This window comes from Pteropus medius, unplaced genomic scaffold (assembly GCF_902729225.1).
Source record: "Pteropus medius unplaced genomic scaffold, Ma_sr-lr_union100, whole genome shotgun sequence".
Classification (NCBI taxonomy): domain Eukaryota; kingdom Metazoa; phylum Chordata; class Mammalia; order Chiroptera; family Pteropodidae; genus Pteropus; species Pteropus medius.
This window is the reverse complement of record NW_024352786.1, coordinates 15622081-15694169: the sequence shown is the minus strand read 5'-3', so window position 1 is coordinate 15694169 and position 72089 is coordinate 15622081. Positions and strand designations below refer to the sequence as shown.

General features: G+C 32.4%; 2 pseudogenes; one reads left to right on the top strand and one right to left on the bottom strand.

Annotated features, from left to right (window-relative positions):
* The first annotated feature begins 52836 nt into the window (after positions 1 to 52836).
* LOC120591303 (uncharacterized) lies at positions 52837 to 52952 on the top strand (annotated as a pseudogene).
* An 11092-nt stretch (positions 52953 to 64044) lies between these two features.
* LOC120591361 (uncharacterized) lies at positions 64045 to 64175 on the bottom strand (annotated as a pseudogene).
* Positions 64176 to 72089: the final 7914 nt, after the last annotated feature.

Below are 72089 nucleotides of genomic sequence, written 5' to 3'. Positions count from 1 at the left end.
AAGGATTTGCTCTTTAAAGGTTAGCTATGGACCTCTTTTCTTGACTTACAATAGCTCAAAAAAGACTAGTAGTTATTAGGTAAACACATCAATATTTAAGAAAATCAATATTAAAGAAAAAATCAGATTTATTATTGGATTTTTATCTACCTTAAAAATCAATTGTTGCTCAAAGGCCCATTACCCACATTTTTTAGTCACAAGATGTCAAAAATGTGAAAAGTAGTCATACTCTCTTCTTCTAAATAATTCAACGCATTAAGGTTTTAAATTTATGCATATGAATATCCGTTTTGATTAAATATAAGTTTAAAATACTAATAATTTGAAATTTGTCACAGAGTCCCTTAACATTTATACTTACAGCTTATTGTCAGTCACTTTTGAACTAAAGTTTCATAATCGCCAACAAAACATTTCTATTTTTTTCTGAACTGAATCACAGACATAATAGCAAAATACTCTGAAATTTAATTCTACTTCTTCTTTTTTTTTTTTTGCTTTTGAATTTAGAAGCCCGAGAATATCCTCTGTTCTTTCTCTCATTTGCTGAGCTTTCCAGTCTTTAAGAAAGTTCTGTGTATAAGGGGACTGATCACAATGCCCACAGGGAGAGGGAACTATGGCTAGTGGGAATCGGCTGCCATGTTTGTCTGCCATAACTTAATTGATAGGAAGCTGAATGTCACATATAGAACCCCAACATTTGAAGACTTATCTGAGCAACAACTAGCAGCATCCTTCTCCCCATCATTGATTACCTTAATGTCTGGAAATTTTCAATAAGTAACAGGGCATTTATTCATGCAAAATCCAAATTATAATTCTAAAAGCAACACAGGTTTTTGAAAGATAGCAAAGCAGTCTTTAATTGATTTGAATATTCTTACATAATTCTCTTTATTGTTTTTTGTGACTTTGATAAATCTGCAATAGTTTTAAAGCATGCTGCTCAGTATGAGATCTGAAGACCAACACCGGCATCAACTGGATTTGATAGTGGTGCAGAATCTCAAGTGCCACCCATGACCTGTTGAATAAGAATCTTCATTTTTAAGAAGATATCTAGATGAGTTGTGAGCACATGAAAATTGCAGAACACTTGTTTATAACATATTCTTGGTATAATGTAAACCATGGCTTCCGGGACCTCAAGCCAGCCTTCAATTTATGAAATGCTGTGGTTCTTGGTTGTCAATTTTTATTCCTTAGATAAATATAATTGAGTAATTGTCATATGCAAGCATCCTTCTAGGTCCTGCAAATACAGCAGTGTTAGATATAAGCAAAATCATCGACTCTTATAAACTTACATTCTAAGCAGAAAAGAATTACTAAATACACAACAAAGTAACATATTTAGAATATTAGGTAGTGACAAAAATATGAATAAAATAACATAAAAAAGAGAGAAGGAGGTGGTGAGTGCAGATTTAGGATGGCTAAGGAAGTTCATACTTAAAGGCTAACATTTTAATAAATTCCTATAGAAAGTGAGAGAGCAAGCTAAATGGATATTTGGTAAGGAAAAAGTAAACAATTTAATTTTGTGATGAGATCATTTTTATATAAAGCCTGGAATGCATGATTAGGTCTACTTCCAAAGGTAGAAAAAATCATAAAATATAAGGGGAAATTACTGTTTGTTGAATGACTGTTGCAGTTATTATATTAACTAGTATGCATGTGTGTATATATATAATATATATATTACATATATATTATTATATATATATATAAGGATGCTGCTAGTTGTTGCTCAGATAAGTCTTCAAATGTTGGGGTTCTATATGTGACATTCAGCTTCCTATCAATTAAGTTATGGCAGACAAACATGGCAGCTGATTTCCACTAGTTATTATATTAACTAGTATGTGTGTGTGTATATATATAATATACATATATATATAATCACCATATTATATATATGTATAATCTACTTTAGTTATCATGACTACTATACCCAATAATCATTATTATTATCTTGAAGAAAATGAATCTCAGAAAAGTTGAATAATTTGCCAAGGTTTACACAGCTCGAAATAGATGAATAAAGATTTAAATGCCAAGTTCATCTGTCTCAAAAGCCTGTGTTATTTCCTCTACTTCTCTCTCTGTGGCCTCCTCATAACCAGGATCAGACTGAACTTTGGGGCAAACAGAAAGCCAGTTTATAATAAATCGAAAAGTCTGATTATAAAACTGAGTCAAAAAAAAAATTCTTACTGGCTTCAATTTTTTTCAGAGCATATGAAGGAAGATGAATGAATGTCCTAAACATAATACTGTTTATATTATTTTTAATGAACAAATGTTAGCATTTTGGTGAAAGAAGAATCAACAGTGGGATAATTTTTTTCAATACCTTATGTTGCTCCTCCAGCCCCAGTTATTTTAGAGTCATTAATTTAGTTTTGAGGCTCAGATATCCATTTTAAAACCCAAAGTTCCATAAGCAATTCTGATGCATGATAATATCTAACAATCACTGGGGTAAACTTTTAAAGTGCCTGATCAAAATCACCCAAAAGCAATTTCACCTTAGGGGAAATTAACTTACAGAAGATTAGTTGGGATTCTAGCTCACAATCTTTTCTTTTAAGGACAATACATCTACCAATAAATAAGCTAAATTACCTTTGTAAACTCTTTATCAGCTCTGACCTAGGTAGTGTGCAATTTCCTTTGCAGCGTGTTTTCAGATAGTCGGTGCTGATTTGATAGTATCAATCTTACAAATTGCATTCACCACATGTTATTTATAAGGATATGTGATGTGACCAAGGAAAAAGAAGAATGAGTCTGCCCATTGGAAACAGAATATTACAAATTCCATCTGGTAAAGTTTAAATGTATCAGGTATATATTTGTTCTGTTCAATTTCCTGAAGTGTTTACCCATCTTAATTTTAAAAAATCTGCATGACACGATTTAGATTTTATAGATACCTCTATCATTTTAGATTGTTTTTGAACTTTTAACTCTAAATTCTCAGAGAAAAATCTACTTTAATGTAAATTCTCTTTGAGACTGACAACTTGACAAGAAATATCAGAATTGTGAAAATTTGAGGATATTGTCACAAGACTATCTTTGAAACTAGACAAACAATTGTGATATTATAAAGAAGGTCACTTACTGTGATTTTAGGAATTAAAACTTATCCAAGAGTATACAGTCCCACCATGTATAGTGAAAGCAATTTATTGCTGCTTTTCAGTATTGGAAAAGAAAAAGTTCATGCTGTCATTGATTGACCTTTAAAAAGAAAAATGTAGCTGGCTTATGGGTAATAAGAAAGCAATATATTTTTTTTTTTGTTACCTTTACAAGTAGACTTTCTGCATTTGGGCCATTGTATGGTTTCTCCACACTTTTATTATAATGTGATTGGATAAACTAATCATTGTCAAGTCATATTACCATAATGAATATGCAGCTATTCTGTTGCAATATTTTTACACTGAAAATCTTGCAAATACAAAATTAAAAAGTAGTAAGACATTTTTAAAAATTTTTGTCTTTATAATTTCCTCATTTGATAACTATGGCATAGAAAAGATATAATAATTTTTATTTGTTCTTGTAAAAAACTAAAACCTCATTTTAAAAGAGTAGTACTGTTGAATATCTTTGTAGTTTTTAGTCAATCTCTCTACTTCAGTAGAAAATATAATTATGTAGCATGAAGGCAGTGATTAATACAAAAGTTTACATGATAAATGATCACAGTCATGGTCAGTTTTTGCAATTGAATAAGGAATGATTGTCTTGGAACTATGACATTCTTTCTATTCAAAATTATCATATATCTTTCCTCTTTTATCTTCATTTTCGGGTTCACATCTTTTTGTCATATCATATATTTTATGTAATACTAAATAATAAAAAATAGTTTGTAGGGCCATGTTACCTTACATTATCTTTTTTAAATCAAATTTAACTTTAGTTTTACCTGGTTAGATGAAATTAACATATTTTTATATCCATATATTCCATAAATTACCTGTTTTCACCAACAGAATTTATTTATTGAACATCAATTTTACTCATAAAATTAGTTTTCTGTCCTTTGGCTCTGTTAGTTCAATTTGATTTTCTAAATTTAGGGTACTTGGGTTTTACTGAGCTCTTAACATAAAGAAGATGACATTTAAAAATATATACCTAGTAAAAATAAAAACCTGGTTTCTAACACATTTGCATGAAACAATAAAATAAATGTTTCAATTTGTTAAAATACATTGTACTTTGTTTCATTTTTTAAATTAAGATTTAGTAATGATACTTTTTAATTTAATTTATGTCAGTCATTACAGAATATAATTGAGACTTTGAGACACTTTCTCAAAGTCTCTTAGCTTTAAGTTTGAGCTAATCTAAATGAATTGAAGAAAGCTTGAGTTAATTCTCCTGAAATCAATGCTGTTTCTTTGAAAACTGAAGGTAGCTTCTTCCTCTAAAGCCTCAAGGATTTTACATTCTGTAGTATGATGTGATTTTAGTTTTCATTTATCTTTTTAAGTTGTGCAAATCTATGTTATTGCCAGCTATAGAGCCAGCTTCTATTATTAACCAACATTCAATGGCCTGAACCTCCTAAAAACAGAGGCCCCAAAATATTATCTCAGCCAAAATAGTCTTCTATAACAGAGAACTGTTATAGAAGAACATCCTTATAGAGACCAAGTGCAACCTCTTAGCGTCCAAGAGGCCAAGGCCTAATCATAGATAGCATCTGTGTTGTGCAAATCTAAGTTTAAAAAGCCACATAAAAGAACATCTTTTGTCTTGCCTAAGTGATAATGTACGGCATTCTGCCCTTAGCATCCCCAGGCAAGGAATCACTTCAGGAACTAGCTTTTTTTTTTCGTATTTGCCTTTGGTTTACCTTCCATCTTATTAAAAGAGAGCTGGTAGAAATGAATTTTGTATGGGCAAGATTGTCCTGATATCCACCTTGTTTTCCAATCTTTCTACAAGTTATCTTTGGGAGATGGATGAAAAGAGCCTATTTGAGGCCAGAGGAATTTGTAATTTGAGACTTTAGGAAAATTTTCAAAGATAAATGAAAATTTATCTCTCCACACATGAATTTCAAAAGACTGAAATCTAAGCACATCTTTATCAGAGAAGTCCAAATTATACTATTTGGAGTAACAAATATATTCTCATATTTCACTGTCTTATCATAATAAAAATGCATCTCTTCTTTAATACACCATAACACAGGAGGAAGGGGTACCAAGGGGGCCAGGGCTCTGTCCTACGCAGGACTAAGTTTTTTTCTATCTTGTGCTCTCCCCCTCTAAAATGTCTTTAGTGTCTTCCCCATTCAGTTAACAGATGGAAAAAGAAAATCAGAATTCTGAAAGGAAAGTTTTTATGGGACAGTCCTGGAAAGATGCCCATCAGGTTCACTTATACATTGTATTGCCCACTGTCAAAAACTTAGTCACATGATCATTCCTAGAAAGTGCTAGAGACAATGCATTTCTGTCCAGCAGCCAGATTGGTTGTAAGGACTGTTACTGATGGCCACCGGCAACCTCTACTGTGGGGTTTATAGGTGAGTTTTCTCCTTGTCATATACACTTATATAGTAGTGTCTATCTTTCCTCTCTGACTCTCTTCAGTTTTAATAGGGCTCTTCTGCACTACCAAAAACAAGTTTAAGGACTTTAATCTTTTTCGTTTTTTACTAAGCCATCACTATTATTTGGAAAGATGTAGGCTAGTTTCTTAATTTTAACCTAAAATTCAACTCTTTAAGGTAGAAAATTCTTTAGAATATGATGTTTTCAAGTTCCATTCCCTCTCTCCCCATATTTTTCTATGAGACAAATTATAAGAGAAAAGGAAAAAGCAGAATAGGGGTTTCTACTTAAAATGTTTCTTTTTAAAAAAATTTTATTATTATTATTATTTTTTTAGGCTAGGCAACTCTTGGTTGACCACAGATTGCAAGGACGTTGTCAGCTTACAATCTTTTATTTTTTTTTTACTTTTTACTCCTACATCACCTGGTCTTCCTAAGAAAAACGTTTCTTAATGAAGATTGCCATAAATGGGGTACAGTCTCCTATATGGAACTTAGAGATTTCTTAGGAAGACATGAAGAGGAATTATTTTTTTCTTATTGTTCTGTACTAATTTCAGTTAATAATCATACTTAGCCATATTTAGAAACAAATTCTAGTCTTTAGTGAGGGGACGACATCAGTTATAAAAATAAAGTACAAACGAAAGTTAATTACTATGCAATAATTCAATAACCACAATAACCAAGATGTTTTAAAGGTTCCCTGTGTTGTTAAATGTTTAATATTAGTGTTTATATCTTTATGAAATTATTGGTTTAACAGGGCAGAGAAATTTGAAAAAAAATAATAACCTGATTACTTGTATCAACATACCGAGTACAGTTTACTAGATGAGATATGTTGCCTAGCGGCTATATCAATTAACTCAATGTTTGAGTGGCAGTAGATACTCAACGATACTTATTAAACTAAATTGAGCTTCACATCTTACTTTGGTAATGTCAAGCATTCTTGGAATATTCAAAGGCACTTAATTTATCAAGAAAATCTCTTTTTGAAGGAGGATTATAGCAGTTTAAACTGCTATAAGTACCATTTTTATTAAATCTGCACAATTATTAATAGTAAAATTTCATAAAGACTTATTTGAGGCTAGGGATAATGCAGAAGGCAATAAAAATAAATGAAGCCAACAGGCTGCACAGCATTAAAATGAAGACAATTAGATTAGCTTTAATAGTTACCTAGATAAATGGTTCATTATTGAGGGAAAAAAAATTTGGACCAAATTACTTAAAGTTCGTTTCTTTTAAATAAAAATAAAAATGATTTAACTTTATAAAACTATGTCTTTTTCAGCAGTGTTTCTAGAAAGCTACTCAAGTTCATCAGGTTGGTCACGGTGGTTATTTGAGAATTTTAAAGGTCTCTTAGTCTCTTAAGTACAAGAAATGCAAAGAAAAATAAGATGATTGTTACAATGTTTATAAGTAGGGCATTCTCAGGCTCTTTACAAATATCTTCATTCACTTTTCAGGTAAAAATATGAAATTTAAATCATGCGTTGCTTTTTAAAAAATTAATCAGATGCGAAACTATATCAAGTGCATGCAATTTACCTAATAAAGATCCAGTGGAGAACAGCACAACATTTGATCTTGTATACATGGGGTTTACAATCCAATGTTTACACAAAAAGAAACTGATTTCAAGGTGTCACGGAGAAAAAAATATACCTGAAATATGTTCAAAATATCCAAATATAAAACTCAAGCAACATGAAGAGGAAACTTACAGATGTAAGGAGTGTATCTCAATTATTGCTTATGTAGTACACTGAATACTCACAGCCTTACCCTGTATTTCAGTCGTTGGTACTATAACAGAATTCATCTAGGTACATCTTGAAATATCTCACCTCAGTCTAAAACACAGCTTACTTCCTTCAGTCTTAGGACTTTCCGTGTGCTACAGGGGTGGTCCCCAGTGGAAAATGACTTAGATGTCAGCATAGGTAACTTGAAAGTGTAGCTCCCTGGGGGATAACTATGATTAAGGAGACATGAGGAACAAAGGATCAATGTTTCCTTCTTTCTCTCCCTAGATGGTTTGTCCAAATCACATCTCTTAGGCTTCTCAGAGCTTCCCAAGGGATTATATACCCAGAGGCAAAAGCAATTGACCAACCAGGTAGGTATTATCTATACATCTCAGTTCCTGAAAAAGGGCGAGTTCAATTAATATTTGCTTTAATTAATGGGAAAAAAATAGCACATTTATGAAAATGTGAAATTAGAGGTAGCAATTATACTTTCATTTATCTAATAGACATCAAATCATTAATTTACATTCAAAGGCTAGATAGTTGACCTGTATAATGTGATTTGCCAAATACCTGGTGAAGAAAAAACTGCCAATTTCCTAAACCATTCGTCTTTCTAACATCTTTCTTTACTAAAAGGGCAAAGAGAAGTGTTTATCTCAAACTGTTTTACTGCAATTATTAGAGTATGCATTTTATGCAACTTGTTTTTTATGTGAATTTGAAGGTCCCAACTTTGACTAGAGCTGTACATTCCAAAAACGAAGGGTGTCATATGTAATTGAAATAACTGACTTACCAGACTTTTTTTTAAAAACAAAGCCTTTACTAAATATATGTAGCTGTATAGTTTTAGTTCAGCCCCTCCCCCAAGAACTTGAGTGAAGTCTTTTATTTGGAAGGCTATTCCATGTGCTTTGCTGATAGAGTGTTTCATTCAGAAATATACTGAGTATCTTCCAGAAGCATCCAATTGAAAGATGAAAGTCTGGAGCATTATCCAACAGTTTCATCCATTAACATTGGAGAGTTGTCCCCACATTTCTGGGCTAAAATTTCACCAGGGTCCCGAGCTTCCGGAGCCTTGGGGAAGGTCCTGGGGCTTATGTGAAAAAACTCACAGTATACTTCAGTTTGATACTGATAGCCAAAGTGAATCAGTACATTTTGGTACAGCTAAGCTAAAATTAGAGATTGGCCAAAGGGATGTGACATTGGTACCTGAAACACCTGTGACAATAGTTTTCTGTAGAACAGACATAACTCTAGGTGCTTGGGATGCTTCAGTGACTAATGCAAACAAAAATCATGGCCCCCATCGAACTTTTAGTCTGGTAATACTAAAATGTTCAAGTTGAGTTAGGTGAAGACTTGGTTAAATACAGCCTTTTATTATTTGATTGAGATTTCAAATTGTGAATAATTTGCAACATTTTACAATAAACCTTTCACTGAAAAGCATTTACCTCTGTTATGACAGTGTTTTTCTTCTGGGAAACACAGGAAATTACGCTTATATTCAGTGATAAGAAATAACAGTGCTAAGATATTACTGTTAAATTATTTTAAAATATCTTCATAATCAGGACACATGTTTATGCTGATATGTGTATTTATTGAAAACAGTCAAAATTTTTCCATATATAATATTAATAGTACCTTTCCTGAACTAAAAATTAGAATAGTGCATTTAAAATTATTTCCTTTGAAGGCACTTTTATTTATTGCTTCATGAGAAATGCTATAATTGGCAGCACTTATGATTTGCCAAATAACTGGAAAAGAGAAAACTGTAAAATAATGCTACGTTTATCATCTTAATTTGTCCCCATTTTTTACATATTTTAAACTTCATAAAATGATTATCATGTTGAAATATTTTTCATGTTTGAAAAATAACAGTGCTGTTTCAGATACTCAAGGGAGTTATAAGATCCATCATGAAAGTAGAATGTTTTTAAAATTAATTGAAATGTGTACTTTAAAAAAAAAAATTTTTGATGAAGTTGTTTCAATAAGCAATCTATAATTTACCTTGTATCTAATTTTCTCGTTCCAATATGTTTAAAGGCATTTTCGACCAGGTTGGTAATTTGCTAGTGCAAGTATCTAGAAAGTATTATAATACTGAAATAAGATTTAGGTTAGTTACTGTCCACCTGGAGCCTCTCAAAGTAGCCATAAAATTAAAATTAAAAAAATACATATTTATTTGAAAAGAGTGTATGAGATCTTGAAGTAGTGATAATATTCAATCCACTCTTGAGAGAAGCATTTCCTACTTCAGTTGCATAGAAAGAAGAGATCTCTACTTATAATATTAGGACTAATTTCACTGTTTACTGTGGCAGGCAATATTTTACAGGAAAGACCACAACAGTAACTTCTATTCACACATTTTTCTACATTGTGACTGTGCCATTTCTGCAATGGCTAGAAGATAACTCTTTGCCCATAAAATCTGAGTGCATCTATCATCCCCTTGTAACCGATAGATTGTGATGGGATTAACAGCACGTGACTTCAGAGGCTGGAAACTGAGTAGCAATGGAGCTTTTCCTTTCTTTGATTAGACACAGATTTTGGAGCCCTGAGCTACTGTATAAGAAGCCCTACTGTCCTACAGCCACCATGAGGAGAGACCACATGGAGAGGTTTTAGACACATGAAGATAGAGAAAAGAGAGAGGAAGGGTTATCTGTTGAGTTTACAGATGCTCCAGTCTCCTGCTATTTCAGCTCTGGCCAGAGTCTGAATGCATGAGAGACAGCCAGGACCACCCACCTGAGCCCTTTCTGACCCACAGCAACTGAGAGACAATAAAATTATTGTTGTTTTAGGGAGATAACCAAAACATTTCTTAAGGAGAATACTCATAACTTTTGCATTTTTAAAATTATTTCCACCAAATCTTTGCCAACAAAATAGTCTTGAATATAAGTGCTTAATATATATTTATTGATAATTTAATTTTTCTTTTGAAAAGGAGAACTATATATATTTATACCTAAAATCCCTCCAAATACTTTAATCCAGAAAAGCATAGTTTCTCTCCATACAAAACTAAGGAAAAAAATAAATATTTACATATATATGTAAAATAGATAAAGGATAGTATAAGCTACAGATGGATAATGTATTTTTCTTCCTCATTAGCCAAAAAGATGTACAAATTGTCTATTAGTACATTGGCTTCAATAATAGAAAAGTTTTATGTAGATAAATCCATGGTTTGAGTCTGTAAGTCAATACATAAAAACTATAAATGTTTTCATGATCATTATGTGGTAATTTCTCAAGCCATTGCTGGATGGTTTAATTTTACTTTTTCAACTACTATAGGAATATTTAAAAGTATAGTTACCAAAATTATCATAAAAAATAAATATAACAAAACATTAAGAAAGGAGATTTATAATATATAAAGCAACTTCATAAGCAACTTGGGCAAAATCTATTTATCTTACATGCAGATAACAATGCTTGAGTCTTTCTCTTGATTATTCACCAAGGCCTTGATAATGCACTGACTTCTACGTTCTCCCTTTTAAATTGTCCAGAGCTTCATTTTCCGTGTAATTTGGTGCTGGGCCAGAGATTTTCTGAGATGTAACTTGATTGACTTGGCATCTTAAAAAAAAAAAGGTTTTAAAATCCCTATTCATTAGAGTCCAGTCTTTTATTTCCCAATTTTAAGAAGTTCATAAGCTATCTATTAGCTTTATTGGTTATTCTTTGCTTTGTACAAAACTCAGTAGTTTAAAACAAAAGCCATATATTTTGCTCATGAGTCTATGCGTCAACTGGCGGTTTTGCTGATATCAGTAATTCTCTGTTGTTGTCACCTGGGTTTGCTCCTATATTTCCAGTCAGTTGAGGACTAGGGTGGTCTCCCTTGTCTGGAACTATGGAGAGATTATGTGTCTATCATTCTTCTTTAGGCTAACCTGGACTTATTCATAAAGAGATCACAGCATTCTAAGGCCTAGTTTACAACTGGTAAGTCTCTTTTTCTACTTAATACACATCATAGCAAGTCACAAAACCAATCCATATTCAATAAGTGGAACAATGAACTTCATCAGTCAATGGGAGGGGCTTCAAAGTTATGTTACAAGTGAGCACAAATACAAGTTGGGAAATATTTGTTTCATTTTGCAAATATTTATTATAGGAACCTAGTTACCAGCCAGTCACACATTACCAAGATAGAGAAAGAAAATAATCGCTTTCTCAGACAGTCACCTCTCTGCCTCCAGACTCAATGTATATTTATTATTCTCACCAGATTTACTTTCATATTTACTGTGATATTAGTAATGATACCAAACAACACCAAAAGTAACATCAGTTAGTATTTATTGAATATTTACCATCTACTAATTGTTGTACTAAATTATTTACTAAGATTATTAAACTTATTCCCCTCAGAAATTGTATGAAATAAATATAGATATAAAGTTATGAATGAATAATGGTGCATAATTATTATTATATATAGTTATAAATGAGAGCTCCCTATGTATCTCAAAGTAAAATTAAGCCATTGCACATCAACATATAAAGAACCTCACGGTCTTGGCATCTTAAAATTTGTTGGCTGCATCTTCTGTTCACCTCATTACAAAAACTCTGGCCTCCTGGCTCATCCTCAAGCAAACCAGGTCTACTCCTGTGCACTGGGCATTCCACATACCTGAACAGTTCTGCCAGATGGATGCATAGCTTTTTCCCTCATCTTCCTAATTTTTTTGCACATATAGTACATTCTTAATGAGGTCTACCCTGACTGTCTCATTTACTATTTTGATCGATTCTTCTCCCTTTGTTCCTCTAACCTGTTCTGCTTTGTTCTTATGACATCACCTTCTAGCATATTATAAAATGTACTGCTAGAAGGGAATTTGGCAAACTATATCCAATAGGCCACGTCTGGCCCAACTTCTGATTTTGTAAATAAAACTATATTGGAACACAACCATGCTCATAAAATTATGTATTTTCTAGGGCTGTTTTTGTGATAAAAGGATAGAGTTGAGTATTTGCAACAGAAATGTAATACCTGAAAAGCTACTATGTAATACCTGAAAGTGTAATACCTGAAAAGCTCATTACAGAAAAATTTTTCTGACTTTTGTCAGAATATAAACTCCAAAAGGTCAGGAACGCATTCTTTGTTCATTGATGTATTCCAATGTCTAGAAAAACGAATTAAGAATTTTTAAATAGCTGAATTCTCCAGCCTGTTTCTCTCTATTATATGTCCATACAGGAATCTGTTATAAATACTCTGGGCCAAAATCAACATAATGTAGGAGGGAGAATTTTGAGGTAGAAACATATCATAGTTTGAAAATATTTTCTAGTATAGATTATATGACCATATAGAGACATTTGTGTATTCTTTCCATACTGGAGTTTACTATTGAGAGATTTTTTTCTTATGTATATATCTTGATGTTTTTCCTCCTCAAAGTTATTTTTTCTTTAAAGTTCAACTAAATACATTTATTCGATCTTTTCCAAATACTTTAGTCTAAAACATGTAATATTAATTTTTTTCTGTATCTCCTGGTAATTCTATTATAAATATGACCATTTCGTTATATGCTAACTTATGTTTTCCCAATATAGAGATAATGCTTTGCCAAATTACTTAAAAAAAAAACAAACAGCTTTTTTAGTGCAGAGATTTTTATACTTTTCTCTGTCTACAATGACTAACATTGAACTTTGAATTTACTAGTCACTCTACCAATGTTTGTTTTATTGCAGTATAAATTTAGTTCTTCTAAAAATAATTTTGGACCTGCTAAGTATCCATCTTCATATATAGAATAGCATGTGTATTATTTCCTGAAATGGTAAAAGTAGCCAAAAATATATTTTTTAATGATTAAAAATCCCTCAACAAAAGAAAATCTCAAATTTGCACCCCTATCTTCTTTTTTTATCCAAGATGTAAATATCACATCCCAGCCTTTGTCATTCTACTTTATTTCAGACAACAGTAGAAAGCATTGACATGTGAGAGCTGGATGAAAGTTTTCATTTGAAAACCTCTCAACCTCAGAGAGATATTATTTCACGTAATTAAAGGAATGAATTAAAGTAACGATTTATCATATGAAATCAAGATTAGTTTTTAGCTTCACTGTAAGATTTATTATATTCATTCATTTTTTCAATAAGCATCTTAAGGGCGCATTTGTACAGACTTTATGATGAGACCATGTAGATACAAAGGTAACTATTATTTGGTTCTTCCCATTAAGGAGCCCGCAGATGTGGAGATGTGGGCAGACACAGAAAGCTACACATGAATTCATACTGAATTCTGGATTCAGATGTGTATTTTCAAGGTTTACATGAACTTGGTTTAAACTATGTAGGCAAATATTTTACAATTAAGCTTGTTCATTGTTTTCTTTGTTTACTCTTTATAACCATATGTGGGGATTAAATTTATATGGCTTTTTTATAAGTTTCCTGTAGTTTCATTAATTCCTAAACAAAAAATTCTAAAAGACAATTTATGAAAATTTCTATTAAAAATTCATACATATCTCTCACTTTTAAGGCAATTCCTGACACTGCACAAATAGATTTAATGAATGAAGATATTTATATTTTCTTTTCCTTTTGTAAATGATTGGTTCAAGAAAATCCTTAAATAGCATACATTCTCCTGATAATATTTGACATTATCGTTTTTCCCTGATATACTGTGTCATGACTAACTTTGTTTCATGTGATCTCGTTATAGTCTTAGTAAAATTGTTATATATATAGCCACTGTTTGGCACCCATACAGTTTTGTTGTGAGTTACATACCATCTGTATATATTTTATCTTCTCAATTATATTTTAGACCCCATTATAACAAGGAACATGTCTTACTTGTTTACTATCACCCATTAAAAAACTGTACTTTATTAAATTTTCAAAAACATTTTGAATAATTGATATTTTTAAAATTTTAGACTATAAAATGAGATTTAATTGTTTTGGTTTGGTTTGGTTTGGTTTGGTTTTAATCTCCACATTAACAAGTCTTTTATGGCCAATTCCCATTAAAAAGAATTTGAATCTTGGTTGAACCGTTTGCTCTGCCTGGAAGTCACCTCTGTCAGATATCTTTGTCCTTCACGCTTTCATTTCTTTGCAAATTCTGTTCAACATTCTTATCAAAGAGACTTCCTTGGATTATTCTATTAAAAAAAGCAAACTAGGTACTGTCTATCCATTCATCATATCTTGTTACATTATTTTTTCAATATCCTTAATGCTCTTTGAAGATAATGTCTGCCTATTTATATCTATCTATCTATCATCATCATCTATCATCTATCATCAATCAATCAATCTATCTATCATCTATCTATCTATCATCATCTACTTGCCACTCCCATCCCAACAATAATGGTTTCATGTAAAGATTTTTATTTTTTTTATCTCTGCTGTTTCTTTAGTTCATTGAACAGTACCTAACACATAGTAAGTATTCAATAAATGTGTCTTATTTACATCTTCGATTACATCTTTTTAAAATAATGTTGACAACATCTTAAATAGTGAAATGACTAATTGATGTTTTAGCATTTTTTAAATATTCATGTGTTTGCCAGTTATTCCATTAATCCTAAGGACTTTACCTTGTGTTCTGAGGAAGTGGGTAGTGATTTTCAGTTGTACTCAGGATAGTTGTATCATGTTAGATAGAATTATGATCTTGTTATTTTCTTTATTTAAAGATTAAATGTGGTTCAAAGAGATGCATATGGATGCCAAGGTTACAAAGTATGCACTTATGATAGTTAATTTTATGTGTTAATTTGACTAGACCATAGAGTTCCCAGATATTTGCTCAAACATTATTCTGAGTATGTAAGGAAGTTTCTAGATGAAATAGACATTTGAATTGATAGCCTGAGTGAAGCAGACTAGCCTGCCTAATGTGAGTGTCCCTTAGCCAGGCGGATGAACACCTAGGTAGAACGTAAAGGCTGCCTCTCCCTTAAATAAGGAGGAACTCCTTCTGCCTGACTGACCTGGAACATTGATTTTTTTTCTAGCCTTTGGGTTCAGAATGAAACGTTTACTATTCTTGGGTCTCAATCCTGCTGGCCTTTAGACTGGAATTTGCACAATTGGTTCTCTGTTCTCACGTCTTTGGACTCAGATTGGAACTACACATCACACCTCCTGTGTCTCCAGCTGACTGATTACAGATTCTGAGACTTCTCAGCCTTCATAATTATATGAGCCAGTTCCTCACTATAGAGCATATTTATTCTGTTTCTCTAGAGAATTCTGACTAATACAACAGATATCGGAGATGAGGGTGGACGCATTAGAAGGGAAGTGGGGGTGGTGGACTTACCAGAAGCATGAAGAGTTCTGAGATATTTACCTAATTTTCCAAGTGAAAATGTTGAGCCAGGGAGGGGCAGGCTTACCCACAGCATGCAGAGTTACTGAGCACCTTCTGGGTTGTTGCCAGTGCAGGTGTGGGCACCTGGGCTGAGAGGAGTCTTATCTGAATCATATGTTGCTCTGGGGCATCCTTAAGATCCCTTGATTGTCATGATCGACAGTGGGTTGGAAAGTTAAATAGGACATGTAAAAGGCAATTAAGCAAATGTGAGATATTGTTATCATTAGGGACTATAATCCAGGAACATATATTTTGTAGATTTTCTTGCCAGAAAGATTGCACCATTGTGGAAGAAAGTGAATAAGATTTGGAAAATAACGTGTAAGGAAAACTATTACTGCTCCAGAAAAGGTTAAGCAGGGATGAGAGCTCTGGAAACACCAAACATAACATTTTATCAGTAGTTTCCATCATCCTCAATTAATCACACCACTTTGTTGCCAAAAGGAGCTGAGATAAATAGCACCTGTTTTCTGTAATTCCTGAAAATACCTGATTTTCAGAACATTGAATATTTCGTCACCTTTGTTCTAGCTCCTCCATATGTTTTGTAAGCATGTAATTCCCTGCATTAAATCCTTTCCTGCCAGAAATACACATAATTGATTCTAGTTTTTTGGCTGAACCTTGAATAGTATGTCAATGGATTCTAATTTAATGAATACAGAAAATCAAACAGACATGAACAGTAAAACAGAAGAAATACCATACTGACCCTAAGGAAAGTAAAAACATTAACACTTTTCTGTAACTATATATATATATATATATATATATATATATATATATATATATATATATATATATATATATATCTTATAATAGCTTTTTTATAGTAGCTAGTTTAAGTTGTTTTCTTTTATTACTCTACTGGTTGGCCAGGGCTGCCATAATAAACTACCACAGATTGGGTAGCTTAATGGAAATAAATTTATTTTTTCATAGTTATGGAGACTAGAAGCCCAAAATCAAGGTGTAAACAGGATTGGGTTCCTCTGAGGCCTCTTCTTTGACTTGTAGATGGCCATCTTCTTCCACGTTCTTTTTTCTTTGGGACTGTGGCCTAACCTCTTTTTTCTACAAGGACACCAGTCATATTGGATTGGGGACCACCCAAATGACCTTATTTTCACTTAATAACCTTTAAAGATTTAATCTCCAAATACAGTCACATTCTGAGATACTGGGTGTTAGGACTTCAACATATAAATTTTGGAGGAAAACAATTCATGCATAACAATTGCTAAAACAATATTAACCCTGGAATCTTGGAAATTACTCTCGAGACATAAAATATTAATTCTAATTGTGATATTTATAAAAGTCTTACTAGATTCCATAATGTGTGCACAAGATTTTATATTTTCTTGATCTGTAAAACAACCTTAGGAGATCATTATGTTTTTTATCTTCATTTTAGGGCTTAGTATGTACCTAAGGGTCTGAGTTATTAACTAACTTGCCAGTGTCACATAACCATACTGATGCCTGTTAAGAGTGAGCTATTTGGGACAATTGTAAGGGGGCAGCAAGATATGGAACATATATTATCAGAGATGAGCTAAAGTAAGAATGATCTCACTAAAACCAAAGGTTTCTATGAACTCCATCTTTGGAATCTGAAAATAGTTTGTTGTCATACTTGAAAATCACGATGCTGTTGATAATTATCCTTTCTTCCTTTTTTTTCTTTTTTCTTTTTTTTTTTTGGTCTTTCTGCCTATATAAGGAGATATTTTCAGAATTTTCCAGGCCTCAATCTGTGTCTTTCATATGTTGGTGTTTATAATGGAAAATGAAAATAGGGAATTGACAGAAAGGGTCTGAAATTCATCTTTTATAGTGTGAATATTAAAATACACTGTTATAAGAAATATACTAGTATTTGATATAGGTCGGAGAACAATAAATTGGAGAGAGAAAGAAAGAGAGGCCCCATATTTCAACATGTCCAGGCAAATAGCAGATGTTTGTATCCAGAATGATTTATTTTATATCCTAATCAGTAAAACTGCTAAAGGAGCCTCAGATTTACTAAACAAATGTCAAGTTATCTAATGAGCTTCATGACTTGGAAAAGGCATGGATCTAACAAAGGCTGTCTTTAATCAAAATTTGCTTTCCCAACCATGAAGTTTGTGAAGTTAGTTATTCCACACACAAACTATTTGCATCACTCTAAAGAATGTTGAACCATACTTAAATTCTTAGTTGTAAGGTTTGCTAATAAATTTGTATTCAATGAATTTTTAGTTTGGTCAATTGAGCCAATAAAAATATATGACATACCAATTTTGCGCCTAGTACTTGGTTAAGTACTATGGTAACACAAAGAAAATCCGTGCCTTTTTTCTCACCCACAGCTGGCTTACTATCTTCTTCTGAAGGTAAGGCTTACATAAACAAAGAGATTAAATGATTTTAGTGTAATAAAGTACTGTTAACTTGAGTGATGGACCCTAGGAGTCACATAAGTAAAAAAAAAAAAAAAAGTTTTCGATCTTTTCAATGAAAAGACTTCTTATAGTGTTTTTTTTTTCACAAAATCTAGGTTTTAAAATATTTTTGAAAATTTGAATAATTAAGACTTCTACCACCAATTAAAATAAATAAATTGTGTAAATGTTGGGCATGATAGTTCTATCGTTTAGTGTTGTAAGTATTTTTTAATTTTTAGAATAATGTAAAGTATGGAAATCAGCTCTAAGTCTTCGATTAGAACATGTTTAGATGAGCTCTAGGGTCTGAGAGATCATCCTCATGTTGAAAACAAATGTTTTAAGGAGAAATGACAAATGTGATATACAAATATAAGTGAGTAAATGATAAATGACGTGAAACATGAACCTTGCAAGAGAAATAGATTTTCAATAAGAGTTGAAAAAATAATTATGAAAATTGAGAGTAATAATATTGTTCATTCTTTTTCAAGTCATTTTTATATGATTTTCTAAGCATTAAAATTCATAATATTTTTTTCTTCCCATATCTGAAGGAAATGCTAAAGACATGAATGGTGATGGAGAGTCTTTGCTTTATATATATTACTTCTCTGTGTTGCCAACTGCTTGGCCAGTTCAAAAAGTTAAAAAAATGTTAGCCTTATAAAAGGACAACCTGATGAAATAGAAGAGAAATAAAAATCCCATTGCAAGATAATTATGGAATCATGTACAAACCTTTAAAGGTTAATGAGCTCTCTAGAGAAGATAAATGACAGTTTTAGAATCAGGTGTCTGCTTATAATCCATTTTCAACATAATCCTAGTTGTGAAAATTTGACATATTACAGGTAATTTGGGGTGAATGTTAACTGTGAAAATGGTAATTTAAGTAATGCAAGCCTATCTCATATTGAAAGAAACATCATTTGGTCAAGAGATGAAATAGGAGAATTTAAAACAGTGGATAGAAAGACCAAACCACACCTTAATGGTGAAAAGCAAAATGTATGACTGAAGAAAGATCTTCAATTCATTGATTTAGGCATTAGGCCAAATAATACCTATCTTTTGATTCCTCTTTTATGTCAGTTTTCAAGGATATAATCAGGCAAAATTGTTTCAAATTAAATAACATTATGATAGAAAAGAGAAGTGATATAAAGAGAAAAATGTTTAGCAAAACACATCTGAAACACTAGGTTACTTTTACAATAGAGGAATATAGCATGATGCTTTTTTGAAACAGTGCTTTCCTTTATTATACTTACTATAAGATATGAACTTTGGTCTATACATTTACAAAGTAGTTGATTCATTAATCGAGAATAAGTTAAAGTAAGAATAATTTGTAAAAATTAAATAGGTGAAATTAATAAAATTAAATTTTGTTTTACATAAAAACAGTTCTCGAACATTTTTAAATTTAAAAAACGTGTATTAGTATCCCACATAAATTATTTCTAATATTTATGCTTGTGCTCATTTCAACTTATATATAGCAAATCTCATTATTATTATTAATAATAATTAAATAATAGAAATACATATATACTGACAACTATTCAGTTGGTTTGATTGTTCCAGTAACTGTATTAATCACTTTATGTAAATTATTTCATTTAAAAGTTTTAGCAATACAAAGTTTGTATTATTATTATTATTATTATTATTATTTCTATTGTATAATAAAGTTACTGAGATTTTTATGGTTACATAATTTATTCAAAATGACACAATCAGTAAACAGAAAAGTTAAAATTTTAATTAAAGAGATCTTTTAGAAATTAAATTTTACATATTATTGTTTTGATAGTTATATAATATTAAAATGAGACAGTATTTTTTCTTTAAGTTTTAATGTTTGATTAACATGGTCAGAAATAGCTTACTATTGCTCTTCATTAATAAGTCATATGGTGTTAGATGTATTTGGATTTTCCAGAGAAGCAGTCTGATAGGAGATACACACACACACACACACACATATATATATAAAATCATAATTTTTTATTATGATTTTTTTTTCCAGCAGGCTGGAAACTTAGGCAGGGTTTCTATGTGGCAGCTTCAAGGAGACTTTCTTCTACTTTGGGGATCCACAGTCTTTGCTCTTAAGATCTTCAACTGATTGTAGAGGCCCATCCATATTCTGGAGGATATGTTAAATTCAGTGTCTTTTAATTTAAATTTTGATCACATCTAACATATACCTTTATAGCAACATTTAGACAGGTGTTTGATCAAACAGCTAGGGACCATAGCCTAGACAAATAGACATAAAATTAACCATCAGAAATGTGGGGGGCATTAGAATAAATAAAGGGGAGAGAGAGAAAGAGAAAGAGAGAGAGAGACAGAGAGACAGAGGCAGACAGACTACTTCATTTCTACTGGTCAGATGTCTTCCTTAGCCAAAAAAATCTTTACGGTAAATTTTTTAAGGTATCTAGAGTTTTCTTGATTAGTTTGTTTATTCTTACTTGCCACCAAAGAAGCCTGTTACATATTATATTCAGTTTGACAAAAAGTAAACAGACAAGTTATTAAGATCTACAAAATACCATTCTAAGCCAATCAATTTCTTAAGAGGGCTATCTCAGGGGAAAAAATGTAAGAACAATAACAAAAAAACCACTTTTCCTTAAGATTCTACAGTTGATTCCAAAACTAAAATATGAATTAGAAATTGTTCCTATACATCATAGTACAAAAACTCAGAACTATTATGTTGATTAACATTCGTATGCTAAATTTGACTTAAAGCTATCAAGATATGTCTAGAGATGTCAAGGCATGAAAGAATTCCTTTCATTTTATAATTATAGTGATTTAAACATTCATGAATTAATTCCATACCCATTCTTACATTTTAAAAAGTGGCAAACTTAATTCGTACCTGAACTATTTAAAATTATTAAAATATAAAAAATCCACATTTAACCCAAACGGTACATTTATAATTTTATGTTTGTGTTGCTATTGTATAGAAGATGATCACTCATTGATTTTGATGGGAGAAGTAAGGCAAGACACTTTCTCTTTACTATCAGTTTTCCTATAGGCACAATATAAAATTGTATGAAACTAGCCATAAAATACAAGACACTTTAAAAATTACATTTCCATTAACATTATGTGCTACATTATAATATGTATGAATATGTATATAAGCATTGATAAACTTAGGTGGGATGAAAAGACTCACCATTTTAGTGAGTCTTTTATAACTAAAAGGACCAGCAAAATCTTTACGATAAATTTGTTTACATTTGATTGAATGAAAAAACTATATGCCTTATGGATATTATTTCTGTATAACAAAGAAGGGACTCTAAGTTTAAACACACAGAAGCATATGGTTCTGTCTATGCTCATGATTGGAAAGAGCAAATATCGTGCATTTTGCTAAAAATGGTTGACAGTCAATGGATAAAAAGTTATTATCATGAAAGACACTGAGTTTGCAATTAATCTTCTCAAAGTCATGAGAGCAGTTCTGAGCACAGGGAAGAAAGTATATATTAGAAACATGATCAGAACCCCCGAAATCCCAGAGACAAATCTGTCTGTGTTTTCATGTGCTTCCATAATGGGATATCACATTTTCATTTGGGTGCTGAACTTTCCTGCTGCTGTCAGGCATTTAGTGTCTTTCCAGTTGTGGGTTTAAAATATCAGCATTTCTACTTTGACTTTGGCAAATCCCTCTGAAATGGGAAAATTAAATGAAGCACTTACTCTGAATACTAAGACAAGTAGTTTTTCCAAACATTTCATGTGAAAATGGTATACATAGCAAACAATGGACTAATGGTTCTTAATTTTTTTCTTCATATGCCAATTTTTTATGTATATATTTCATATATTTTTTCATATATATAGTCTTGCTTAAAATATTTAGAACAGTAGATAACAGTTCACCTTCAGAGTTTTGAATGTGAGATTTGACAACTTGATTGAAGTCTCCATAAAAATGGAAGCAGTTATTTAAAAGAGGATCAGAGGGGCAAAAAGGAAACAATGTTTTGGTTTCTTGTTTGTTTTTCCTTCTGGTAGGAAATAAGCGAGCACTGGTTTGTAGTGGGAGCTTAAAATTTCCATCCAAATAATTTCACGGCATACATTAGCCATTGTATAGCCATTAGCCATACATTAGTCCATTCCTCCTGGACATAACCATAATGATTTTCACTAATTATCAATAGAATGAAATTGATGAATGAGAACAAATTAAGATTGGCAGAAGTAATTTGGGGCATATTAGGGATACATTTCCCTGCAGGTGATGAAACTTGTAACCATTAAATGTATATTTGTAGTGGGGCAGACTGCTCCTTCTCAGTTTATTCTGAACATTCTTCAGTGTTTCTAGGTGTCATCTTTCTTTTCCCCCACTGATTTATTTTTCTAAAGAAAGCTTAAGGGCATGGTTTGCTGTGAGCTGTTGGCGATGCTGTATGTTACAGCTTGCCTGTAAAAAAAGTGAGATAATAATTTATCTGAATAAGGGACAAAATAAACTCTTTAGCTCCATTTGATTATCTAAACATTTCTTAAGTTTTAATGTTTACAAAGATAAAATGTTGTATATTGTAAATATCATTAAAGAAACTTTCATAAAATAAGATAGAATGCCACCCAAGGATATGCAAGAAGAATCATCTCTCAGTCACAATGGGGAATGTTTGAATGAGCAATCATAATTTTTTTTTGATTAATAGTCAGTGTTCATGCATTTGTTTACTTATTTGACTATGATAAAATTGCTCTATTTGAGTTGATAATAGTGTTTTTTTTGTAGCTTGAAAGAAACTACTTTTATTGTAGACAAATCATCATTAATATTAATTAATTGGCTAAAGATCATATTTTCCAAATAGCTGAATGTATTGCTCTTGGTACTTCTCTGTCTTTCTTGCACAAAAATATCTGACCTGTAATCAAATAATTCAAGCTCTACCTTTATGATATATCCAAAATTTATCATTTCTTGCCACCTTCACTGCTACCACCTGTATGCGATATCATTCTATGCAGTATTTCTTGCAATGGTCTTGAAAATGATTTTCCAATAGTCTAGTTCTAACACAGTAGCCAGTGTGGTCCTTTCAAAATATTTCAGACCATATTATTCCTCTGTTCCAAGGCCATAATGTCTCTTTTCTGACCATTCTAAAGAAAATGGTATTGCCAACCCCACTCTCAATCTCAAAACCTTTTTTAGATGCTTTTCATCTTCTCAGAAACTTTATATCCATGTGACATCCTATATTTCTGTATATTTTGTTTGTTTACTATTTGTCTTCTCAAATATCATTAATGAAAGTGTGAGGTCAAGGACTTTATTTTCTTCACTACCATATCACCAGTGACTAGAACCTTGCTGGTTCATTATAAGCTCTGAATAACAATCGGTTGAATAAGTGAATGAAATTAAGACTATACCAAGATTCATGATTCCAACTGAAATGTAACTAGCCTATTAATTGTAAATTGAGTAGAAAGGTAATCTCCTTTAATCTAGATCAATTTTATCATTCTTAAATGAAAATTATACTAATAACTACATTTTCTTCTGCCTTTTATAAGGCATTATGGTAAGTTGTTTATATACATTGTCATATTTAATCTTTTAATAATGCTGTGAGGTAGGTGCAGTTATGACCAATTTTATAAGTAAGAAATCAGAGACTTAGCAAGATTAAATTATCTTTTAGGGGTCAGAGAATGTTTACATAGCAAATCTGAACCACTTAAATTGAGTCCAGAACCTGTTTTATGCTAAGTTGCTCCAATTCACAATTTAGATATTTTCAGTTAAGTGGTGTTTAATAAATCTGCTAGGCATCATAACCTCCACCAAGTAATATGTGGCAAATTTGTGAAATATTTTCCCAAAACCCTAAACTGTCACTCATCAGATCCTTTTACCACTCTCAAGCAGATTAAGGCTCTGGACATTTCCCAAATGAGGCTACCACTTAAGTTAGATCTGTCTGTGACTATAGAAGGTATGGGTTGGGCATTGTGGCAGAGACAACAGGAGAAAGTACCTCTAGATTTGGGTGTCAGCTGTGGAAGGGGGCAGAAACCCCACATACCCCCATGAACAAGAGTTCCTAGTAGTGTACACAGTGCTCTTCCAGGTGTAGCTTCTCATGAAGGAACAGCATATCATGGTAAGAACTTACCTTCCTATCATGGGGTGGGTTGAAGATATGTTCCATCAACCCAGCTCTGCCATGGCTCAAACTCCTACTTTGCCATGCCTATTTGCAGCAGAGGAGCACTCTGTCCACCAGCCCACTGTCTCTAAGAATGTGGTTGCTACTAGACTCTATAGAGTATGTAGACCCTCCAGGCCCTATTCCTATCATGGTGAACAGAAAAATCACTCTAAACAGAACCGACTCTTATGCTCCAGGAATATAGGATGAATCTTACTGGAACTGTGTACTCCTTCTATCACATTAGAGGATAATGACTGATTGACAGTGACTGGTCACACCACCCAGGTATTTATTGAGTAGCCCTGAATGTGACCCAATGGTTGTGTGGCACAAATCTTCGGTGTTGAGCTGCTGTATTCTGGGTTTTTCATGGCACAGGGAAGAATCCATCCCATGGTAACAAAAATTGTGAACTTCCCTCTCCTTGAGGCCAGATGAATATGTTCTTCTATTTTTTACTGGTATGATCATTGGGCTACCATTTTGTCTTCTCAGCTGGCCCAGAGAACCTTATAGCATGCATAGAAGCCCTTACTAAATTCCCCAGCAAGCCTTAAATGATAGCAGGCAAAGCCTGTCTTACTGAACACTAAAATGTTTCTAAGAAAAGTTGTCCTCCAGAATAAAATGGCCTTGGATGTTATTTCTGCTTTTCAAGGAGGCACCTGTGCCATAAAGCAAACAGAATGTTTTGTGTTTATACTTGATGAGTTTGAGAATGTGTCATCTCTTTTTAAATCACAAGGATACAGGTGAATGCCCTGAGTGATTTGACCCACCTCCCCCAGCCTAGTAGTTTTGAGTCTTAGAGCTTTTGGCAAAAATCGTCACTTATTTTGAAAATCATTATTTTAATCTGTGTTTGCTCATGCACACGCCCATATTGTTGCTGTGGTATCTGCCTCCAAGGCAGCCAGATGGTCTCCAAATGAGCTGCATTTATGCTAGTGGAACTCTTTGCCCACCACTCAGGGCGCATTGCAGAGCATGGGGTTATTTAAGGTTACGAGGGGTGAGGTGTTGGAGGAGGTCAGCGAGAAGATGTGCTTCCGGTTCCGGTTGACCGGCGAGCTGGATCCTGGAAATCTGAGGCTCCTCAACTCGTCCCCATCGCCGATGTGTACCTTCATCCACCTTTCCACAGCCGGAGCCGGTTTCAAGGATGAAATCTTGAGAGAGCAATGTGTTGCTGAGAGCATCTGGACGGTGTACATGACGGAACCCAGGTACGGCCTCCTTTAAACTTTGAAGATTATGGTGGGTGGGTGCGAAGATTTATCTGTTTTGCTGGCGCCTAAGACAAGCCTTGTATATTCCCTTGCTTTTAATCCACCACCTACCAATCTGGAGAGGGCTGCCTCTCTTCGGTATCTCTTTGTCCTCTGTGTACAGCCAGTTTACAAACTGATATACATATACATACATAAATAAATATATATATATATACACACAAATATATATACATATACATATATACACACACACACACTGTCAAGTAAATTGTGTTTTTATTAATTGTCGCCAGGGCCACGTAGAAATTATGCGTCTTTTTTTAATCCTAATTTGTAAATTATCCTAATTTATACTAATTTAAAGATTTATCAACTATTATTTTTCCCGACTGGCCTCATTTCTTTCAAGTTTTGTTACTTTTTCACCAGGCAAAGCTGAATCTTTCGTATCATATATTGTTTCTTATGGCAGGGTTTTCTGCAGAGGAAATAATACATCAAACATACAGAGTGCACATCTTTGTCGGGGAGGGGTGAGAAGGAATGTGAGATGTGAATTCTGTTCTGCCCACAGCCTTTGTCAGCCACAGCAAGGAAAAAAAAAATGATATAAAAATCTATTGCTCTGGTGGAAAGGGAATAGACATCAGGTACCATTACTTTAAAAAAAAAAACAAAAAAAACAGCAATAGCAATTTTTGTTACTGTTTGCAGCTGTGTTTTCTGCCAAAATAAACATGACTTTGTTGTGTTGAACTATTTCTCTTTTTGTCTCTTTTAGCGAAAGGAAAGTTGAATTCACACTTTACTGATGAGTTAAATCATCATTTTCTGAGGCAAAGATGGGAAGGCATTCTTAATTGTTTTCACAGATGTTAGTACTTTATTTTGCTATAAGGAAAGTTGATAGGATTGATTTTTTTCTTTACTAGCCATGTTATCTCCAATCTGCTAGTTTCCAAATTGTAAATCAGCAATTTCATTGGCCATAATTTACCACATTTATAACATTTTTCTTACCGTATAACTATGTATCTGACATCAAGATCTTCTCATATTTGGCAGAGTTGTGCATGTGTGTATCTATGCACACACGTGTGTGTGCTGTTTTAAACTATAGATAACAGTTTAACTCTGACCAATAATTCAGAACAAAGGATTACCAATATAAAGCTGCTTATCCTTTTAAAGATATATCAGTTACTTAAAGTTTATTGAGTATTGACAGGAATTTGGCAAAGCAAAATGCAGAAAATTCTACATTTAATAAGCACTCTCTGAAAAACATATAAGTGAAAAATATTAACTACAAGAAAGTGAAAATTCAAATGGGAATGATATTTAATGACTATTGTTTTAGCACTGTATTAGTTTCCTATTGTTGCTATAACAAGTTACCCAAAACTCAAGGCTTAAAACAACAAATTTATTGTGTTACTTTCCAGACATGAGAAATATGGACTGGATTTCACTAGGCTGAAATCGAGGTGTCTGCAGTGCTGAGTTCCTTTCTGGAAGTACTAGGAGAAGTCTGTTTTATTGCTTTTCCAGCTTCTAAAAGGCTGCCAGAATTCAGCAATAGGGCAGTGGGTGGATGAGTCTTTTCCACGTCTAAAGTATAGCAGAATAGACCACCCTAGAATGTGCCTTTTTGACACAGGGGTTATTTTGAGCTGATTATTTTTGAGAAAATATGCAGGAGAAGCTATGAAAACAGGAGAAGCTATGAAAACAGAAGTTATCCTTTTGTAAGGGGCATTTATATTTATAAAGTAAATCTCTATTTGTAAGTGTCTACCTTTCTGTACCAGGGAGAGAAGGATTATTCTAAAGGATAAGATTAAAAATTCTTTTGTCTTTAGCTGAAGATGGTATTTAAGATGGTGGCTTGGGCCATCTTGAGAGTTACTCAGTTTTCCTGCGTATTTCCCATGGGTACATGAGAAACATATTTGTTTTTCTTTTTTTAATCTTTCTTTACAGGGATTCTCAGCCAAAAACTCAGAAGGGCAGGGGGAAAATTGTTTTTCTTTCCTTGTGCATCACATGACTCTGACATTGACTCTTGTTCCTCCGTCTTCTATATTTAAGGATCTCTATGATTTTCTTTGAGCACACTGAATCATCCAGAACAATCTCTCTATTTTAAGGTCTGCTGATTAGCAACCTTAATTCCATGTAACATAGCACATTCATGGGTTCAAGAGATTAAGATGTATACACCTTTGGGGGCCATTATTCTTTCTGCTGTAAGCACATAATGTGTACTTTATACTGTGCCAAGTATAATATGAAGTTGAGGGAGTGCAGACCAAGTCAGATATGGATCTATATTTAAAATAAAGTATATTCATTAACTTCATAAAATGGATTCATTAGTTATTACTGAAATACTAGATGCCCAAACAAAGAATGTACTCCAATAACTCAGAGATGCTTGTGAGATGGAACTGCTCTCATTTTTGACCCTCATTTTATAGATTTTTCTTGGAGTAGGAGTGCCCTGAGTACCATCCACCACTGAATGAGAGAGAAGTTAGCTTTAGCCTGAAATAACCTAATTCTCATTAGGCCTTGGTTATGGTCTGATCCCACTAACTAAAAAAATAAATAGATAAGAAAGTAATTTTGGTCTAGAAAGTATCTGTGCCTTGTGAAAGTCTGAAGAGTTTCTGTTTTACTTTTGACAATTCATCATGAGTGCATGAAATATCAAATTGTTTTCTCATGGTGGGATCAACCTGATTTCATTTTGGAGGGCGTATTTATTGAAAGTCTAGGACAATTATTGTGTGTTAGATACTGCATAAACAAAGATGAACAAGACACACACCATTTCTATGAATGCAGCATTGTGCTAGGAACATACTCAGAATACTGGAGAGTATAAATAAGGGCATTTAGACTGCTTCAGAGTTACATCTTTTAGGAGGTAAAACTTGATTTGGTTCTTAGAAAAGGAACAAGATGAATTTAAAACCAAAATATGGGCTGGGATAATGGTTTGTGAGAAGAGGGAAGCAAGAGGAAAAACATCACAAACATAACAGCATCAGGGTGCTGTGGTGATGAGACAGGTTCTTAAAATCTGCGGTTTCCAGTGGCATATCTATAAATTGACTACAAATAGAATAATAATAAAACTTTACTAAACCATTACTTTGTAAATAGATTAATGAGTAAGATTTTAAGCAAATCCTCCATTTTTTTCCCCCATAGATAATGACACCTTGAAAAGAAACCTCTGAGTTCTATTCCAGGTACTGTTTATTTATTCTAGCGGCATTGCGTGGAATTATTCTGAAGAAAATTTCTGCCCTGCTCTCATGCCGTGGAAGAGAAACAATACACACGAAAAAAATAATTATGATAAAATAACTTCAGATAGGAAGACTGGCAATAAAAAATATATATCTAATAAGACAGTGTGACTAATGAAAGAAAGGAAGAGAAGACATTGAGTGAAGTTTCTAATAATGAGATGGATCCAACAATAAAAATACCTAAGGAAAGATGACTGCAAGGAGAACTATAAAGAACTGTAGCTGTATTAAAATGATGAAAGCTAATGCTTATGTATATGGCAAATATATATTTTATTGTTCAAACCAGGGCATCTTAGGAGTGAGACATTTTATTAAGGCATTTATTCATTGACTGAATTATTTTACTCGCAGCCAACAAACATTCAAAAATTATTTTTGAAAATAAAATTATTTCTAAACAACATATATCCATGTTAATTTCATATATGTTGCTATAAAATTATATCAGTTAAAACAAGTATTTAGATTAAAAGTGAAACAAGCAGAATATTTTTTCTTATTATATTCATATACTTCAGTTACTTAGTATTTTTCTGCTACACCTTGGAACTGGCAATTTTTTGTAAAATTTTTTTTAATATAAATGTTCTCTCTTATTTTACAAAATCACTCACAATCTTTCACAACCTTTTTTATTTAGTTAATATATTGAAAATAGTGATATAATTTCCATTTCTCTATAGACTATAACATTTTTAACAGAAAATCCCCCTATCCTGATAAAAACAAAGCGAATTTGAAAAAATAGTGAATAGTTTTAATTTTGTTTTGCAGTGAAATGCTAACTCATTAAACTGCCTCGATAACTACTTAGTAAATCTAAAATAATTTCAAAATCATTTTTAAAAATTTACAACTCGTAGGTGCAGAGGAGAAAAAAATAATTTTTACCCTATCCTGATAGGTTCTTGGCTGAGACCCTCCTCTAAGAAAAAGGCAAATCAACAAGAGAGAGGACAAAAAAAAAAAACTAAACTAAAACAAAAACACAGACATGGGAGATACCTAGGAAAACTGAATAACTCTCTGAAATGTCCCAAGCCACTTTAAAATATCATCTTCAGTTAAAGACAAAAGACAGTGTGGGAGTGTGAGGTAACCAGTTACTGGAGGTTGTCAGAAAAAACAAGGGCGAGGCTACTATGCAGATTTAAGTCTGTTGCCTTCTCCATTGAAACAAGTTTCCAGAAATTCAGTGATTATTCTCTTCCTGGTACAGAGAGACACCCTTGCAAATGGAGATTTTTGTCATAGAAATAAATTTCTCTTACAAAAGGATAATTTTTACTCAGTTTTCAGAGCATCCCCTATGTCTACTGTTTCTTAAAAATAATCATTCTATAATAATCATTATGCCAAAGACACATATTTTGGGGTGGTAAGTTCTGCTCCCCTTAACAGGATAGTTAATAGAAAAAAACCCTAAGAACCTTGTTTTCATTTTAGCTCTTTCTCAAACAAGTTGTGTTTCTTCTCTGGTTCTCAGCTTTCTAATCTGTAAAATACAGAGCTAAAACAAGACCTTAGGTGATTTCTTCAGTATTCTATAAATTCATGTGTAAAACAAGTTATGTTGTGCTACAATCTTGAATTTTTGTCAAGTAGGTTGTTATGATGCAGGATGAGGCAAATGCTCCCTGAGTGGGACCTAAGTCCAGCTGTTATCAGAACAAAAGGGGTCCGTCTGCCTGCACACGTCTATGCCAAAGAAAAGATACGTGCAGGTTTTGCGGCAAAGAAAGTAGGCTTTATTAGAGTTGCAAATTCTGAAGACACAGGCAAGCTATCACTCAAAGGCCTGGCTCCCCAGATGTCTCGGGAGGACACATTACATAGGGAAAAATCAGTATTCATGGAAACTAAGTGAGTTGGGGTCGTGGGTGCTACGGATTGGACAGTTGGTGGGGGATGAGGTAACCGATCATTGTATCTGCTTCTGGAATCAGCCATGGCACCATCCCATCTAGTCCCGTGGCTGCTGGGGCTGTCGTTCTGCCTGGATGGGCCTGGAGCTGAAACACATCTAAATCCAGATGTCATCTTTGGTCTAAAGTCCAATGGAAACCTATTGTCCTTATGATTATAGACCTGAGGCTCCATTAATCTTATGTCCTAAGGCTTAATGATTAAGGGAGCTGCAGCCAGAGGAAGAGGGAATGGGAGAATAGGATGTCACAATGCCATCATCTGAGCAAAACCAGCAGAAGAAAACTATATCAAAGAAATGAAGTTCGTGTACGGTTATACTACACTGAGAGAGGGAGGGTCCTTGGCTCCGAATGAAAGAATTCAACAACGAGACAGAGTTAAAGACAAAGAAGAGTTTGTTAGGGAAGGAATAACGCTCTGTAGACAGAGTGTGTTCTCCTCTCAGAGTCAGAGAACGAGCCTCTGAGTGTTTGGGGAATTAGGTTTGTATCTGTTTCTTAGGTTCTATGAAAATGAAAAATTTTTCTAATGAAAAATTACTGATTACAGGGAGTAAAGAATAGAATGAATGGTTGGGTTTATGTTTGTGCAAGGTACAGTTTTATTTTATTTTTATGGTATGGTAGATGACAATGGTGTGAGTAAAGAGTTGTTAGTAATCTCTGCAGGAATCTTCCTTCATTCTGTAGGTTCCCCATGGTCTGGCCATATGGCTGATCTATTAGGTTCTGTGTCTAACAACACATAGCAGACTCTGAGTTCTACTTGGTTTAATAATTAGGCAATCTGCATAGTTCGCATGCCTTTTTCCTATATTAGTTAGAAGCTGATACAGAGATTTGTGTGGCAAGCACCCTGTAAAATGGACCCCAATGATGTCCACCTTCTGGTGTTCATGCCTGAGTGTGGGCTGGATTTGGTGACTGATGGCTAATAAATGGAATATGAACAAAGTGACAAGGTGTTACTGTGATTAGCTTATAAAATACTGCATTTTTCATCATGAGCTTTCTCTGTCCTCTCACTGAATCTGGGAGAATCCAGATGTCATGCTGTGTGGTAGCCATGTGGAGAGTTCTGGGTGATGAGAAAGTAAAGAGCCATCTAGAATATTGATTTTCATTTCAGTGAGGGTTTATCTGCTGAGTCTATTCTTTCTGTTGACATTGTTGATGTAAGAAACGTCCAAACTCATAGAAAATTTTTGTTAAGAGTTTATATGAGGCAAAACTGACAACAGTTGCTGGGAAGCAAGATCTCAAATGCTTCAGAGAATAATAGTTTTGCATTTTCTTTTCTGCATTTGAGATTAAGGAAGGAATGTAAGGAAGATTATATGAGGGTGGGAGAAAGCAAGGAAGGGACTGGATTACAACAGTATATTCTCTCTGGAAGGTAGTTATGTTTTTGAAATGCTTCTAATATTTCAAAGGTGTATTAACCTAGATAAATAAGAACAATGAAGGCGGCTGGCTTAAAAACCTTGCCACTAAAGAAGTTATAGTCCTGGGATATGACTATCCACCATGACCTGCCCGGTTAGGAATTTGTGATTTATTATAGCACCCTTTTGCATCCACAATATAATTAATGTAAAATGACAGTCAAATATTATACAATAGGACATTCTGTTCAGAATATGTAGGTTTTTTAGGGACTGTGACTTGCTTTTAGCTTCCGATTACAATATTTATTGGATTAGAGAAAGGCTCTGGTCATGTCCATGGTCTCCATTAGCTTCATTTCTGAAAGCATTCTCATTTTTCCTAGACTTGTCAATAGAAAGAATTCTTTTAGGGGCTTTTTAAATTATTCTTAAATGAGAAGTCTCATTTTCCATAATTTTGCTTTCTTCCTGCTTCAATCTTATACCAATTTTTTTCTTCTTCCTACCCACAAATGTTCATTGACACAACTTTTAGAGATCCAAATTTGGCTAAATGGAACATTAGTATAATCTAATGTGATATTTTCTAGTTTTTCTAAGATAATATATGTCTATTTAATTATACTGGACCAGTATAACTGTTTTTCTTTAGATGTTCTACTAAAATACAATATACCATTAATACTGAATGGGAAAAAAATGGTTAGAATGTCTTATTTTGTATGATGTTAAAATATTAAAGTGATTTACAATATTCTATTAGCTTGAACATATCTAATTCTTGTCAAAATACATTCTATATTTTCTTAGAAACGGTTAACATTTTTTAGGTCAAGTTGAAAAGTTAACTTTTTTATTTTTTTCTACTTCAAATGTTGAGGTTGATTATTTGAAGATATTAATCTCAATATCTTCCAAGAAAATTGCTGGTTGGGCTAAAATAAACTATCATGTCATTTTTGGAATTAGCTACTTAATTAAAATTTTCATTCATGTTCTTGAAAATAGAGATAACTGACAGCCAAATTTTAACCTTCAAGAAATTACTATTTCTAATTACATTATTAAACCTACATTAAAAAAAATTAATATTTGGTTTGTGTATTTTTCAGGAATTTTAATCTTCACAGATTGTTGAGATTTACTTGTACGAGAGAAAACTCATAAATGTGCATTTAAGACAAGGTTGCCTCAAAGTTTATTTTTTTAACTAGTAAACTCAGAACTAATCTTTGAATTTATTCCGAGCATTAATCAACATATGCCTCCATTTAAAAATCCCCTTTACGCTTTCCTACAAACATAAAGCATGGTTTTTATTTTGTCTGCACAATACATTGGTATTATTTTAATGACATTCAATTTTAGTTAATTAAACATCTGATAAAAATGTTATTTGTTTTTTAATCCATAGACTTATATTTCATGAATTAACTTACAGTTCCCAAACCAAGTTTCATATTTACCTAGTTCTTATTAACATCAACAACAATAAAATATTAAGTAACTTTGCAAAGCCAAAGGCTTACGTATGATTCATTGGCAGCTTTGCTCTTTTAATCATATAGGCCGTATTGAATGACCTGCCAAGGGATAATATAGTCTAAACTGAAAATTCAAAATCCAACTAAACATATAAACTAAGATCTGCAGTTTTATTCAAATGTATAAAATACCCTTTACTTTGAAGGGAAAAAAAAAAAGCTTGAGAAATGAAAATATATCCAACTACTAATTCTTCCTCCTCCTGCTGTTACAATTATTCTAACAATAGAGAATATTAAACGATAATCTGAAGTAATGAAAAGGGCTGAGATACCAGTCAACCAAGACTCCTGACGTTCTTACCCTTCCTCTTGGCAGTGCCACTGTGATGTGATAAGGGACTGCAGAGTTCAGCAGGAAGGAAGAAAATGTAATGATGATTCTAATTTTCATGTAGATTTCTTTGTACTTGGAGAATATCCTGCATCGCATTGCTTCCAAAACCAGGAACTGCCTTATTGTGCTCTGCCACTTGCAAGTGTGAAAGAAACATTTTAAAGACACATATTCAAGACTTAACTCCAGAAAACCAGAGTGGTAATAAAGGTTGATAATACATTTATGCTGGCAGATAGTGGATTAGCCAAAAATCTAAAAGTGTTTCTATCATTTGAATTCTAGCTCTACTACTTTTTAGCTGAGATTTAAGCAAGTAATTTAACCTCTGTGCCTTAGTTTGTCAACTGTAAAATGGTAATAATAATAAAAATAATAGTATTTTCTTCATTAAGTTATTGTGAAACAGAAGAATTAATAGAAGAGCAAAGCATTTAAAGCAGTACCTGGAACATAGTAGTCACAAAGCTCTTATATTTATGCCCTCAAAATATTCACATGTCTGTTTATATAAAATAATTAATGAAATTGTTTTTCTTGTTAGAAAGATATACAAGTCAACTATAGAAAATTTGGAAAATAAAGAAAATGATAAAGAATAAAATCTTAATCATTCATAATGCCAAAACTCACAAATAATGATTTATTTAATCTAATTATTTGATTAACACATTAAGAATACTTTTCATATATAAACATACTTTTACAATACCATTTTTAGTGACTGCATAGTATTTAATTTATTAGTTATTTCATAATTTCTCTATAATTTAATAACTGAGCAGGCCTCAGTTTTCTCTAAAGTACAGAGTAGTAAGTATCTACCTCTTAGGATAATAGAGAAAATTAAGTTACACAATGTCTGTAGAGTTAAAACTTGAGCACTAAACAATTGCTAGCTATTGTTATTATTTACTAATTGTATTTAAACATAATTCCATTCTAACTCTTTTTATATCTTCAATTATGTATTAGGGAATTCACATAGTTGGATTATTGTAGCACCCATTACACGTTAGTAAGATTTTAAATCTAGGGATCATTTTTAAATTGCAGTTAAGCATAACTTTTAACTAAGTTCTCCCTCCAAGCAAATTAAGTTCACAGAATCCCTTCTCATTTTTTTTCTCCTTTTTTAAGGTTTTGATTCAAAGGTTCTCCAAACAAAGACTTTAATGTACCTTTCAGTTCATGATTACAATACTCACACAGCCTCATTTATCACCCTTTATAGAGCTAATAAGGTTCTTTTGCCACGAACCATCTTTTAAGACATTTTAAGGTGACTTTATAATGCAAATAACTTCAATTTTATGTCCATGACTGTAGGAAAATTTTTGTAACTTGCAATGATATTAAATGTACACCAAGTGAAAACTTCTAGTGAGCAGCTCTGCAGAATTATTGATTTAGATTTTTCTCCATAAATATCTCTTCTGAGTTCTTCATTGAGTAAAAATTATATAAAAAATAAATATATACCTGAAATTTAAATGATTAATTTATTTTCTAAATATAAGCTCATATTTTTAACCAATATGTCACATTTTTAGGAATTTTCGTCATGTGCTGCCAGTATAAGATCCTGATAATCAAAGCAAAGACTGATCTATTTCTTAGATTATGGCCCTTTGACACCTGAAGAACTATGGACATATTCTTTTGAGTAATGAAAACTATTAGAATTTACTTTCATCTTATAAATTTTACTGAGTAGAGTAGTTTAACTTACAGCATATACATATTTTGACGTTGTAGATATAATGTATCTTTAACAATTTATTCTATGAGTATGGCTATGTCTCTAAGTGTAAAGTGATTTATTTTTATTCGTTATGTTTTAATTTCTTTATATCGTATCATTTGGAAAGATTATAGAATGCAAGAAAGTATATTATCTGTTAAGATAAGACTAGTTTTCTGTCTACATTTTTACCCTCAGGCAACAAGTTGACAAATGGACAGGAATTTCCCCTCTGAGTGTTCCATAAACTGCTATTGTCCTGACATTGCAAAGTGTTTACCACGAAAATGCTCTATATCTATCACCAGCCTTTGCTTGATTCTAATTCTACTGACACTGGAATCTGAAGCTCTCTGAGTCATTTATCACACTTATTAAAATGTTCCATTGTGGATTAGAATAGTAATTCACTATTATTTCAAAGTGCTGCCCACGGGCCATTCTATGCAGCGATCTTAATGCTTTACTGAAATAGTGCTTTGGTTTTAATAAATGATTCTTCACAAAGGTATCTTGCTTTCAATTGTGAAAGGTGATGTTGGCTTTTTAAATCTGGCTTCGGTGCCCAATATTATGTAAATCCTTTAGTTTAATATTGCATTTTTCTGCTCTAAATATTTCATCTTCAATATATTATCATAGATATGTCAATTGGATTAATTAGACTATTGTATAAGGGGTATCTTTCTAAATTCCCTTTTTGAAATGGGGTCAAATGATCAACATATAATGACGACTTCAGAATAACAAATATATTTCATATGAACAAAAAGAAAATATATTTTTCCCCTTAGGAACTGAGGTATTTGCAAAATAGATCATTTCTGAATAAAACCTGTTATTTTTTACAACAGACTTCTCCCAAACTAAGATTTGTTGCGCTTTTTTTTTGCAGAAATCTTTGTGTATATAGTAGCCCAATCTTCCCTCCTTCCCTTTCATTCTCTCACTATCCATAATATTAACTCCTCGACATCTGATTATAAAAAAGAAAAATAATTTTGTACAAGTTCTAATTTTCCTCTCCTACTTGAAGATTCAGTCACTGTGACTCTGACAAATATAGTCTTTTATTTTTGAAAGAAAAAAGATAGTTTAAAAAATTTTAAATAACATATAAAATTACAGATGGTATAAATTGATGTTATGTTTCCTTTGATAGTTGAAACATACTAGTACCGTATATATTTCTTTCTTAAATATATTTCCTCTTTAGCCAATAAAGTGATTGAGATACAAGCTAAATTATTTGACCAAAGTTACATAAGAGCTAAGAGGAAGAGATAGAAATGTAGCTTTTAATTGAGAAATCTTTGTCTTTCCTTGATGCTAGATTGTGTTTACTTTACATTTTCATGTCCCTTTAAATACCTACTTATTTTTTTAACCAAAAAAACTGAGTTGGAGATATTATATATATATATATTTTCTAAATTCAGATCTGACCCTTTATAGTAATTTATCATACTGAACCAAAGAAGATTTAAGTTTGAAGGTGACCTTAATTCTTTTGCTCTGCAATCTGATAATTTTTAAAAATCTTGATGGAAAATTTGCAGGTGAATATGATCCCCATCTATAGAAATAATAAGAAAAATGGCATACAATTAGATTTACTATGCTAGACAGTGAGGAGAATGGCAGATATCAAAACTTCAAAGAAAAAAAGTACATATTAAGACAACAAAATAAATATGAAGAGGTAAATCTAAGGGAGGCAGGCAGAAAAAAAAGAAAGGGTATATCTAAATGACAGCGACTTAGACTTCTAAAACTACTAAAGCATAACTTTAGTCTTCTGTTTTTATCCTTTCTTTGAAGTGGAGAATCACTGGATTTTTGTTTCAGAAAGTTGTTACCACTGAATTGCCCTTCCCCTGCTTAGTTCTTTCTATAAACGGGAAAGGTGGGCATTGGATTGGTGAGTGGTGATGGTACAGTCCGTTCTTACTAAACCTGGTAATTCTTAGAGAAAGGCATCTGGTGCTGATGTTGGCAACTCTGAGTCGGCAAAATTTAGAAGAATTTTTTTTTTAAGTGTCAGTTACAATTACTGTGCAACCTCCATTCTATATCCTATTATAATGGTTAAACTAGTGTGAGAATACTTGCGATTGCAATGCAGATTATCTTAAGGGTGAAGGTGGCTTATATAACCAGTTAATTTATCACTTCACAAGCCATGTTCCAAATTTAAGAGTTTATATGTATAACAGTTTTTATATCTATATATATATATAGATATAGATATAGATATATAGATATGTATATAGTGTTGGTGGTGATGATTATAGGTTTGTAGATTTTTTCTAAATTAAATATATATATAATGAGGGAGGGGCAGCTTGTGAAAAAGTGTTGCTTCAGAGGAAGAATAATCTTTCAAAAATGAATATTATAAATGGCAAAACACAAAACACTAAATAACAATTCAATAGATCAGAAGATATGGTACAGCCTAAGAGATAGATAAGCCACCCATAGTAAGGTCTTACAAGTTCTCCCAAGGTCTAAAATACAGACTCTGAGGTGGACAGTGCTGCTGTCCAGAAGCTCTTTTTTTTTTTTTTTCTAAATATCTGTGACTCTAGGTCACACTTCTGGGCTTTACAGAGTCTGAAAGAATTAATAATTATATTATTTTGTGTAATCTAATTCTGTACAGAAGAAATCAACTTTGACAAGTTTATGTTTGTCTCATTTGATGCATTTATGCAGTCCGTTAATCAGTTAACATTTCTGGGGTCGATATAGATTACTTCTTCTTCTTCTTCTTCTTCTTCTTCTTATTATTATTATTACTATATAATGACTTAGACTCTGAAAGGATCTTCCACTTTAAGAAAAAATTATTTTATTTCCCACTCAGAAAGCAATTTCCTATTTTTAAAACTTCATGTCTAGCTTTGACATTAAACTAATATGTATTGATTTCTATCTCTCTGGTTGGACTAGAGCATATTGATTCTTGTGTTAAAGAAATTATTGACACCCTTGTCACAGTGTTTCTGAAATTAATATTTTAACATTTTCAAGAAAGCATTTATCTATTCAATCAGTAGATTACGATTCTGACCTCACACCACATTCACGGTGAAAGAGTAAAGAGAGAAGACCTCCAGAATAGTATTGAATTTTATCTGCTCCTTAACTTTTTCTCTACTGTGCAATCATTTGTCCTTTGGACTCTTATCATTGTGAATCTTCAAAGTTATGTGGAAAAATTGATAGATATTTGACATGCATGCTCAGAAATTAAAATCTTTCTCTACCTGTATGATACAGGTATAGCAAAGTATTCTTTGTAAGTATGATGTACCAGGCCATAGTTGTCTACTGTCTCTTATTGAATCCTCACAACAACCCTATGGTATCAATGTTATTTTATAGTTGGCATACTGAGGTATAGAGACACTTACTAGAGGACTTCTCGAAAGTAACAATGAACAAGTGATAGAGGCAGGTTCAGAATCCAGGCATCTGGCTTTTCACTCACAAGAAAACAGAGTTTGTTTTAACAAATAAATGCTGAAGTATTAAATAAACACTTTTGTTGTGGTGGTGATGATTATGGGTTCGTAGATTTTTTCCTAAATTAAAATAGGAATTGTTTAAAAGAATTTATTTTGGCCAGGAATTAGTGAAATAATTATTGAGGAGAAGGAAGAGGAGGGCTTACTCCTGTTAATTAGAGCTGAACCAATGTTCGTGACAGTTCACATCTTATATCAAGATCCAAAACCTATTTTTCCTGCCCTCTGCGATTTATGAGGAAACTGATAACCTTATACACTGTTACAGAAGCATACAGAGACCGGTTTACGGAATAAGTCTCAGAATTAGAGACCCTTAGAATCTTATGTAACCACTGTATTTCTCCTGGCAAGATCACTGATGGCATTAATATTACATTCATCCTCCTTTTTTTTTTTTTCTTTCACATGATAATAGAGGGAGGTTAATAAAACAACTTGCTCTGATTAACTCATTTCTGGCAGGGGGCATCTGTAATAGCTACTAGATAGTTTGGGTGAGTTACAGGTTTGCTGATGAAGGCAAACTCAGTTCAATCCTGATGGGTTAGTTAGCACTGAGCATAAGAAATCCTGTTTTCTGTATACAGATTTAGTTTCAAAACAGTCACGTTATATGCAATATAGTGTTCCTAATTGTCTAAGAATAGCTCAGTAAAAATCATAATCTGATGAAAAGAAGAATGTGAAAAAATTTGGTAAGGTCATTTTGAGAGTTGAAATATAATACTTCAAAAAAAAAAACATACATTCAGAACATGAAAACATGTATGTAGGTAGATACATGCTGTGCTATCGTTTGGCATCTCACTTTTTATATGCAGCTCCACCAGAGAGCTGTGTATAAAAACTTGACCTGGTAAAGTCGTCTTAAAGAAACATGTGATTATGAGCCCATGCTGTTTACTTGGTTAAATGAACTAGATCATTGCATAAACGACTCTTGAGTTGAATTTCCTTCTGTAGTACCACTTCTTCATCTGGCACAGTGTTCTTTAACTTTCCTTATCACTGTGTACTATGTATCTGTCTAAAAGTTTCTCTCTCCTGCTAGACTGTGATGTCCTCAGGATCAGGAACAATGTCTACTTATTTCTGTGTCCTTAAAGTATAGGGGCCTTCAATACCCTACAAAGTGAGTGCTGATTAAATATTTGTTTAGTCTGTATTATTTGAAACCATTTTCTGTAAAAATATTCAAAAGTGAAAATACAGGTTAAAATATCCTTTATGAGAACAATATTCACTAATTATTTATTATTTGTTTGCCATATATTTATTAAGAACTTACTCTCTGTCAGATACCATTTGGCTTAAGAGATACATTGGTGTGCAAAACATCCACAGGTTATGACCTCAAGTAACTTATTGGTTGTTAGAGGATCATATAAAAAGTGACATAGTAACCGCAAGTGTGATTTTTGTAATTATAGGAAAAATATAGAAAGCTATAGAACAGTAATTAGAAGGATGAACATTAAACCTTCACAGTGTTGTGGTTCTGCCCAGGGATGCCCTCTCCCACTCATTTCTGCACTCATCTTTTTTGGGAGGCATCCCTTCCATTTCAGGAGAACTGCATTAGAAAATGTTGCTTTCATACAATATAACCCAGCTTATAGCTACAGTAGATACCATCAGAGATAAAAACTTGATCCAACCCGAGACACCCAGAACTTTCCCCAAAGTATTGGAATCGGGAAGAATAATAATTGTATAAATCATGTTTCTTAAATGAGGTTGGAACCCAATACATGAAAATAAGAATAAAATTAAGTGTATCGCCAGGCATGTAACTTCGACTCAAGAAAAAAGACAATTCCCAATAATTTTAGAGGAGTTATACATATGATTGCTTGGCTAGAGCTTCTGACATATAATTTCTCAATAGGAAATTGAAATTGTAAATGACCTAGAACTTAGTTGGCACAATTTAAAATATATCTATGATAAGAAAGTTTACTTAAAGATTTGATTGGAAATTTTCATACAATACTCCAGTGCTGGCTAACTCAGTGGTTTAGAGAGGAATGAACACGTGGTCAGTACTTAATATATAGCTGTTGAATTGAATTAAATTCAGTTCCCAATATATAACAAACTGTTGCCAGATTTACTTAAATTTCAAAAAATATATGTTACAAAGTTAAAACATGTTTCTACCTGGAAAATATAAAGTGCCCAATTTCTTATTGATATTAAAGTTAAGAATTAAAAAAAAATGACCTAAAAATAATGAAAAGAATACTGATAGTGCTGGTATAAATTAGTACATTTACTGTGAGTAATTTGGCTAAAGCATTAATATTTTATACCATTTATGTTAGAAATTTTATTTCTAGGTATTTATTTTATCCAAGTAATTATGGATATACTTAAAATATAGCTATAACATTGTTCACTGCAATATAGTTTGCAGTGGAAGAAATTTCTAAACAACCTAATTGTCTAGAATAGAAAATCGATTAAATAAATTTTCATAGACCATTACTGTATAATACTATGTAGACATTAACCATTGTATTGTGGAATAATATTCAATGACTTGAAAAATGATCATGAAGCAATGTTAACTAAAGAAGCAGATTACAAAATAGTGTGTAAAGAAGAATGCCATTTTATTCATATGTAACACCTGCCTGGGGTGATTTTTCTTTTCTTCTATTTTACTACTTTAAAATTTTTTCTTTAATTTCTGTACTTTACTAGTTGTGATGGGCTAGGCTATACATGGTAGCAGGCTGGCCCCTCATCATGACAACCTAATACAATAAAGATTTGTTTTTCACTTATGCAAATTGCATGGTTTGTCCCAAGGAGTCCCAGGGGGTCTCAGGAACAGTGTCCCACCAGTGATCCAGAATGCTTCGGTTTCTTGGCTCTAAAATTTCAGCACACATTCTTCTTGACCACAGTGGCAAAGGAAGAGAACCTGGAGCATATAATAGTAACTGATTGGTATCTGTCTATTGTTTACATTTTCTTGCCTCTTTATTCTGTCTTTATGTGACTATAATTAATGACAATATATGTTTTTCTTTATGTTATAGCATAATATGAACACTGTTGATATGAACACATAATATGATGCTGTTTTGATACAAAACTCCTTTTCCTCTGCTTCATTTAAAATAATAATTTTGTCTATTTTAAAATATAAGTGACTTTCCAGGGCAGAATGAATCCAGGTTGGATAGTCAGCGGTGTTATATGAAGACTGAATACATCTAGTGATGCAAGATGGGAAATTATGGTTTGTTGTTGCTGTTGCTCTTAATAACTCGGTGCATTAAAATGCCCTAATTAATGGATCATTAAGGTTCATTTTGACTAATCATAAAGGGCTTTTGTGATAAATGTATATGATGGGCATCATACATATTCAGGGCATAATGAAAAAAGAGAATAAAGAATCCAAACATTAGGAGATCTGAGCCTGAGATGTCATCCAGTTAACCTGGCAAGAAGAATAACCACTGTTTGAACCTTGCTGGACAAGGATCCACTCCAGCTGACCACCTAATCCTCAGATACATCGAAAATTAACCTTGCCTTGATCTCAATAGAGTGGTAGCTAAATGCTTATTCTTCTTATGAGCAGAACATTCATTCTTTCTGTCAAAGTGTTCTTCCCAGCCATCTGATTAGTGGAAGCGATGCCCAGCCTATGTCATAAATATTCACAGTATTACCTCTGAGATACTTTATGAAGATTCTTCCCAACAACTCCCTGCAGGAAAACTTAAGCATCCCTGGGTACTGGGGAGTAGCACTTTAAATATTCTAAAGTGCCATGAACTAGGACATTATGAAGGGGCAGTACTGTTATGGTTATTGCACATTACCTCATGTGACAGTGTATGTTTTGCATCAAGCTTCTTTATAATATTATTTTGGAGGATAAAGTATTGTACAAGGCAGTGTTTTGCAATGTAGTATCTATCAGAATCATCTGGGGAGGGTGTAAAACTCAGATCATTGGGCCCTGGCCTCAGAGTTTCTGATTCAGTAGGACTAACAGGGATCCTGATATTCGTATGTCTAACAGTCTCATAAGTGATGCTGATCTGATGCTGGTGGGGATACAATTGGAGAAAGATTGATATAATGAAGAAAATAGAAAAGATTGACTTTGTTAAGGCAGTGTTCTGTGGGATAACAGTTGAATTTTCACTTTTGGGTACCACAATCTTTACTACAATTGCCTCTATGTACTCAGTTCAAATACCCATTTAGTGTATTTTGCTGACACTTTAAAATTTAAAGTGGATTTATCAAATTTTATTAAATCCTTATAATCAAGTGAGAATATACAATTGACCTGTTTAACTTAAGAATTTATATATGTATATATGTAGGTGTGTATGTATATACATTTGTATATATGTTATATATACTTATATATAATTGTGTGTACATGTCTGCTTATTAAAAGATATCAAATCTAAAACTAGTACACATTATTTCCACTGTAAGCTGTGGTCAGATGTTACTTAAGGATGTGTCTCTAAGCTGGTTAGTCTTCACTTTTACATCTGGCTCTGGATGATTCATTGACTCCATGCTCTTTTGTAAGTCACATAATTTAATACAGAATAGCTATTTCAAAAATATAATCGCCTCTTTATCCTTCTCTCTGCCCCATTCCCTCCATATACATCTTTTCTAAAATATTGCAGAGAAATCTCTCTTTCTGCAATTGCTCCCCTTTCATCTTTCAAATGTATGTTTTGTTGTGATATTTTTAATTCTCTTTTTCTTTAACACAGTTTTTGACTATGCTAAAATTTTCAGTTTGTACTCTTCAAAGTGCCAGCTTCTGAATGTTGGTGCATCTATTTAGTTATCTTTTTATGGTCTGAATTAAGATACAAGGTGTTGATCTTAGTACTGCTGGACCAATGGAAGGAGGTTACAGCCCCTGAAATTTTGGTGGAAAGAGAGCACTTCCAGATTTTATGCTGGTTGAAATAAATCTTTCCTCCTAGTCACAAATGATTGACTTCGATTCTTTTTGTTCTAAGATGAGCAACTATCCCCAATGATGTAGTCTCCTGTGATTAGTTATAAGTTAATTAGCACAGCACATGGCATATATTAGACACTTTTCTTATTCGTTGACTGATTGTTCAAGTCATAATAGCTTTGAATTATGTCACTTGTTTCAGCAAAAGACATATAGAGTTAAAAAAAATAAAAGGCTAAATCAGAAAGGAGAATACTTAGGATCTCACTGTGGCATATGGCTTACGTAAAAGAAATCATAAGTTAGTACATGGAATATAAGCTCTTAGAAAAGAATCTTGCTATATTTTCCCCAGCCTCTTTGAATCTTTACAGTTAAAGAAACATTATCATTATAGTCGTTCCGTTGAAAATAATTTCTTTGCTGGTGAATTATCACATATGAAACAAGCAATTCCATTTTTCCTTGATACTTTGTAACGCTAAACCTTAGCTAAAACCATTTTTTATTAATTCATGGACTCATAAACAAGAGTTTTCTTTTTAAAGAAAAACTTTTTTTTTTTTAAAGGGAAAAACGTATATTTGACATATAGCTGAAGCTAACAGTAACTTCAATCTCTGTTGAATTGGTTATGTCATTTGGGAATGAAAGAAAACTCTCTAAAACATTGCATTAAATAAAATGCAGTGTCTTTTTCACCATGTGGTGTCAGAATTAGACTTCTCTAGGAATATAAATAGCAAAACAAATAATGAATTCAAAATTAATAGCAAGCCGAGCTGTCCACAGACATGAAATCTCTGGTCATACAATTTCTTAATGATTAAAATTTCCAAAGTCTACAGTTATAAATAAGCTCTACTTCATGTGTTTCATGTCACAGAATAATTATTGTTTAACCACTGCCCTCTTTATAAAGTAGAAAATAAATGATTTGAAACAAAACTCATCACTCAATTTGTGGTTAATTGATATAATTAGAGTATATTTTGTCATTTTATCTTTCTAAACTGATGATATTGTGGAAAATGTGTAAGTACTTTGCATTATCTTTCTTGAATTATTTGTCAGGCTAGTTCATAGACAGGAGAAAGCATTTCCCTTGCTTTTCAAAGTTTATTTACAATTTTTTTTTCAGTTTTTTATATATACTAGGCAACTTTCAGATAAATTTTGATTTTTTTATTGTATTTTTTCAGAGATTTATGGTAGATTTCGATCTGTGTGTTATTTGTCTCAATAAATAATGTTTTTTGAGGATATATACATCCTACCTGTTTTCTGCAAATCTCAACACATTAATGTCATAATTTCATGAATATTCTATATTCATTCCTAAATATTCTATATTCACGTAGCTCAACTTTTGAGGTTGATTTTAGGAATTAATCTAAAGCAGCGGTTCTAAAATTGATTGATTTTGCTCCCTATATTGACATCTAGTGAGTAGTGACCAATATTCTAGAATATTCTAGAATAAACAAGCAGTTCTCCATAATAAATGTCCATTTATTTATGTCAATAGTGCTGAGGTCGATAAGCCTTATCAAAAGTATTCACTCTCTGCAGCCTATAATCATAAGAAAGTTTGAAATCATATTTGAAATTGTTCTTTCTCTAAGTTCTTACATTAGCATCAGCTTATGGTGAACCAGTTAGTCATTTCTACTTACTTTGTTCTCTTCTAATTTTCCTGACAATTATGCATGTGTAATATCTTAGTTGTGAAAGCAAGTTGAGGAATGAAAATATGATCTCACTTTTTTGTAATGGGTGCTCATTTTTTTTGTGAGAAGGTAGTGAATAATTGTGTTCTTCCCTATCACTCTCTTAACTTTGGAAACAATCACTGTGATTCACTTCCATTCTACCGTTTGTTTGAGTGAGATGAAAAAAAAGAGAGTAAAGATGAGCTGAAAATGCAAAATAAAACAAGTATAATTATATTCACATGATTTTTTATCATTTATTGTTCTCCAAACCTATGTGATAGAAGTCTTTCCAATTCTGACAATTAGTTGGCTACTTGTATTAAACCTATCATTAAAAAGGGGAAGTAAAATGTACATCTAAAGATTGATGTTTTATAATGATTTTTTTTTTTTTGCATAGGACAGAGATAAAGGAATGTTAATGTTTATAGTTGTAATACTCACAAGTTATTTAAGACATTTACATGAAATGAAAAGTCATGAGAACATTATCAGCAGCTTTTAGTATGCTGTAAATAGTCACATTGTAGTATTATATATTAAAATTTGTCAGATCTAAACATACAAACATATTTGCTCAGTTTCTCCTCTTAATCATCCCTATCACTAAAAACTACTATATTATCTATATAATAAATACTTATATATTTTAAAATTATGTATTTATTTTATATATATAATGAAAATTGGGGCTTTGGAAATATTTAAAATTAAAATGAAGGCACTTGTTTTTTAAACACCAGAGCCTTTTTTTTCCTCCTGACTTTTTTTTTTTTTTTAACAAATATCCCATGATTTAAATCATTATTTAGAAGAAAGAAATTGTCCATAATGGAAGCATGCAGCATAATTTTAAAGTGGCTCCTGTTTCCCTAAAATTGAAAAGTGTCACATTTATGTCTCAGTTTACATTTGAAAGACCAAAGAAAGTTGTTTTTGAAAAAGGATTCAAATCGATGCTATTGCACATCTTTAATACATTTAAAAATAAATAAAACATTAATGCTATAACAACATTGTGGCTCAGTGTACACAAAAGATTCAGAATTCAGGCAGGCCAAAAAGACCTTCATCCAATATGTCCTGAGCATCCACTCTGAGATAAGGCTGTGCTTGAGTTAAAACCAGGAAGGAGAAAAAAGCCTGGTCTTCACAAGACTCACAGTCTGTCCTCTGGAAATAAAAAGTTAAAGCAGAGAAGACTGGCTACAATGAGTCAGTTAATCCAAGTGTGAGAAGGTGGAATCCAGGAATCAAATCTGTAGGAATCAAGCCCCTGACTTATTGTAGATGATGGTGGAAACTTTTTTCAATTCACTGGCTATCTTGAGGCTCACAGCTGTCTGAGTGGGAATAGCTGACTTAAAAGATGGGTATGTTATAAGACCATCTGCATCAAGCTGAATAAACCAGGAAAGATTATTCTGATCTTAGGTCTTTTAATTTTAATTCTATGATGGTTAATTTAATGAGTCAACTTAGTTAGGATATAGTGCACAGTTGTTTGGTTGTACCGTAGTCTGGATGTTGCTCTGAAGTTAGATTTTTAGATGGAATTATTTCAATCAGTAGATCAGATTACCATCCATCATATGTGTGGGCCTCATCCCGTAGATCAAAGGTCTTAAGAACAAAGACTGAGACTTTCCAAAGAAGGAATTTGCCACTAAACTGCAACATAGCAACCCATCCTGAGTTTCTAGACTGCTGCCTGGGGAATTAAGGCTCAAGACAACATTAAGGATGCCTGCCTGGGTTTCCTGCCTGTCTGCCTGCCTTAATGTACCTATGCATTTCTGACTCGCCAGCTCTTATAATTGCTGAGCCAATACCTTAAAATAAGTCCCTCCCTCCCTCCCTTCTCTCTCGCTCGCTCTCTCTCTCCTTTTTTCTCCTATAGCTTCTATTTCTCGGGAGAGCCCTGACTAATGCAATTGTATACTTTGCTGTATCTGTTTATGTCTGTGATGAAAACCATCGTATCAGTGTGCAGCATCCATTTTTCTCTTCCCTATGCCTTTCAGCAAGGTGAGATGTGATGCCACTCTTGTTTGTGCCTTTAGCAACAGACCTTACACTATTCTCCCCCTTCCCCTGGGTTTCGATTAAGCTGATTCTCTTGCACATGATTTTGTGCCTATAAAACTGTATCCCGAGTTGCTTTTAAAATATATTTTTTTAATAACTTGCAGAACCATTTTTTGAGTTGAGTCGACTAGTGTTGTGTAAGTTTCTATTCCTATCCCCAGTGGCTACCTTACAGCAACTGCTGCTATCACTTTTATACCAAAAACTTTGTTACAGGAGCTCAACAAAATCTTCTTCAACTCAACAATTTTAAAAAGGTAAAACCATTTGATCTAAAATATACTGAGCATTTAAGCTGACTAAAAAAGTTAAGGAATAGGTTGATATTACCCTTTGCTACTTTTAAAAGTCCTTGTGCTGTCAATATGACAATAGTACTAGACTTGCAGGTGAAAATATTAAAAATAAATGGTCTTTAACCCGTAACATCTATTTTAAAATGGAAATACCGTTTCAAGTTACTATGTCCTTTTCTCAGTAATTCTTCCCTACTGTAAGTTTTTATAATAAGCAGAAAAATGTCCCAAATGTTCACATGTCGACATTTATTGATACTTGTGTGGCATGTCTATTGATGTTTAGACAATATGATAGACAATTTGCATAATAAGTAAGTAGAAACTTATTGTGGAATATGGTTTATTTTCTTAGTTCGAGATAGTTGCTTCTGGATTTGAATCTGCAATTCTAAAGAAATATAATTTTATATGAAACATCATCACTCAAACTTATCCTTATTTTTTGTTGACAGAAAACAGAAAGTGAAAATGTGCTGCTCAGTTGACAGTTGTCAGCATCTATTTTGTTTTTGTTCAGAGGTATAATTATATGTTTACTTAGAAAAAGAGGATTTATAATTAAGAAGTACTCAAAATTCTGTCTTTAGTATTATTTCTAAAACTATTAGGAAAAAATAAAGTTTATAGTCTTTTATAGCAGATTTATTTCACAATTAGGTAATTCTGGCCAAAATTTCCTTTCTCATCTCACTATGCCAAAACTTATCTACTGGCTGCATCCCATCTTTAAGTCATATTGAACTTCTCACCATTCAGTGATTGTTAAACCCCTGATTTTCGCTTTTCCTTGAATATCTTTAGTCCTCTCTTAGAAGCAATCTAAGATTCAGTCATGGTGACTTTTCCAATGTGTAGGCTGATCTCAAATCCCTACATAGAACGTATTCTGTCACTTTCCATATCGCAATAGAATATATATCTAGTATAAGCTCTCTGACTTTATGAGAGGTTTCTCTTGAAAGCATCTCCCTCCATTGAGCTATGAATTCTTTGAAGGAAGAGAACCAATCTCATTCCTCATTTTTTAAATATAAAAAAGATATATGCCTTTCTTACTCATATCACTGTGGATATGTAAACTATAGTAATTTAAAGGAGGAATCAGCTCAGAATTTTTACAGTAAACAGAAGTAATTAATCTGAGTTTACTACAGAATCACTTAGGTAGTTAAAAAAATACTTCTTTTTTTCCTGAGTGCTACTCCTGGATAGTTTGATTCATTTGGAGATTTATATCAAAGAAAGGTTCAAATGCAAGAATCTACAACTGTGAATTACAAGTAAGAATTTTTAAAAATAAGACACAAAATGTGCTGATATGCCATCATGGTTCAGGTTGTAGCACTGAACGATTCATTTACTTGTACATGTACCAAATGCCCTCTCTGTATCAAGGTTTGGGAAATGTATTGGTAAACAGAATTGATCCTTTCCTTTGTGAAAGTTCTATTCTGTCAGGGGGATAGATGGTAAATAATAAAAACGACAAAGATGTCAATTTATTATTGTTAGAAAGTGAAAAGAACTAAGGAGACAAGGCGAAAAATATAGAGTTAAGTAAATCAGATGTGCTCTGCTTGGAGGGGAATTTCAGACGTAAATAAGATATTATAGGTTGGCCTCATTACTAATGTGATATTTGAGCAAGGGCTTTTGTAGGTGAGGGTAGATTCTCTCTTAGAGCCTCCAGAGGGTATGTTTCTCTGCCAATTTTGGCTCAGTAATATTGATTTTTGACTTCTGGCCCACAGATCTGTGAGATAAATTTATTTTGTTTTAAGCCACCTAGTTTGTGGATATTTGTTACAGCAGCCATAGAAATGTATGCTCCAAATTGGCTATAAAAATTGCAACTCTCATAGCAATGTACCGAAGCCCATAATGTTCTATACTGCTGTCAACATTTGACATCACAAACATATTTTTTAATGTTTTCGAATATGATTGATGAAAAGTTCCAACCACTTTTTTGTTTTAATTAGACTTTTTCTATTAATATTTAGGTTAACATATTTTATATGTTTGTTGGCCATTTGTTTTTTTTCTTGTGACATGTACTTTTCACACATTTTCCCATTTTGTATTTTTCTTTTTTTTATAAAAATTATTTATGATTTTCATTTTTTGTCTCTCTGGTCTATATATTACACAATTACCAGAATCACATTATATAATTTTATATAGATGTCTGATACATTTTTATTTATGGTAAGGAAAGTACCCCCTCCTGGCTCTCCTTTTTTAGAAAATTTTATTTAAGCACAGTGCTCATACTTTATAAAAAATAGTCACAGCATTTTTATTATGATTTTATATATTTTATTAACTCTACTATATAATACATTTTAATGGCCAATCCTATTTTTTGTACAACTGATAAAAAAAAAAAATCTGATCTTGCCATCCACACTATCAGTCTCCTTTATCACATTTTATTTTCCGAAAGAGCTATTTTCAACTTAATTAGACAGTTGGCATACATAACTCTTGTATCTAACTTAAAATGGCAATATAAGCAACTTAAATTGCTTAAGGTTTTCCTAAGACTCTTTTACTTTTGAAGTACAGATTTCTGACTTTCTTTTTAACTCATGGGCTTTATGTTCATGGTTTTAAACACAACGTCATTCTGAATGCCACCAAGACCACTATGGTACAGTGTTTCTTAAAAGAATCCATAAAAGGCCTGAAGCCATTAGTTCTGTGTCCGTAAGCAAGTTTTGCCTTTATGCAGATCTCATCTTCTTTGACTCCAGCTCTGACATGTTGCTAAAAATGTTTGATTCATCACCTTCTTATCACAAGTGGTATCTATGTGTTAAAAACAACTTCATTATTATATGTATGTTTTTTCTAAACCATTGGAATCTAATTTGAATATTTGGATGCAGAGGGTTTGATGTTTATACATTCACAGACACAACTATATCTTGACTGCCACCAAGCCAAAGCAGTTGTATTATACCATAAATTATAAGATGTATTCCAATTTCAAATATATTAAAATGTGGGAAACGTGCAACTTAGAATAAGTGAAAGGTACAATTAACTTGGTGGCATTCAGAATGACGTTTCCTGAACTCTAACGTTATCACACTAACAGTAGACATTCCTCAGAAATATTTTAAGGGAAAGCATCATAGCGATTAAAATGGTCTATAATCTTCAATGTGAATTCAAAGAGATTCAAGGATAGAAACAATACAATGGAAATTTAAGGAACACATAGTAGCAAAATTAAATCATCGGTGGAGGCAGAAAAAATTAGTATTTTCCTGCTGCAGAAATTTGAATCAGCGACATACAGAACAAACAAGAATACCCCAAATGTGAAAACTACATCTGTGAATTGAGACTTGACTGTGAATGAGCTTTTTCTGGTACTGATTCTTGTTTTTGTTTTTTTTTTTTTTTCTTTCTGAAAATGAACTTCTTCCTTTTATACTATAGACCAGCTTTTTCAACACAGAGGGAGAGAAGAGGACCTACCACTGGTAGTTCTGGGCTCATTTCATCCATTTGCAAGATATTTGTTGTATCAGCCTCACCACTTAAGCTTTAAAAATTTGTCTCTATGGAGTGATGCCTATGAATTTGAGCTGCATTGTTTTTCTAACTTTGGGTAGCATAACTCTGATTCTACAATATATTAATCTTTGAGAGCAACAGATATTGGGGTTAAATAAATTAAAATACTTTGCATCTTAAATCTCTCTCTTGGAGATTCAGAGTGTGTTAAATGCACACAGAAATCCCACAGTGAATAAGAAACCTGTTAAAGATTGTTCACTTCTTAAAGAAAAAGACACAACCCAGTGATACCTTTCTCAGGGATCTGAAAGCCATCTCTGAAATGTAAACATTAAGAGGATGGCACCCCTGCTGTTCTGTTTATGTGGAAGAAGGGGACCTAACTTTGGTGGGCACCTTACTCTAAGCTATAATACAAATTACCTTCTGCCATAAAAACACAAGAAAATTTACTTTTCCTTTGAGTAATGTCAGCTAGCAAACATAGACATATTGCCCGTGTTCTCTCCCACTCCAGCACTTAAAAATCCTCCCAGTCTTTGTTTCAGTTGAATTCAGCTTGTGTTCTGGTCTGTCTCCCCCATTGCGGTAACCTGTTTAACTTTGTCCAGTACAATTTTCACTTTGAAAATACTACTTCTGGACGTGGTTTCATAGTGTAGTGGTTAGCACACCTGCTTTACATGCAGAAGGTCCTGGGTTCGTGCCCCAGTGGAGCCACAGTACATGGTCTATGGCCATACCACCCTGAACAAGCTTGATGTCTGATCTCGGAAGCTAAGCAGGGTCAGGCCTGGTTAGTACTTGGATGGGAGACCACCTAGGAAGACCAGGTGCTGTAGGCATAAATAATAATAAATAATAATAATAATAAAAAAATGCTACCTCTGGATCCTCCAAAATATTTATGTTATCCTTCCCAACTCAGTTGACTGGGCTCTGAAGCAGTTTCGTTTGGGCCACAGATGTACACAGACTTCTCCAGGACAGCTCCATTAGATTCTGGATACCGCCTGTGCCTTCAGTCTTACCAAGGCCTTCTAAAGCATGGTTTCTCCAGTTTCTGGCATTCGCTTATTCAACTGTAGGGCTGAAATAAAGTGCTAAAGGGATTTATAAGGAATAGATACCATGTGGTCTTTACTGTTCTTTTCCACTTTCCTTTTAAACACTCCACCTTTAACTGAAAATAAGGATGTAGGTGGGACAAGAAGGTGTATTGCTAGGATAAGTAGCATATCAGAGCCTAGACTTAGTTTGCAAAAATGTTATATGTCAACTATTTCTGTATAGTGAAGTAAATAACCCATAAAGTGAGTTATAGTTGCTGTTTAGAAACACTTATTAGATTTCCTGTGCCTACACTTTTTGCTTTAGAAAAGCAGTTATTCTGTATTTTAAAGTCAAATACAGACATAAAATACATTCATATTTTGGACAAGAATTGGAGTCTGACCTACTTTTACCTTTCCTTCAGCTAACTTCTTGCAGCTGAAAGTCCAATTCAAACCCAGAACAAACACACAGTCTCTGAAAAACACAGCCTTTTATATTAGCCATACATAAAATTTCATTCTATATATTTTGACTTACAATCCTTTTATCAAAATATGATTTTTATTTTTATGGCCAGTACTTACTGTGTTGGCGGTACTTCCAAATTTTAAATAGGCTTTCCAAAGTGTTTATCCTATTACTAAAATTGCAAATAAAAACAATAACAAAAATTGGTTGGAAAATAAAAGGACACAAGTGCTATCATCAATTGTGACATAGGCCCATTAAGGAAGCCACTTTTTAAAATACCAGAATATATTTGAATTTGTTCCTGATTCCAGATATTCTGACCTTTACTTTAAAGCTCTTTTTATCCCTTTATTTCATGAGCACTTATTCTAAAAGCTAAAGACACTTTTACACAACATTGCATATACATGCAAATAAACCTATTTCAAATAAATCAAATTTATCACTTACAACAGAATTCTTTAAGTCCTTTAACATATGCTATAGCTGAAAATTTGGCATATATATGTATACATAACATATACAATGAGTCTAATATATATAAATATATAACATACATATCACATTTACAAGCAACCTTTCAGACTTCTCTAAAGCCCAGAACTGTGTCCTAGAGTCACAGATACTTAGAAAAGAGCTTCTAAACAGCTGCACTCTCCACCTCGGAGTTTGCACATTTTAGATTTTGGGAGAACTTGTAAGACTTTACTCAAAGGTGATTTATCTCTCTTTCACAGAACCATAGCAAATTGGATTAGTTTGTTTTCTAATTACAAGAAAATTGTACCTGGAAGAAGAAGGAAGTTTGAAAAATTACCTGATCTGTATTAATAGTGCTAATGTGAAATAAAAGTGGACAACAGCTGAGCAGACTGTTCAAAAAACAGAGAAGTACTCCAGCAATCTGATAGCATTTAACCTAAATTCAAGTGAATTTATGTATTTTAATATCTTAGTGTAGAAGTCTGTCCTATCACATTTTAAAATAAATTATAGCCATAATGGTGAACTCATATAATTAGATTATTTTTAATATGTCTCCTTTAAGTTGAAGGTATCCAGCAATATGAACTATAGGTTCATCAAACCTTTGACTTAAAGATCTCTTAAATTAGCTTACATAAAATTGTTGATTCCTTAAGATAGAATTTATTAAAAAAGAGATTATGAGGAAGAGCAAATAGATTGATTTTTGGTCAATTAGACATTTTCAAGTAGGGAAATTATTTTTCTTTAATATTTAAATTTATGGAATAGCCCTGAAAAAGAAAGGGTCAGTTTCTTCACTTCCATGTGATATTTAATGGTATAAACTATTGAAATAGATATAAACTATTGAAATAGATATAAACTTTAAAATAAACCAAATTGTATCTAAATTAAAGGGACGAGAAAACAATAAGATCGAACACTTATTTTTAGTAGTGGAATTAATATATATTTTATTCAGACAAATTGACACATTTGCATTAATTTCACCAATTATTTTATTAAGTTTTTTCGTTTTCTTTTGTTCGGTTCAATCTATTGACCATCTGCCATGTGTCAGAAACTTCTCAAATTTCGATGCAGTGCTGAAAGGATAGATTGACCTATGTTCTGTGAAGCCTACATTCTAATTACAACCACAAAATAGCAAGTTCTGCTATGAAAATAAAGCAAATGAGATAGAGAAGAGACCAGGAAGCATTTCAGATATGGGTATAAAAGTCCTTTTGAGCCTGTGATGTTTCAGTTGAGGTCAAAAGGAAAAGAAAACAAAACCAGTCTCATATAAAGTTAGAGATAAAGCATTCCAGGAAGCAGTTACATTTTCTTTCTAAACTGGATGTTTTTTCCTTCTCTGAATGCCCTAGCTAGAACTTCTTAGGTGAAGTTAAATAAAAGCAGTTTGAGTAAACATCCTTGTCTTCTTTCTGTTCTTAGAGGAAGAGTGCTCAGTACTTCACCTTTATGTATGAAGTTAGCTATGAAGTTTTTTGCAGGTGCTCTAAATCAGCATTTGTTAAGATTTTTTTTTCTTTTTTAAATTTTACTTTGCATTCCTGAAATAAACCCAAGTTGGTCAAGATGTATTACCTTTTAATCTATACATTGTTGGATTCAATTAGCTTAAATCTGTGTTAACAATATCTGTGTTTGTGAAGAATATTGGACTGTATTTTTTTTTTTTGTAATGTCTTTGTCTGCATTTAATATCAGGGTATTGCTGGATTCTGGATTCATAGAATTAGTTGGATACTATCTTTTTATATTGAGTTTCATTGAAGAGTAGTTGTGTCATTGATATTATTTCTTCTTTGCATACTAGTAGAATTCACCAGTGATGCTCTCTGGGCCTGGGAGTTTCTTGAGTGAAATTTAGCAGCTTATAGCTTTCCAAGCATTTTTCCATTTTATCCAAATTGTTAATTTACTGGAATAAAATCACTCATGCTATTTTTCTTATTTTCCTTTGCTAAATGTCGTGGATATTTGAAAAAGATGACCCCTCTTTTATTTCTGATATGAGTCTTTTATTTTCTCTTTTTTCTTTTGTAGGCATACCTCGTTTCATTGTATTTCACTGTATTGCACTTCACAAACATTGTGGTTTTTAAAAATCGAAGGCAAGACCCTCCACCAGTAAAACGATTACGACTTGCTTTATTGTGATACTCACTTTATTGCCGTGGCCTGGAACTGAATGTGCAGTATCTCTGAGGTTTGCCCGCACTTGCCAGTCTCTGGAGAGAATGTCTATTTTCTCTTTTTTTCTCAATGAAATTGCATTATGTTTTATTGATTCTATTACTTTTTTTTAAATTTTCTCTTTCATGGAGTTTTGCTCTGATCCTTATGCTAATTTTATCTTCACTTTGAGTTGAATTTGCCCTTCTGTTTCTGGTTTCTTAAAGCAGAAGGTGAGAGCACTGAGACCTTATTTTTTTTATATAACCAGCATTTAGCGCTACAAATTTCTCTTGACAGCTGTTTTAGATGCATCTAGCAGATTTTGATGGTCTGTGTTCACTTTTATTAAGTTCGAATACTTTACAAATTTTTTTTGATATATTTTTTTATGACCCATAGAAGTATGTTACTTAGTTTCCAAGTATTTGGGAGTTTTCCAGATATCTTTCTGTTGTTAAATTTTGATTTAATATTATTATGTTCAAAGAACATACTTTGTAGTATTTGATTCCTTTTAAATCTGAGGTTTGTTTTATGGGCCAGATTATGATATATCTTAGTAAACATCGTTTACATGCTTAAAAAGAATGTGTATTCTGCTCTTGGTTGAGTATTTTATGAATACAAATTAAATAAAGTTGATTGATAGGGTTGTTCAGGTATTCTATGTCCTTGGTGAATTTTATCTACTTATTCTATCAGTTATTGAAACAGAGCTTTTATAATGTCTGTCTATATGGATTTATCTATGTTTTCTTTTAGGTTCGAAAGAAACTTTTTCTCTAATTTTAAAATTATTAGTTATATAAATATTAGGCATGTTATGACCTTTAGGTAAAATTATCTAATATTATTACAAAATATTCATTTGGTCCCTTATTATAGTTTGTTCTGAAATCTACTTCTTTTGATATTAATATAGCATTCCAGTTTCCTTTTGATTAGTGTTAGCATGGTATATAATTCATCATCCCTTTACCCTTCACCTATTTATGTCTTTATATTTAAAGCAGGTTTCTTGTACAATAGCCTATAGCTGGATCTTGCTTTTGCATCCAATTTGACAATCTCTGCATTATAATTGGGTAGTTTAGGCCATTTACATTACATGTGACTTTTTTATTTGCATGAGCTTAATCTACCATTTTGCTATTTGTTTTCTATATACCTCATATGCTCTTTGTTTGCCTTTAAAATACTATATTGTTAATTAGGTGTGTTATGATTATACTTAATTTCCTATGTTAGTGTGCTGTGAGGGTTCATTCTAGCAGGCCTGGAATTAGTCTAATCTATTTTTTGTTGAAGTAAGAGATATAGCTGTAGAGCCCTGACTCCTGGTCAAGGTGTGAAATACAATGATGAACAGTAGTTTTTGTAACTCTGTTTCTTAGCCTGGTTTCGTAGGTGCTGTGTACTACTTTGTCAATAGTGTATTGAAACTAGTGAGTTCAGTGATTTTTAGCTGTTTACAGTGAGACCCCCAAAGACCTCTACCACTGGGGCTGGTCCTGTAGCAGGAATATACCTTTGTGACTAGGTCTTTTGGTTCTTGTTTCATAGGATATCAAGGAATTCTATCCAAATGCAGATAACACTGACCAATAATCTGAATGAATATTGTGCAGTCATTATTTTTGATGATGAAGGCATAAGAAGGGTACTAGGATACAATTGTAGAAGGTTATCTGCTTCAAGAGCCACCATAAAAATACCATTTGTAAAATCAGCTCTTTAGCTGACAAGAGTTGGAGGCGCAGTTGGTACACTTAAATTACTGTCAACAAACAGGAATTAGGTGGAAAAATTATTTTGTCTTAATCTTTAAAAAATATCATTTCTAGGCATAGAAGTCCGGGTTGGTAACATTTTGTTTTGTTTTGGTTGTTTACCCTTTTTTTTTTTACTTTAAAAGATATTTGCTCCATTGTCTTCTAGCTTGCATTTTATCTGATGAAAAGTCTGTTGTCCTTCTAATCTTTATTCTGTATATAATACTTCTTTTTTCTATGGTTGCTCTAAAATTTATCTTTATTATTGGTTTTAACCTATTTTGTTATAATTTATTTTGTATAATTTTCTTTTTGTTCTCTATGCGTGTAGTTTGCTAAGATTCTTAGATCTGTAGGTATATATTTTAAAAAATTCGGAAGACTTTAAGCCTCTAATTTTCAATTTCTTTTTTGTTATGCTCTTATTTTTTTTCCTTTGAGGATTCAAATTATACATGTATAATGTCACTTAAAATTATCCTACTCCTGTGATGCTCAGATGCTTCATTAATTTTATTGTTCTTTTTTCCTCTTTATGTTTCATTTAGAATAGTTTCTACTGGTATGTCCTTTGGTTCACCAATCTTTTCTGCAATTTATTATTATCTGCTATTAACACTATCCAGTGCATTTTTTTTCATTTTAATTATTGTAGTATTCATTTTATTTTTAGAAACTCAATTTGGGTCTCTTTTACATCTTTCATGCCTCTACTTCACATGTTCGATATTTCCTCTAGCTTTTTGAACATGTAGAATGCAGTATGATGACTGTTTTTAATAGCCTAATCTAAGAATTTTAATATCTGTGTTCTGCATCATTTTTGAGTAATCGTTTTATCTTTATTTTGGGTTGTATTTTTCTGTTTCTTGACATGTATGGTAATTGTTGATTGGATACCAGAAAGTATACATTTTATCTTGTTGAGCAGTTTATATTTTGTATTTCTATAAATATTGTTGAGTTTGTTCTGGGATTCAGTTAATTTACTCAGAAGCAGTATAATCATTTCAAGGCTATATTTTAAGCTTCGTTATTTGGAAATAGAGAAGCTGTAGTCTAGATCTGAATTTTCCCTGCTCACAAGACAAATCCCTTCTGACTATCCAATGCCTCATTAATTTTGAGTTTTTCCACCGTTCATGTTGAGAACACAAATTATTCCCTGCACTGTATGAACTGTTTAGTTAGTTCTGCCTGTTCCTTTTCAATGATGCATTCCATTGGCTTTGTGCAGTATTTTTTTTATACATATGAACTGATCAATACTCACAAAATAACACAGGAGAAAACATAAATAATCTTGGGGCAGGGTGATGACTTTTTAGATACACCACCAAACAAATGGTCCATGAAAGAAATGACCAATAAGGTAAACTTTATTAAAAAATAAAACCTTATGTTCTGCAAAAAACCAATGTCAAGAGAATAATACAGGTCACAGAGAAAAAATATTTTAAAAGACACATTAATAAAAGACTTTTATCCAAAATATACATTCTTAAAGCTCCAAAATAAGAAAACAGCCTGTTCTAAGAAATAGGCCAAAGTTTTTAACAGATACCTCACAAAAGAAGATATATAGATGGCAAATAAGCATATGAAAAAGTATGTTACATATAATATATGACCAGGAAAATGCATATTGAAACAATATTGAGATACTACTATACACCTATTAGAGTTGCTACAAACTATAATTCCAACTATATGACATTCTGAAAAAGGCACAATAATGGAGACGATAAAAAGATTAATGGTTGCCAGGGTAGGGGTCATAAATAGGCAGAGCACAGAGAATTTTTAGGGAAGTGAAGATACTATGTCTAATATTACATTGGTGGATTATTATGGTGAGTGATGTTGATAATGGGCGGGGGGGGATGCATGTGTGAGGGCAGAGTGTAAATGGGAAAGCTCCGTAACTTCCTCTAATTTTATTGTAAATTTAAAACTGCTCTAAAAAGTAATAAAGTCTCAATTTAAAAAAGAAATACAGCTGATATCTGGAAGATTTAAAAGAATACGTTGGCCAATTTGTTTTGTTATAAACAACTTTTTATTTCTTTGTTCTGTCTTTGAACTAAATGGTATCAAGTACATCTCACTGGCTTTCCCACCCACTTCAAACAAACATTTTGGCTCAGATCATCTCTGTGAAGTATCAAGTAATAGAATAAGTAGACCTATCATCAAATACTCATTAGCTATGTTATGGTAGATGTAGGTAATGGCCATCTAAAGATGTCCATGCCCGAATCCCTGGAACCTGTGAGTATGTTACCTTACATGGCAAAGGGACATTAAATTTGCAGATCAAATTAAATTTGGTAAGCAACTCATCTAAAAACAGGGAGATTACTCTGGGTTATGCAGGGGTGCCCAATAAGATCAGAGCAATGTGATATGAAAAGACTCAATCTGCTGTTGCTGGCTTTAAAGAAAGGGGCCATGAGCCAAGGATGCAGGTGGCTTCTAGAAGCAGGAAAAGACAATGAAACAGATTCTCCTGGAACTCAAGTAGATGCAGGAAGAGTGATGCACTGGGCGAGAGCAGAGAAACTCGATGCCCCTTTGCATAGACCTTGTCTTACGCATCTTTTCCATCTGGTTGTTCCTAAGTTATATCATTTTATAATAAACTGGTCATCTAGTGAGTAAACTGTTTCCTTGAGTTCCATGAGCTGCTCTAGAAAATTAATCAAACCCAAGGAAAGGTTCATGGGAACCTCTAATTTATATTCAGTTGGTCAGAAGTATAGGTGAGAACCTAGACTTGCAATTGGTATATGAAGTAGAGGCAGTCTTGTGGGACTGAGCCATTAACCTGTGGGATCTGATGATATTGCCAGGTAGATAGTGTCAGAATTGAGCTAATTGTTTGCTGATTTTGGGGGGAAAAAAAAACAACCATGTCAAAGCAGGAAAATATAAGGGAGCATACAACTTGAAGCTAAAGCACTGTTGGAGATCAGATGGAGATCAATTTGAAACAACGCTGTTAGAAGAAATAACAGAAATCATTAAAGAAACATAAATTGATATATAGCTATTTGATATAGACATATTTTAAACAATGTTTGCTAAGAGAGCTTTGCTTCTTTAAATTTTATTGAATGTTACCTAATATATAGGTCTGCTACCTAGTATACTGCAACCAGAACAGAATCTGAAGACCTGCTGTAAATAATGTTAACATACTTTGAAAGTACACTGAATTCTCTATAGTTTAAAAGTAATTGGATTATTTTTTTCCATTTAAAAAAGTAATCAAGGTTTGAGCAAACTAGAAAATATTTTAAAAATTTTAACAGAGCATTCTACTGCCTTCAGCCAGAACTCATACCAAAAAAATTTATATATATATAAAATTTATATATATATATATATGCATACATATATATATATGCATACATATATATATTCATTCTTCTTTGTATCTTTGTGATCTCACCATGTAATTTTTATGATTTACACATTTATATTGATGACAACCAAAATGTTGAGGTAAAACCCACTATACCCTTCTAAATCTTTATTACAATAATTTTTTAAAAAGCTGCAGTGATGATAGTGGTTACCTATAACCAGACAAGTATCATCCTGCTCAAATTTTTATTATTTAACTCTTAATTTATTTTCTATGTAATATACTGACTTTGCATATTATTATTATTTATTAGTTTTAGTTTTCCTAGTATCGCCTTTTGCAGTTGTGAAGTACTAGCAGAAAGGTTTTTTTTTTTTGTATGCATCGCTTTATTTGACAAAACATAGTAAAATTTTAATAACTAAAAATATTCGTTAACTTCATGTTTTATTCTAGAGCAATTATACTCCTTTAAGACTAAATCTTCTTACCAACATATATTTTGTTTGCTATTGGCATTTTTAAGAGTCAAAATGGTCTGCCATCTCTCCTTTCACTTCTCCAATAGCTTATCACTTTAGGCTGGGCATCATTTATTTATAAACTCAAAAATTATATCCTGAGGCACTATACCATAAGAACCTTTAAAGTTTAAATGACAGAAATGATAAGAACAAGAGGGGATACAAAAATAAAACCACTGAATGAGAATTTCCATTATATGACTGTATGAAACTGTCACATTTTCAAATCTCTTTGATGTTCAGTACCATTTATCTACCACATTATTAATATGAAATTTTTTATTCAGAGTGACTGACTCTACTAAATGACTATTTTTTAACATGTGTCTTACATGAAATTTTAAAGAAAAAGTTCTCACTATACTTTTTTTTTGCAATTCAGTAGGTTTATTATATTAGCTAAATTCTACAACCATTATAATAGTCTAATTACAGAATATTTTATTTCTCTCCAAAAATTGTATACCACAACATTTTCAATATTTATCCATGTTGAAGCATAAATCAGTCTTTATTTCTTTTTAGCACTAAATTTTTATTTTATTGCATAGGTATACCACATTTCACTATACTTTTTATAATCAAATAAAAATTCTCTACCAAAGAAAAACCCAGAATCTTCTCTATATCATATGTGTGTGTGTGAGTGTGTGTGTATATGTTTATTACACTAGATGACTCAATGTGGAAAACATCCCTTCCTATATCCATAGCAAATCGCTTTGAGTTAAATATAAAGTGAATATGCTTTAGCTAAAAGAAGCCAAAAGCAATCTTTTAGGAATTCAAGTAAATAACAAATGAGGATGAATTTGAAGTCATATAGGATTAAATAACTATTACAATAGTTATTCATGCTGTGAAATTCTGAGCTTTGTTGCAACCTCTGTTTCTTTGTCTATATACATTTTCTCTGTTTAAAAATATGTTCTAGATGCTTGGGATATAGATGAAAGAAATACAGACTTTCCCTTAGAATGGAATGTATTCTAGTTGTGAGAAGAATCGGATAGGAAAATAAGTTGGTAGGTAAATTGGCAGGTGATTAAATTGATATATACTTAATAGATACTTTTCCCCATAAAATAAGTAAAACATGAAAAGTGGAAAGAGATGTGGCCAGAGGAGTCATGTAAAATCTCTTCAAAGAGAAATTGACAAAGACTGAAAAAAGATGTGCCAGGTAGACCCATGGAACTCTGGGAAATGAGCCTACAGGATGAAGGAAGCTAGGTATACGAACTTTGAGGCAAGAATGTACTTGTTATGGCAGAAGGGCAAAAAAAGAAAAGATAAACACCAATGGGCTAGTACGTGCTCAGAGTTTATATTTAATCTTAAGTGTGATTAAAGAGTTATTAAGAGGCATCCTAATTTGAGGATTTGTTGAGAATATTAAATTATAAATGTATACAAATATCTAAAAATATTGGTCTTCAATAAATGTTAAACTTTCATTCTTAAAGAACCAATGTTTAAAGATTTTAGATAGGCAGTTTGCAATAATAAGAAGAACGTCATATGCATTGAAGACAAACAAATTTGGGTTTGATTCTATGCTGTGATACCTACTATGTATTTTAGAGCCTAATAGGATTAAAAATCACTTCGAGCAGTTTTCTTTTCTCTTTAAAAACACTTTCACAGTCTCTCTTGCTTCTGTGCATGGTACATCTCCCCGTTTACCTTATATAAAGAAGGTTAAGTAAAAAATATAACAGGTATGTTAAATATATAAATGTAAACATTGAACATTATCAAAATATTAATATATCACGACTCATAACATTATAGCAATATAATCATATACAAATATTATAAATGTTACAAGATTTCTAAAGCAAGAGATATGTTGGCAAAACTTAATATCTACACTAAATTGAATAAAACTTTGATTTCCCATGTTCCCTTCATTCAGAAGAAACATATTAAAGGCCAGAATCAGGCTACTCTTTTATTATTATTATTATTTTTTAATGTTTTAGACAAGGCAACCCTTGTTTAACCTCATAGATTGTAAGGACCTTGTCAGCTTACAATCCCTTATTTTTTAATTTAATTTAATTTTTTACTCCTACAGCACTTGGTCTTCTAGGTGGTCTTCCAAGGTGGTCTTCCATCCCAGTACTAACCAGGCCCGACCCTGCTTAGCTTCCGAGATCAGATGGGATCAGGCTTATTCAAGGTAGCATGGCTGTAGACCAGGCTACTCTTTTTTAAAAATTTCTAATCTTTGAATTTCATAAGATATTTAGTTAGCTTAATTTGCTCAACTGTACCCATCCACACTAATTTCATATACTACTGATAATATTATCAAGTTTTACATATAGATATTTGTGTGACATCTGTTTAAATATTTATACTATCATCCTATAGTACTAATTAAAATGAAGTAATAGAAGAAAAAATTGATTTTTTTTCTATGCTCAAATGGAAATGTTTAAAGCTCCTATAACAATGTTTATCTTTATGATAGCCGTGATATTTAACATCATCTTATAGGTTAATATTTTTAAAATCTGATGTTCTAGCTATAATTTTCTCAAAAAAAAACAACTCAGATTTTAAATAATCAACAATAGGTAGATATAATTGTTTTCCTTTTTTTTCTATCTGAATGCGAGTGTTGATTGCAGTTACTCTGTACCTTTTCCATTATTTAGGAAGAAGATGGGGTAGATAAATTTTGTTTTGTACTTTAAAACATTTGAATTATCTGCAGTAATGCAGAGATTTGGGGTTTTCCTACTTGGGAAGAATGTGTCTATGTTCCAGGTGTGAGACGAGAGAATCCAGCCCACAAGGGAAGACTGTAGCTGATACCAGCAACATGCTCCCCAGGTCTCATTGGTCTACAGAATGACTATTTTTCCTAGACAACCTTGCAGTTAGTTGTGGTCACATTGCTGTGCTTATGCCAATGGACTGTGCCCAGAATGAAGTGTGTCACTTCTAGCCCTGAAAATGAGTTATGAGATGCTGCATGCTTTCTTTCTCTTACATTCCCAACAGCTAAACTGAAAACTCACTAATGATAGGGCCACAAAATGGAAGCGACCTGGATCACTGAACGACCAATTACAGGGAAATAAATAGGAGAGCCATCTTCCCTTCACTCGATTTGTAGGCATATGACCTTAACTTTAATTTTTTTAAAGTCTGTGATATTTTGGGACATATTTATGATAGCACTTTTCTTAATAATTGAAAGATAGGCAAAATTCTAACTTTCAAGAAGGTAGGTGTAGTGCATTTATTTTTAATTTTTGTATCCAGTGGCTTCCATGATTCCTGGCATACAGTGGTTGCTTGGTGATTTTATGACTGACGGATTGACTGATTGGTAGAATAAATAGATAAATGTCTTTTTAAAAAGGTACAGTTCTTAAATAAATATTACTCCTCATGCCCTGGGATTATTTCTGATTTAAGTTTATATATATAACTACTTTATCCTTTCTAAGCAAATGTGACCATAAAATCAAACATACAGGTTCCTTGTTCATTATTAGTTTTCTTTTGCTGTAACAAATTACCCTAAACTTGGTAGCTTAAAGTAACACATATTCATTGTTTTAGAGTGTCGTAGGTCAGAAGTCTCACTGGGTTAAGATCAAGGTGTCAGCAGGGCTGAGTTCTTTCTGGAAGCTCTTGAGAATGTATTTGCCTTTTCCAGTTTATAGAGGCCACCTAATACCTTCCTCTATCTTTGAATTCAGCAATAGCAGATGGAGTCGTTCTCACATCATATCATTCTGACCTCCTCTTCTACCTCCCTTTTCCACCTTTAAAGATCCTTGGACTACATTGGGCTCATTTGCATAATCCAAGATGATCTCTCTATTTTAAGATCAGCTAATTAGCAAATAAATTCCATCTGCAAATTTAATTTCTCTTGGCTATGTAAGGTAAATTAATAATAGGTTCCAGCAATTAGGATGTCATTATTCTACTTACCATATTTCTTTTATATATAAATAATAGTTTATTATATTTAAAGAAATTGATAAAATACCATAATCAAGAATCCTCATAAGAAGCTACGGATTTCTACAGGTTACAGCAAACTAATTTTATTAGTGTCCATTCTTGTGTAGGTCATAAAATGAAGGTACTGACAAGTTTAGGAGGTAAAAAACCAAAAGCTCTGCTTTATATTTATTTCAAACATTCTTGGACTCACCCTGTATTATGCAAGATCAGCCTAGTTAACAAATTTTTTCCATCTGTTCTTGTTTGTTATTTTACCTTCTACTATATAATCATGACTTTAAAATAGCTGAAATAGTCTCTTGCTGGAGGCTGCAATGTACCTTTGTAATGCAGAGGTTGATTTTGAGCTGTTTTCTGTTCCTATTATAATGGTCTTGGAGAGTCTGGAGTGGCATCAGATTCCACATTCATTCTCCTTCACTCAGAAACCCATTTAGCTTGGGGCAAATGGGACAGATTCTCTTTCACAATGCTGACACTATCGAATAGCCTAATGATGAAAGATCCTATAGCTATTCTTCAATTCCCCAAATCCCGTGTTTATACTCTGGTTTTTTTCATTGGAGGAGGGCTGGTCTCATGTAACAAAACTACCTCAGATTTCATAGTCACCAGCACTTCCTGATACAGGGCATTAGAGTTTGCGAGCTGGAATCTATTACATTTTCTGCTTTTCCTTTTTGTATTTTTTTCAATTGCTCTACTAAATAAAACAAAACTAAAAACAGCTAATATTTGATTATTTACTCACTGATAAATTAAAACTTTCAATAACAGGAAAATTAGTATGTCTGAGAACTCTTGTTTTCTCTCAAACGGGTATGCTAATTTGTTTAAGTCCCAAATGCCTAATATTTGTAATATTTGGCATCATGTTCCTATTGATCATGACCGAGGTCATCTGACCATCTCTTTAAATACTATTGCTAGAACCACTGAATTTAAGGTCATATCAATAATTTCAGCTGGTGGGTGAGATTTTAATCTTATTATCTTAAAGAGTTCAGCATTATCCTGATTGATGCTCAAGGTGTAAAGGGAGTAACAGAAAGTAAACCTGTCGGAGGTGGAATGAAAGTTGAAAATTAACTGGGCATAGCTTCCAGAGAGAGCTTTAAGACAGAAATTTGTCAAAGAAAAGCAACCTCCAAATGAATGAGCACCAAAATAATAGGAATGGAAAAGTGTCATCTGGCTTCTAGTTGAAGTCTCCTAGTTCAAATGAAGCAGATTCCTGAGGTCAAGTCTAGAGCAAAACAACATTTGAGTTTACCAGCAATATTGTCCATTGACAAGCAGAGAGTCAAGCCTATTGTGGCAGAAAAGTGAGGGGGCATAGAAGAATCAGTGAGGAGCTCGAAAATGAGCATCTTACCCATAATAAGAAAATAGGGGCTGAAGGAAAGGCAGTACAGAATTCTTGAGATTTTATTCTGCTGGTGATATTTTGAGCTCCACCATGTTTTGCAACACCAAACCTGACTTTCTTGTGTTTTTTTAAGTTGACGGTCTCGGGCTATTTTTGTATCCATTTGGTTTCTTCATATTCTCTTGTTCATGCAACTAAATTGACTTTCAATCCGGTGTTTTACAAAGCAAATTTATCTCAGAATATAGCATTTAGGCTCACAAAGACTTAATTGGTTAGTCACCTGGAGGCTATTTTCATTTCTTTGGACATCTGATACTCTCAAATTCAGGCGCTTTAGTCAATTTTTAGAAATATACTTTTTAGAAGGGTTACCTGGGAGATGATGTCAGGAAGAAAAAAAGGATTACTTTTTTTTTCTTTCAAAATATTTTCTTGCATTATTATATAGAGACATGCTGAGCTTGGCTATTTACTCACACCAAAATTGAACCTCCTACTGGCAAAGTGTTCATAACAGACCAGAACCTTAGAAGGGAAATGACACACATAGAAAATTTATTTTCAAATCTCTGAAAAATAAGTAATCTTTGCTATCTCTCTCAGTGACTGCTGGTCTCAGGAACATCTTATTATAAAGCCTCTATGACAATCTCCTTGAGTCGCTTTTCATGAGTTATAGTTCCAAATTGAGGTAGAAATACCACTCTTTACTTTTGTGGTTGTTGTCACAGATTATGGAGAAAGGAGATAGAAATAACATTCTTTGAGACTCTACCTAAAAAGCATGGTGGTAATTATTACAATTAACCCTCACAATAACTCTGTGATACAGTGTATTATAATACATCTTTTAAAGATGAAGAAACATATTGAGAAATGAAGTGACGTGTTCCAGTATGAGCCAGGATGGAAATTCAGATCAGCATGCTTTTAAATCCACTGCACTGTCTCTGTGTAGAAAACAAGTACTCCCTCATCAAGACTTTGCCTGTCTCTTCATTGTTCTGCCCTGTACCTAATCCCTCAGGAAGGAAAAGGATACCCAATAATATACTGATTTACCTGTATCCAGCAGTGTATAAGAATTTCCATAGTTTCTTCTACTTGTCAAAACTTGATATAGCCATATTTTCCAATTTGGAAATTTGTAAAATGGCAAGTCCTCGTATTTTTAATTTGCATTTCCACGATGACTAATGACTTGATCGCATATCTCCCTTTTGACCAGCTTGCTTCTATGAATTCCCTGCTTCTGCCTTTTATTCTTTTTTCTATTGAGTTCTTTGTATTTTTAAACATTATTTATAGTGATTATTTTTGGACTATGGATATCAGTATTTTTTATTATGTGTTTTGAAAATATCTTTTTTCAGTATCTTTTGGTGAATAGAAGTTATTACTTTTAACAAAAGTGGGAGATGTGGGGGTAGACAGGGTAAAGGGAGTCAAATATATGGTGATGGAAGAAAATTTAACTTCAAGTGGTGAACACACAATGCAGTGTACATATGATATGTTATGAATTATACACTTGAAACCTATATAATTTTATTAACCAATATCACTCCAATAACTTTAATAAAAAAATAAATGAAATCTAATATATTATTTCCTTTAAGTTTTTAATATTTTTCGATGTTTGTTAAGAAATTCTTATCTATCCGAAGATATGATATAATATGATATATGCTATGACATGATAGACGTATGCTATGATAGTTGCTTGGAACATATAATGATTTGCCTTCACAATAAATTTTTTTATCCACCTGGAATTGATTTTTTGTTTATGATGTAAAGTAGGGTCTAATTTTACTTTTGTTTTTCTATACATAATCAATATTATCAGCACTTATTATACCACCCCACACATATACAGTACTATTTGTGGCATTATTAATTTCTAAATATGAACTTCTGTTTTTAAGTTATCTCTTCAAACAAATTTTAACCATGGCCTAGAATATTGACCTATACTTGTCAGTGACATGTCTCAGTTATTAAAACTTTTTAATAAATGAGGGCTTTTATTTTAATGGAAGATCTGTAATTCTTCTCTCTCACTTTTGCTTTGGCCAATTTTGACTTTTTTTAATGTACATTTTAGCATCTACTTGCAAATTTCCATTATATAAAATGTTGAGATTTTTAATTGAAATTTCCCTCAAGCTGTAGTTAAGTTGGAGCAAAAATAATATTTTTATGTTAAATATTTCTGTCTTTGAACATTATATATCTCTACCTTTACACACAACTTTGTCTTTTAAAATTTATAATTTTTTCCCGGTTGTCTTAAGCATATGTTTTCAGATTTTAGTACATATTTGTATTTGAAATTTTAAGTGGCATGTTGGTTTAAATTATGCTAACTTTATTGCTGATATTTTCTAAATAGTTACCATACCATGAACAAATACTGGCAGTTTTGTTTCTTCTTTCTAATCTATATACTTTCTATTTGTTTTCTTGGCCTGCTATGCTGGATTAGGTCATCCAGGATGATATTGAGAAAGTAAGAAATTTTAGGTTAAAGAAAAAACAAAGACTGTAAAGTGTATAGATATACATAATGAATTTTAATGTAATTTCAAATCTGGAAATTAAAATTTTAAATATCATAAACTTAGACATTATTTTCAAGAATGTTGAAAGTTTGGAAATAAACTTTTTAGATCATTTTAAAAAACAAGATGGAGAGAAATTTAGTTGAATTACAATAAAGCATTTTTTTGAAAAAGAAATTATGCTACTTATTTCTTAAGAACAATGAAATAAATATAAGTACAAACATTTATATCAGTTTAACGTGGGAAAAATATAAAATCTCTTGATTTCGAGATTTATCTTGAATGTACGGCACGCACTTTATGAACCTTGATTATATATTTGTTTAGTCTTTTTGACTGACGAAGTGTTCTACATACTTAATGTATACAACTTCATGAAGTTAGGGAGGGATAAGACACACCCATGAAACTATCACCATGGGTCTATGTCATAAGCCAATCTATCGCCTCCAAAAGATTCCTCCTACCCTCTTATTTATTTATATATTATTTATTGTTATTATTTTGTGATAAAACCACTTAACATAAAATCTACCCTCTTAGTAAATTTTTAAGTATGCAATAGTCTTATTAACCGAAGGCACTATGTTATACAGTAGGGCTTTTCCATCCCATATAACGAAAACTTTGTACCCTTTGACTAATACCTCTTTGTTTTTTCCTCCCTCCAGCCTTTGGCAACCATCATTCTGCTCTCTGCTTCTATGAGTTCGATTATTTTAGATTCATTGTATAAGCGGTATCATGTAATAATTGTCCTGGCTCATTTCACATAGTATGATATCCTCCAGGTTCATTCTTGTTGTCACAAATAGTAGGATTTTATTTTATTTTTAACACTGAATAACATTCCATTGTATGCATATGTCTCATTTTTTATTAATTCATCCATCAATAAATCTTTATGTTGCTCTCATATCTTAGCCATTATATATATAATATATATATATATATATTATATATATAATGTTGTAATAAACATGGGAGTGCAACTATCTCTTCTAAAACCTCATTTTAATTCTTTTGGATATATACCCAGAAGTAGGATTGTTAGATCATATGGCAGTTATGTATTAATTTTTTGAGGAACCTCCATACTGTTTTCAATAGTGACTACACCAATCTACATTCCCAACATTAGTGTACAAGAGTTTCTTTCCTTTTCTTCACATCCTCAGCGACATTTATCTTTTTTCTTCATTTATTTATTTATTTGATAAAAGCCATCCTAACTGGTGTGAGGTGATATCTCGTTGTGATTTTGATTCACATTTCCCTAATGTTAGTGATGTTAAGCACCTTGTTATATATCTTTCAGTCTTTTGTATGTCTTCTTTGGAGGAATGTCCATTTAGTTTCTTTGTCCATTTTTCATTTGGGTATTTTTTTTTTCCTGTTGAGTTGTCTTGACTGTCTAGATATAAGAAGAGTGTATACACACTTTATGAACCTCAATACTGATTTCAATTTCTTATTGCAAAGGCATTCTGCAATTTCCTTCTCTAAAAAAGAATAAAAACAGAATTTCTTCCAAGCTCATATTGCCATGGGGTTGGTCATATTGAATACTTTCTTTGGAAGTATCCTCTTATTTAAGCTAATTTATATCAGAGTTAGTGAATGCATGTACAATTGGTGAAGTTAAAAAGAACATTAAAATTTTATATTTATCCTCTATTTTTACCCAAGTAAAAAATAAAATTGGTGGATGGTTTCCTTTCCAATTATTTAAGACTGAGTTTGTACACCATAAATATTTTAAACTATTATAAAGAAAATGAAATACTCAGAAAAAAAATGTTAAAATCACAAAGCTATCTTTTTAAAAAATTATTTTAGAAGAAACTGTTGAAGGGAATAGAGAGCATAGTAATTGCATCAAAAGATATCAAAGCAATCGAATATATAAAGGGACAATATTTTGATAAGTATTCAAAATTTAAAATATTTTGATTCATAAATAAGCAAGTATTTATTACATAAACTAAGAAATAGTGGTGATTGTGTCGAGTGCAATACATTATGGATGCATATCTGTTTTGTCTGTGAGGCTTCCCTGGGTAAGAACTAAAGTTTAACAAAATGTTTTAACGTGCATAGTTTCCCCTTCACATTATCTTATTCCATGTATTTTGTTTGTCCATCTTTTCAGTTCCTAACAAGTTGAAAACTGTCTTAATC